Here is a 72,089-nt window from a genome sequence, read left to right as displayed (position 1 = left end):
TTATACTTTTATATAAATACAAACTGCATGTTTCACTATTCAGTAAAGCATAAATTACCATAAATTGTCTCTATAAACAATGTCATATTTTTGCATATTTTTGGACTTTATATATATCATGCTGTTCTAAGGCTTTGCAACTTTTTTTGACCACGTTGTGTTTTTGAGATTTATTCATGTTGCTACAAGAAGGTAGAATTTAGTCTGTTCCTTTTAGCTGCTGCACGGTTTCACATTTTATGAATATATCAAAATATATCCATTTAAAATTTAAATATAGTTGAGTTCCTGTTGTTTTGTTTTTAGAAATAATGCTGAAATTAACATTTTGTATGTCTCCCTTGGATGTATGCGTGTTAGACAGCTTCTCTAAGATACTTACACAGAGGTGGAAATGCTTGGTGTTAGGTAATGTGCATCTTCAGCTTTACTAGACAGTACCAAATTGTGCTCCAAAGTAGTTGTTTCAATTTCATCAACAATAAATGGGATTCCTGTTGTATCACATCTAATCAACAATAGGTATTTTCAGACTTCAAAAATTAGTCAATTTGATAAATGTGAAATGAGATCTCATTGCTTTAATCTTGTTTTCCTTATTACTAGTAAGATTAAAAAATCTTTTTATATATTAAATAAACATTGAGTTTCCTGTTTTGCGAATTGCCCGTTTTTTCTTTTGGGCTATTGATTTTTATTTCTTTAATGTTCTGGATACTAATTCTTTTGTTAGTTATATGTGTTGCAAATATTTTCTCCAGTCTGTGGCTTGTGTTTTCACTATTTACATTGTGTTTATTGTAAAAAAAAAAAAAAAAAAAAAAAAAAGAGCCTTAGTTTTTTTTTTTAATTTATTTATTTATTTTTTATTATTATTATTTTTTTAAATGTGGAAGCACAGAGAGAAGTGCTATCCAATTATGAAATTTATTGTCAAATTGGTTTCCATACAACACCCAGTGCTCATCCCAAAAGGTGCCCTCCTCAATACCCATCACCCACCCTCCCCTCTCTCCCACCCCCCATCAACCCTCAGTTTGTTCTCAGTTTTTAAGAGTTTCTTATGCTTTGGCTCTCTTCCACTAAAACCTCTTTTTTTTTTCTTCCCCTCCCCCATGGGTTCCTGTTAAGTTTCTCAGGATCCACATAAGAGTGAAACCATATGGTATCTGTCTTTCTCTGTATGGCTTATTTCACTTAGCATCACACTCTCCAGTTCCATCCACGTTGCTACAAAGGGCCATATTTCATTCTGTCTCATTGCCATGTAGTACTCCATTGTGTATATAAACCACAATTTCTTTATCCATTCATCAGTTGATGGACATTTAGACTAAAAGAGCCTTAGTTTTAATATAGTGAATTTGTTAATCTTTCATTGTGCCATTTGTGCTTTTCTGTGTTTTATTTAAGAACTCCTTCCATACTTCAACATCATTTAGTTTCTTCTAAAATGTTTAAGGTTTGGGGTGCCTGTGTGGTTCAGTTGGTTGAGTGTCTGATTCTTGATTTTGGCTCAGGTCATGATCCCAGAGACGTGGGATTAAGCCCCGCATTGGGGCTCTGTCAGTGCTGAGCATGGAACCTGCTTAAGATTCTATCTCGGGGCACCTAGGTGGCTCAGTCGGTTGAGCATTTGTCTCTTAGGTTGTGATCTCACAGTTCATGGGATCGAGCCCTGCATCGGGCTCTAGCTTGCGTGGGATTCTCTCTCCCTCTCTCCCTGCCCCTCCCCAACTTGTTCTCTCTCGCTCTCTCTCTCGCTTTGTCTCTCCCCCTCAAAATAAATAGACATTAAAAAAAAAGATTCTCTCTCTCTCTCCCTCTACCCCCTTCCCTGATCACGTGCACTTTCTTTCTCTAAAAAAATAAAATAAAATGTTTAAGGCTTTACTTTTTCACATTAGGTTTTTAATATTCCTGGAATATTGAATGTTTATATAGTGTAAAGTAAGGAATCAGATGGCTATCTTATTTTCCAGTCACCACTACTTCATTAGCAGATCCTTACCCCATTGTAATTGCACCTCTGTCAAATATTAAGTGTCCACACATGTGGTTGTGCTCCACTTTTACTGAGCTATTTGTCTATTGCACTCTCATTTCTCTGACTTAGGAATGGGATCATTTTTCTGTATTAGATTGTCTAATTAGTTATTCCTGGTCCATAGACAATTATCAGTTGTTGTATAATGAGCTTGTATTTACCAATCTTGCTAAGTCTTTCATTAATGGTTCATTACTGACTTGAATCAAAGAGGCCTAGTTCCTACTCTCAACTTTATTAATTAACAAATTCCGTGACCCTAAAAAAGTTATTAGTGTCACTAAATTTCAATGTTCTCTTTGGAAATAAGCAGGTCATAATATCTAACTCATGAGGTTGGTTTGATGTGAAGGTTAAGAAAAGAAAATGGATGTCAGTAGCCTAACACAAAGTAGAGACCCCAAAATGCCAGGTCCTTGTAAAAATCTTAGTGTCTGACAAATAGTCTGGTAATTAGTCGATGTGTAATAAGGCTAATTAAATCAGATCTCACACACACATGCGCGTGCGCACACACACAGAAGACCCTGCTGGCCATCCAAAGCTCTAGGTTACATAGGTTACTAATGCATTTCTATAGTCACAATGTCACAGGCTTCATTTGTGTTTTCTTCTTGAATAAGAACATACTACCCAAAGAAATCCGAAACATTAGGCTGGGGGAAACTATTCTGGGGGAGGTAACCACTGGGAGGACACAAAGTTATCTCTTGGTTTCAGGTAAGATCCACGTGCTTTACATGATTCATTATAGATCTTAAAGCTGTCAGAGGAAAAATGGCCATTACAATTATGTGACTTTAAAGTATTTTCCAAAAGAGCCATATCTGTCATCAGTTATGAAAGCTGACCAAATGCACATGATGACAGACAGACAGCTGGTTCTCATTCATATTAAGTTCCTCTCAAGCAAAAGGAATGTTAAGGAAATCTGGCCTCATATTATGTTGATTCCAAAGTAATTACATTTGTTATTTCCTGGCGATGCAGTAAATCAAGCTGTGGCAAGTAGGTGGATATTTCACAGAAGTAATTTCGGAGACCATTAAATATGGTCACATGGTGTGTTGAACCCTCTTCTGCCTCAAGACAAATAGTGTCCAGTCCAGGTGTGGGAAAAGGGAGAGAGTGGGAAAGCAACTACTTCCTTTAAAAGATGGGAAATGCATGGTTTTCCACATGCAGATGCAAAATTTGTATGAAACAGAGGAGTTCACTTAAGGCATGTGGGGGTCAAAGGGATGGACAAACTGCCCCTGTGCGAGAGATTTCCTACCTCTCTGTTCTCAATCCAAAAACTGCCAAGTCCAGCTGCTTCCCAGGCAGTCATGTACCTCCCCCAAACACACCTGCTATCCCAGCACTTTACTCTGGGGTAAGCTGGCCGTTAATTAATGTCTACAGCACAAGGGTTTATGACCCTTCTGATTTCATTATAGTTAGAAGCTCTGTAGAGCTTACTCCCATTCACATAAAGGCCAAATGCTTTTAGAATCCTTTAATAAACCGATTGCCTAAAGGCTAAATTCAGGAAGGAATCTAATATAGGCACTAAATGATCATTTTGTTGTCTAAAAGTCTCTGTTCAAAATGGACATAATTCTTCTTTTAGCCTGTGATTTGACCTCTCTTTAATGCCAGCTTCCTAAAGTATTATCACAATGTAAGAATAAAGAAAGCAAAACTAAATTTGACTTTAAAGGGCATCCTCGCCTTACACACAGATTTGCCTAGGAGTAAAATTAAGACCCACTGACTCTAACATTTCTTCCTGTAGACATCAGAGGTTTAGCTATCAATTGCTCAATGCATTTTAAAGAATTAAGGAATGAAAAATCTGGAATGCTTTAGAGGAAAACTGCCTGGAGGCCTTAGGAAAAGATGACCTCTGGAAGACCTACCCAGCTCCAAACCATTCCTTGGTAGAGCACACAAAATGGATCCATGTGTACAGCAGCAAAGGAAGGCGTGGCTCTTGACCCATTACGAGTAGGTTAGTTTCAGCTGCCATGAAAAATTCAACCCAGAGGTGAAGATTTTTCACTTCAAAACTCTTCAGAGCAAATGGGCCCTTCTCATTGTTCCCACCTTTGTTTAACTCGGCCAGTGTTTGTCAGTCAGTTAGCTTATAGCCCACTGAATTTCATTCAGGGAATTTGAAATCAGAAGTGACATAAACATATGGGGGGCATGGAGAGGAGGGACAAAAGGAGAGAGGGAATGAGAATTACCAGTCAAATGGGAAAAAAAATATTTTTTTTTTGCTTAATTTTGTTTCTTCCACCCCAGATTCATTTACTTCATCTACATGTTCTATTTCAAAAATGGGACACAGACAGCTTATTAAGGGAAGTGGGTTTTGGTTCCTTATTTTGGGGAACATTTGCAATTCCAGAATATTCATTAAGTTAAATTAGGGTTTTATTAAAAGTATGGTTTATTATGTAAATGATAGAAAAATAAATATATAAATATCTATGTATAATACCTATAATGTATTGCGTATATACATGTAAGACAATGTTTGTATTGCCTTTAGCAGATCCAGAATACAGATACTATGGAAAGTTCTGAGAAGAACAGAACAGAGGGGCACACACAAAATGGTGTGGAATGGTGGGTGATAGTCACTAAATGTTTCCTTGTTTATTCTTTTCTTTCTTCTACTTCATATGGAGATGTCACAAACATCTCAATCTACAGTGAGGGTGCTAACATCCTGCTCTGTGGAGTCCATAATACCAGCCATGCCTAGGCTGCATTCTATGTGCTTATGTCCCCAATGTGGGGAGCACCACACTGACTGTGACACGAGCCTCAGCTGCTTGGGGATCCAGACTCTTATGCCAGTTTTCACACTAACCACCTCACTTGGAGACCTCACTTCATCTCTTAGCCCCCAGTTTCTGTACTTCCTTGGTACAAAGTGGATTTGCCGTACAGTTTCATTAATTAATTAATGAATGTGGGTTTTTATTTTTATTTTTTTAATATATGAAATTTATTGTCAAATTGGTTTCCATACAACACCCAGTGCTCATCCCAAAAGATTCCCTCTTCAATACCCATCACCTACCCTCCCTGCCCTCCCACCCCCCATCAACCCTCAGTTTGTTCTCAGTTTTTAAGAGCCTCTTATGCTTTGGCTCACTCCCACTCTAACCTCTTTTTTTTTTTTCCTTCCCCTCCCCCATGGGTTTCTGTTAAGTTTCTCAGGATCCACATAAGAGTGAAAACATATGATATCTGTCTTTCTCTGTATGGTTTATTTCACTTAGCATCACACTCTCCAGTTCCATCCACGTTGCTACAAAGGACCATATTTCATTCTCTCTCATTGCCTCATAGTACTCCGTTGTGTATATAAACCACAATTTCTTTATCCATCCATCAGTTGATGGACATTTAGGCTTTTTCCACAATTTGGGTATTGTCGAGAGTGCTGCTCTAAACATTGGGGTACAAGTGCCCCTATGCATCAGTACTCCTGTATCCCTTGGGTAAATTCCTAGCAGTGCTACTGCTGGGTCATAGGGTAAGTCTATTTTTAATTTTTTGAGGAACCTCCACACTGTTTTCCAGAGTGGTTGCACCAGTTTGCATTCCCACCAACAGTGCAAGAGGGTTCCCATTTCTCCACATCCTCTCCAGCATCTATAGTCTCCTGATTTGTTCATTTTGGCCAGTCTGACTGGCGTGAGGTGATATCTGAGTGTGGTTTTGATTTGTATTTCCCTGATGAGGAGTGATGTTGAGCATCTCTTGAATGTGGGTTTGATTAGGAACTTGGATACTTAACAGCTTCCCCTGCTCCATTTGACGATTCTGGTCACCATTTTTCATTCAGAAAAATCAAAGGATTTTTACTGCTTTGGCTAACAAGATGGCATATCAACTGGCCAACAGCTTTTTCTAGACATGTCAAGAAAGATGCATTTGAATATTGGTATGAAATCCGTGAAATTATTTGTTTCAACATTAGGTTTTCAAACTTACGTAGTAATAGCAAGAACTATTGGTTATTACACATATGATGATTTTGCACACTTTTCAAAATGATTTAAATAATTGCGCCCCTTCATCTATGATGACGTAGATGAAGCTCATGGCTTGGAGAGTGCAGCACACGTTAGATTTCAGACCCATTCACCCTCTGCAGCAGCCAGGAAACACCATTGGGTAGCACACTTGTAAAACAACATGTGGGGGCCCAGGAGGTATCATGTACATGACAATTCCAAGGCATACATAAACCTTACATTATTTGTAAGTCCCCTTCCAATCACTAATAAGTGCAGTTTGATTTAAAATCAGAGGTCTCCAGAGTAAGGAACTATAAAGGGAGTATAAGGTGACCTATAATTATGCCAAAAGAATATAATAAAAATTTAATTTAAATTAACCTTAAAAAATTAAGCTTCACTAATTTTCTGGTGATTTTTTTGTGTGGTAAAATATATAAAACGTAACATTTACCATTTTAACCATTTTTAAATACAATTCAGTGGCAATAAATATGTTCGCAATGTAATGTAACCATCAGCACTATCTACTTTAAAAACTTCTTTAACATCCCACACAGAAACTCTGGACCCATTAAATAATAATTCCCCATTCCCTTCTCTCCTCAGCTGATGGTAACCTCTGTTCTACTTTCTGTCTCTATGAATTTGCCTATTTTAGGTACCTCATACGAATGGAATCATATGATATTTATTCTTTGTGTCTAGCTTATTTCACTTAGCTTAGTGTTTTTATAGTTCACCCATGTATCAGAATTTCATTCCATTGTATGGGTATACCACGATGATTTATTTATTCATCCACTGAAAGACATTTGAGTTGTTTCCACCTTTTGGCTGTCGTGAATAATGCTGCTGTGAACATTGGCATTCAAGTATTGTTTTTGTCTGTTTTCAATTCATTGGGGTATACACCTAGTAGTAGAATTGCCAGATCATATGGTAATTTTATGTGTAACTTTTCAAGGAACCTCCCAACTGTCTCTACAGTGACTGTAGCATTTTACATAACCACCAACAGAGCACGAATTTCCAATCTCTCCCCAGGTTCTCCACATTGCCAACACTTGTTATTTGTTTATTTTTTTATGATGGCCAGCCTAATGGGTGTGAAGTATTATCTCAGTGAACTTTTGATTTGCATTTTCCTAATGGTTAATGATGTTGAGAATGCTTTTATGTGCTCATTGGCCATTTGTATATCTTCTTTGGAGAAAGGACTGAAGACCTTTGCCCATTTTTTAATTGGGCTGCTCGTTTTTGTTGTTGTTGTTGTAGAATGATGGGGATTTTATGTATTCTCGACATTATTCCTTATCACATGTGTGATTTAAAAGTATTTACTCACATTCTGTGAATTGTCCTTTTACTCTGTGGATACTGTCCTTTGATGTACAGAGGTTTTAAAACTTCGATAAAGTCTAACTTACCGTTTTTTGTTATTATATACAACTAATTTTACTGTATGCAGTACCAGTGATGCCACCACCTGCCCATTTGTCAGCTAGTGTGGAAGCTGTCTTGTAGGTAGGATAGGAGTTCCACATCATGAAGAGCTGTCCCTGGTAGCTTCATGTGATTGATGACTACCAGTGCTTCGTAATACCTTGTAATTCAAGGGTTTCCATAAGTGAATTTGGGGGTCATATTTTTATGTCATTTATATATTTTTATTTTTATATTTTCATGTATATATTTATAAGGTTAACATTCACAATTATGGAGCTAAATGACATGAAATATCTTGCACAGAAAATTCAAATGCAAAGTAAAAATAATGCAAGCTGAAGGCAATAACAAGACCATGGCAGAGTTGACACTTCTGCTCTTGGTAGGAGCTCTTTATCAGCCACATTAAGAGGATCTGACAAGAAGTCAGTAAAAATTCACAAATATCAATACATCTATTTTAAAATGTGGATTTAAGTCAACCCCAGTTAACAATGCATCAAACTCGGTCTATACCATGTGTTAGGATATTAGTCAGTGGTAGTATGGAGGTATGATAATTTGCAAGACATTTTTAATGTTTATTTTATGCTTACTACATCATTTTAAATGCTTTTAAATATTATTGCATCTAGAACATATTTTTTAGAGTAGCTTAATATCACATACATATGTAAATTAATAATTTTATAATGAATACTTACCAGGCATGCATTCTCCAATATTTTTTATTGATGGGGGTATTTTAAAAAGTTTAGAGACCATTGAAGTCCATAAAAAGAAGTAAACTTACAGATATATTTATCTATCAACTTTGTCAGATGGATAACTGGCACACTTTTATGCTTAGAATTTCTTCTCCTTTTAAAAATGTAACATTGACTCGATTCCAGTCTATTTGGCAAAAGTTCCCTAGTGGATCACTGCAAAGGCAGCAAAGCATTAGCACGTTTGGCTTTATTATTTATGTGACAACAGTGTGCTTTTTTTGTTTGGGTCTATACAGAGTCTGTGTATGTATAGTTGAGTAATCCTTGGGACCAAACAGTTATAACTCCAGGAGGCCGATTTGATGCCTGAGGAAAATACCATAGCTGAGTTGTGTGAAAGCCATTCTGGACCTCAGTTGTGTTAATAGAGAAGATAATTTTCTCAACAGCAAACTGTGGATAATCAATCACCTTGAATCTGGACTTCTCACTGTACCATTCTATTATCCAAGCTTATAGATTTGCTAGGATCCTTACTTACCCAGACATTCTCCCACTGATGACCCTTCTGCCCACTTCACTCCTTATTAACACATCCATTGAAGACTGAACCAGGCAGGGATGGGAATTTTATTTGGTGGCTTTATTCCCTTGTTGTTTACATTGGCATGAAATTTTTGGGTTATACGTGAATTTTCTTTATCCATGTGGATCCTGACTTCACAGCCACGGATAATCAACCGCCAATCAAACCTACTTTCAAAACAACCATCTTCAAACTAAGACATGGTTTTCTGGTCATGCTCTAGATGGTCATAGCTGTAAAGCCACTTATGAGAAAACTTGGAATTTTGATATGATTTTATAATAAACTTATGCACTTCTTTGAAACCAGAAGAGCAGCAAAGCCAGGCTACACACTGAAATTTTTTCTACATGAAACAGCCTGAAGTTAATTGAGAAAATAGCATTCAGCTTGTAGTTACCCACCTCACCTAAAATCTGCAGATTAAGCTGGGTTTACAGAATCACGGAGTTAGAAGGGAATTTAAGGAATACCGTATCTCTCCTCCTCTCTGTACTTGTGGTTATGTGAGATCTATAGTAAAAGCTTCCTTTTCTAAAGGAAGTGTTAAACTCTCTCAACACAGGATTGCCCTATACAGCATCCTTGAGAGATTTTCTTTTTGTCCATTCCAGATGACCGTGTCTTTTGGAGTGTTTCAGGTGATGGGGAGCTTTCTACATCCTAGAGGGGATCACCAGCACCTTGAATTATTTAAGTCCAGATGTGATGTTCACCTGGCTGACCCCTTCCCTTATCACACCCATCTCTGGCTCTCTCATTCCTTAGTCCCAAGGAATCTGTTCTTTGGCTTTGCTAACCCTCTAGATTTATTATCTTTTCATTTTTCTCTCAGTCAGTGAGTCACCTTTGGCTTTTTATACTTCTCTGCTTAGTCAGGATCCCATAGTCCATCACCCCAGCTTCTCTCTTAACAACCGGTTCAACTTCCCTGGTTTCTTTTCTGAGCGTATCCTGAGGTTTCCCATGTTCAGTCTCACTGAATAATCAACCCTTGCTATCAGAGAAACCTGTTCATGCATAGGCCCAAATAAGACAGAGCTTTTCTGTCCAACGTGCAGTGCAGCTCTTTGCCTCCATACCCCTAGATACCCCCAGCACATCTCTGAGACTTTTGCCAATTTGTGACACTGTTCTAAGCTGCATCCTTTCTCTAATCTCTCCAAGAACCCTCAACAGATCCTACTCACTGAAGTCGGTGATGGTTCTTGGGAGAGGATTCAGTGCCTACCCAAACTGGGTAGTAGGAAAGGAGCAATTGAGGTGTGAATGGACCAATAAAGACAGTAGCACATTTAAAGAGAATATATAACTGAATCATCCTGAGGCTTTTTACAGAATAGCTTACTAAAAGTAGGTCACCCAACAGAGAAACTATATTTCTTATCTATCTAAATTCCAAAAAAGATGACCCAACTCTGATCAAGAGTGAAAATGTGTGAGCAATGGTGACAGAAAGTGCAAGGAGATCCAAGATAAATAGCCACCCATGACATGGGTCCCACATCTTGCACCAAATCATTTTTGTTTAATCTAAAAGAGAAAGAGAGACAAAAGAATGCTTGAGCAGGATGCTGGAGCTAGGAAGTAAATCTTCCACAGTCATAACCAAACAGGGTTTCTCAGTTTCCTGCTTAGAAAGTAGGTGCTGAGTCAGGAATCTGGGCTTCCCAAGGCAGAAGCATCCTTAATGAATGTTTAGTGTATCTTTGACTTAGACCAGACTCCAGAGCTGGTTTTGCTTTCCCAGTGGAGGGCTAAGCCTATGAAGTCGTTGACAAGAATGTCTTTCAAATGGCTAACAAACAGAGGTTACTCAGATTCTGGACCAAGCAAACAGTCTGCTCCCTCTGACCCTATACCAGGGTATCTGCACCCTGCATGATAGTGCCTGAACAAGATACAGTCTCTACCTCAGCCAGAACCATAGTATTGTTGGATGCTGTTTTACTGACTATTCTTCTAATCTGTTCAGGCTTCCCACAGCAGCTGTTCTAATCCTTCAATATTATGCAATTTTATTACTGTGCTACATTCACTTTACTCTTAAAAGGTAATCGTGCTTCCCACTTCACGGGAAACAGAGGGCTTCACTGCTTAGATAATAACAAGTTGTATGTATTGCATCTTATGTACAGTAGTCCCTCCCCTTTATCTACAGGAGATAGGTTCCAAAACTCCCAGAAGACGTCTGAAGCTGTGAATAGTACTGAACCTTATATATACTATGTTTTTTACTATATGTACATACCTGTGATAAAGATTATAAATTTGGCACAGTAAAAGACTAACAACCTTATAATAGATAATAAAATAGAAAAATTACAACAATATACCCTAATAAAAGTGATGTTAATGTGGTCTCTCTCTCAAAATATCTTTTTGGACTGTACTCATCCTTCTGGAGATGATGTGAGAAGATAAAATGCCTACATAGGGAGAAGAAGCGAGGTGAATGGTGTTGGTACCGTGATGCAGTGTTAGCCTCCTACTGACCTAATAATGATATGTCATAAGGAGGATTATTCATTTTCACATACAGTTAACCACTGTAACTGAAACATTGGACAGTGAAACCACAGATGGGAGGAATGCCGTACAAGGAAGTGCTTTTATTGTTTTTTACAAATGGTCTCAGTAATGTTAACATCACCTTTACGTAGATTTACTATTCCCTCCTGTCAAGACAGTATGAAGTCTTAGAAATTTTCTGAGTTCAGACATAGGTCTGAGGAGTCACTAAGCCTCTGCTCATTTTATGACTCCACGCTTCTTCTAGAAAATTGAACATATCAAAACAAAAACTAATCCAAACCCAACTTTTTTTTCTGATCTACTCTACATATCTTAATAAGGAGAAAGAATTTTGAAGTTTAGAAATCTTTTGATAAGATAGGAGCTGAATAGAAATTGCATTCAAATGTGAACAGCTGATAGGACTGTATCTCTGTGCACAGATTGTAATGAGGGTAGGAATGTGAGGGTGAGGGACAGGTTGAGGAGACACAGGGCTGAGGATGAGCTTGCTGGAAGGACTCAACCCGTGAAAAGAGGAAACTTGCGAACACCAAATGCAAGCACTACGTGGTTATCAATTATACCTAGTGTTGGCCATGTCTGTCTGTAATTGAATGTGCAAGACTACTTAGGGAAGAAGAAAGAAAGAACCAAGGCATTGTCTCTAAAAAAGGAGCGATGAGTGAAAAGTTAAGAGAATGACTTACGTTAAAAGTAATATATTAGAGATTGTCTTAGCTTCTCCAAATGTCATCTCAATCAGTATTTGCCCAGGTATCAGCCAAGAATTTATTATGGTAAAAAAGGACAACCAAAATATTCATTCGTGGAGTATGGTGATAACCAAGGCAGTGATGGGGGTGGGGGTGTCCTCATTTCATGGATGGCAGCTTGGCCAAATTCAAGGACAACATTGGTTTCCAAAGGAAACATTCCACTCACTACCCCTCACCTTTTTTTTTTTTTTTCACTTGATGAATTGTGGAGTCATTCACTCTCTGGAGGTTCCAGTAAGAAAAGCAAATTATATTTAAATAAACACTTGGCATTTGGTTCAGCAAGCTAATGTGACCTGGATTCATTTTAAAGACGTTCCATTTTTTTTAGTAGAGGGAGTCATCTTTCTGTGGGCCAGATTCAGGTCCAATTTCTTATTCAGTTCTTGACTTAAATTGAATAAGTCCTTATTGCAAGTAGACTGCTTGGCTGTGTGTCTCCTGGAATTGATCTCCTCCAGGACTTAAATGTTCTCAGTTAATGAGATGCATTCTTGTTATTGCTTATAAAGTCACTAATAATTTTCTGCAAATCTATATATAAAATTTATTATAAGTGTGTATTCACCCATACAATAACTTGAGTAGCTATTTTCCCATTAAGACAAACTCTTGGCTAATGTATTTCAGTAGAAGTTTTATTCCAAAGGGTTACTTTTGGTCACTGGAAGTATTTTTTCATATTTAATTTTATATAAGGCAATTGGTTATTTATAGACTTGTTTATAGATGACTTATTCCACTGTTTATACCTATAATTAGGAAATGTATAAAATCAATTGTTAAGGAAGTGTGAGTCAGTAGCACAGCTCTTTGAAGAGTATGAATATGAAATCTGAAGATTTTATAGAGAGATGACTCTCCTGCAGTTCCTTCACTAAGCATCTGTTCTACTTTGTGTGACTGTTTATCCTGGCCTTTCTGAAGCATAGAACCAAAATCAAGGGGAATAGAAGGGCTCAGAGTTAACCCTATGTCAGGGAACAAGCTGAAGCTAATTGTTCCACCAGGGGTTTGAATCCATGACCTTGACCTCATTATATCAAACTCTAACCAACTGAGCTAACTAATAAGGAAGAAACCTATGAGAGAAACCTGATGTCAACTCTAAAGCATTACATGTTATCATGTCACCCCAGCATCACTGCTTCAGTTGTCACCATTAACTAAATTTGGAAACCATCCTTTTAGGAGAAATTTTTGATATGTCTTACAAAGTTAGAAAATTCTTCAGGCTTCAACAGTGTAGATTTGGTGCCATCACAAACTCATAGGGAATGATAATAGTCTCTGGACTTGATAGATAGCGACTGATATTTTCTTTTTTTCTTTAAACAAATTTTTTTTAGTGTTTATTTATTTTTGAGAGAGAGAGAGAGAGACAGAGCATGAGCAGGGGAGGGTCAGAGAGAGAGGGAGACACAGAATCCAAAGCAGGCTCCAGGCTCTGAGTTGTCAGCATAGAGCCTGACTCAGGGCTTCACCCCACAGACTGTGAGATCATGACCTGGGCCGAAGTCGGACACTTAACTGACTGAGCCACCCAGGCACCCCTCGACTGGCATTTTCAAAAAAGAAGGAAAGACTTCTTTTCTATTATATGTGTTGCAATGAGAAAATGCCACAAGGTACTAGAAGTATTGCCATCATTATTCATTTCCAGAGGGAATGTCAGAATTGATTTGAATTCCTATTGACTCATAATCCTGGGCATGTTAGAAATGTGTCATTCATTCATCCTTTTAATCAAAAATATTTACTGAGCTTTTTCTTGGTGGCAAGAATTGTCTTAGGTGGTGGAAATGCAGAGATGACCAAGATGGACAAAGCTGGGTTCCCATGGAGCCTACAGTATGGCAGGAACATAGTCAATAAACAAGTAAGCAAATACATGAAGAAGAATTGATCATTACCTGCTGATGGTACCTGATCAACTTTTCATATTGAGGTTTTCTCAAACTTCAAAAATATGTTTTCCTAGAGGCACAAATTGTTGCAAATTATAGATAAGCTGCTGTGTATGTGGACTGTTGAATGTAATGAAATGAAAGTGCTCTACAATACCGCAGTCGAAATATGAAGCCTTTTTACAGTTTTCGTTAAAGACTTTGGCTCTCAAATCACACACACTTACATTCAAATCCTACGTCCTTCACTTGTTAGTGTTATGAACTCAGGAAAGTTTTTTTAATCTTTTTGAATGTCTGCTTGCTGGTCTGTAAAGGTGGTGCACATTTGCTGTATTAACTAGTACGATATAAGTGAAACACATGTCACTTAGCAGGTACTCAAGAAATAATTCTCCTTTCCAGTGAAAAGGAAAGATACAGCGTTCTTACAATAACCAGGTGAAACTTATTTTGACCATGAGGTCTAAAAAATTTAGAACTACAGTAAAGAATTTGAGCTATGTTACTGTGCAGAGTGATTTTATTAAAATACATATAATTCCCTCAAGAGCATTGTTGGCCTTAACTGTAAAGGCAGTTCCATTAAAACCCTGCTTTCCAAGATAAAATGAACATTTGATAAATCATATTTAACTTTTCAATAGTGATTTATAATAGTCTTTATCTGAAGATATTTTTCTTCCAACTTTCCAGAGTTGAGGAACAGAGCAGACAATAGGTTAAGGGGAGAACTCCATGTTTAACTTAAAACTTTTCATCTCTGTGCTCTAATCTAAGCATTCCTTCTTCAGGTAGAGGTTTGGTATTTGAAAAGTGAAAGAATCAAGTTTCTTAGCGCTCTGTGGCTTGAAACATTTATCAAAATAAATCCCAGGAGCTGGGCCCTACACTGGCCTTTGGAGGTTAGAAGAATGTTGTGCATGTGGCCAGGGGTGTGAGAGAGGGGAGATGATTGCCCCTGAGGGACTTGCTTTCTGGAGGCTTCTGTGCTCCAGTCAGGCTGTCTCTCTATTAGTAACAAAAGACTTGCCTTCCTCAGCCCTAGGCATCTGGCTTCATTCCCAGATGCTGCTCTGAGGCCAGAGTAAAAGACACAGAAAATATCTGGGTGTTTTAGAGTCGATAATACTTGGTGTAGTAATGATGATAGTAATAAAAATTAGATTAGTTATTATATTTATAAATATGAAATATTTAATATTGATATATTTATACCTATAAATAGTATTATAAGTGATAATTGTATGAAATAAAATAACTATTTATACAATAAAAACATTATTATTATAGAAATAATAATATTTTGGCATACTTACTAAGAACTTCACACACATCAACTCTTTGAAATTCCAACCCAAATATTTTGATTCAGGTGCTGTTATTTCCCTATTTTACAGAAGGGGAAACCAAGATATAGTTTAGTGAAGTAATTTCTCCTAAGTCACCTAGCAGGGAAATGAAGATAGGAACCAAGGCTGTAAACCTCTGAAGTTTAAGTTCTGTCTCACACACACTCACAAATCTACATTCAGCTTCATTTTCTATTACTGATCCGGTGACTTGAAGTATCAGCAACATATGAGATGTAAAACATCAGCAACATAATCAATTGTAATCAATGATGCTAAAAGAGCAGTGTGTTCCTTCCCCAGAAGAAATACAGAGAATGCCCATCCCCTCTCCATCCTAGCTAATGTTGTGTGCTTGGGATGGTGCTCTAATTTAATTAGCAAATACAGTAAATCAATTGAGTAAAGAGGAAGAAGCGTTTGTGATTTGGACAGAAAATTCAGATCTGCTCAGCTCAGGGCTGAGCAGGTAGATGGCAATGGAGTGGTCCACGATGTAATCCTGGTCCTTGTCCTTGGGGCCTGCACTGTAGTACACGCAGTAGCTGTGCCTCACTTGGGCTACCTGCTCAGCAGAAGCAGTCAGGCCCAGCAACCGTGGGTGACAGTCCTGTAGGTAGCGGGCCATGGCTGAGACAGTGTCCCACTCGGGGTCCACAGTATCGAAGATAGGCTGCACCAGGGGCAGGCGGGCTCAGCCTCCAGCCGCCGTACCACCTACACCAACTTCTCCAGCTCATCTGGGCAGATGTTGGGGCAGTGAGTGAACCCAAAGTACATCAACACCCACTGACCCAGAAGTCGGCTTTGCAGCGAGCCTGTCCCCACCCCCACTCCCTTCAGCAGGCTGAAGTCACCCTGGCCCACGGCCGCCTGGCTCAGGGCCTCCGTTCACTGTTGCTGCTGCCGCTGCTCCTTCTCAGCCCTGGTAGCCAGCCAGACCCCACCCAGCCCAGTCCCAAACAAGGTGGTGATCAACAGCCTAGTTTGAAGCCCAGGGCCCTGGGGCCAGCTCTGCCTGCCTGTGTCTCCAGGGCCCTGCCTTGACAGGAGCCGGCATATGTGGGCCTTGCCTCCTGGGGTCCAAAGGAGGGCTGGGGGCTTCAGATGACAGAGTCTGTGCCAAGCCTTGGGTAGCCAAACCAGATCTATGGGATGCAGCAAAGGTGGTCATCAGAGGAAAGTATATAGCAATCCAGGCCTTCCTAAAGAAGGAAGAAAGATCTCAGATACACAACCTAACCTTACACCTAAAAGAATAGAAAAAGAACAGCAAATAAAACCCAAAACCACTATAAGACAGGAAATAATAAAGATTAGAGCAGAAATTAATGCCATTGAAACAAACAAACAAACAAACAAACAAACAAACAAAAAAACCAGTAAAACAGATCAATGAAACCAGAAACTGGTTCTTTGAAAGAATTAACAAAATTGATAAACCACTAGCCAGTCTAATCAAAACAAAAAAGGAAAGGACCCAAATAAAATCAAGAATGAAAGAGGAGAGATCACAACCAACACAGCAGAAATACAAACAATAATAAGAGAATATGATGAACAATTATATGCCAATATAATGGGCAATCTGGAAGAAATGGACCAATTCCTAGAAACATATACACTACCAAAACTGAAATAGGAAGAAATAGAAAATTTGAACAGACCCATAACCAGTAACGATATTGAATTAGTAATAAAAAATCTGCCAAAAAACAAGAGTCCAGGGCCAGATGGCTTTCCAGGGGAATTCTACCAAACATTTAAGGAAGAGTTAACACCTGTTCTCTTGAAGCTGTTCCAAAAAATAGAAATAGAAGGAAAACTTTCAAACTTTTTCTATGAGGCCAGCATTACCTTGATTCCAAAACCAAACAGAGACCCCACTAAAGAGGAGAACTGTAGACCAATTTCCCTGATGAACATGGATGCAAAAATCCTCAATAAGATATTAGCCAACTGGATCCAACAATACATTAAAAAATTGTTCACCACGACCAAGCGGGATTTATACCTGGGATGCAGGGCTGGTTCAATATCCGCAAAACAATTAACATGATACATCAAATCAATAAAAGAAAGGATAAGAACCATATGATCCTCTCAGTAAATGCAGAGAAAGCATTTGACAAAATACAGCATCCTTTCTTGATAAAAACCCTCAAGAAAGTAGGGATAGACGGAGCATACCTCGAGATCATAAAAGCCATATATGAACGACCCAACGCTAATATCATCCTCAATGGGGAAAAACTGAGAGCTTTCCCCCTAAGGTCAGGAATGAGACAGGGATGTCCACTCTTGCCACTGTTATTCAACATAGTATTGGAAGTCTTAGCCTCTTCAATCAGACAACACAAAGAAATAAAAGGCATCTAAATCAGCCAGGAGGAGGTCAAACTTTCACTCTTTGCAGATGACATACTACTCTGTATGGAAAACCCAAAGGATTCCACCAAAAAACTGCTAGAACTGATCCATGAATTCAGCAAAGTTGCAGGATATAAAATCAATGCACAGAAATTGGTTGCATTCCTATACACCAACAATGAAGCAACAGAAAGAGAAATCAAGAAATCAATCCCATTTACCATTGCACCAAAAACCATAAAATACCTAGGAACAAATCTAACCAAAGAGGTGAAAAATCTATACACTCAAAACTATAGAAAGCTTGTGAAATAAACTGAAGAAGACACACAAAAAATGGGAAAAGATTCCATGCTCCTGGATAGGAAGAACAAATATTGTTAAAATGTCGATACTACCAAAAGCAATCTACATATTCAGTGCAATCCCTATCAAAATAACACCAGCATTCTTCACAGAGCTAAAAACAAACAGTCCCAAAATTTGTGTAGAACCAGAAAAGACCCCGAATAGCCAAAACAATCTTGAAAAAGAAAACCAAAGCTGGAGGCATCACAATCCTGGACTTTAAGATGTATTACAAAGCTGCAATCATCAAGACAGTAGAGTACTGGCACAAAAACAGACACTCAGATCAATGGAACAGAATAGAAAACCTAGAAATGGACCCACAAACATTTGGCCAACTAATCTTTGACAAAGCAGCAAAGAATATCCAGTGGAATAAAGACAGTCTCTTCAGCAAATGGTGCTGGGAAAACCGGACAGCAACATTCAGGAGAATGTACCTGGATCACTTACACCATACACAAAAATAAGCTCAAAATGGATGAAAGACCTAGATGTAAAACAGGAAGCCATCAAAATCCTCGAGGAGAAAGAAGGAAAAACCTTTTTGATCTTGGCCGCAGCAACTTCTTACTCAACACGTCTCCGGAGGCAAGGGAAACAAAAACAAAAATGAACTACTGGGACCTCATCAAAATAAAAAGCTTCTGCACAGCGAAGGAAACAATCAGCAAAACTAAAAGACAACCGACAGAATGGGAGAAGATATTTTCAAACGACATATCAGATAAAGGGTTAGTATCCAAAATCTATAAAGAACTGATCAAAGTCAACACCCAAAAAACAAATAATCCAGTGAAGAAATGGGTAAAAAACATGAAGAGACACTTCTCCAAAGAAGACATGCAGATAGCCAACCGACACATGAAAAAATGCTCAACATCACTCATCATCAGGGAAATACAAATCAAAACCACAATGAGATACCACCTCACACCCGTCAGAATGGCTAAAGTTAACAACTCAGGCAACAACAGATGTTGGCGAGGAAGCAGAGAAAGAGGATCTCTTTTGCATTGTTGGTGGGAATGTAAGCTGGTGCAGCCACTCTGGAAAACAGTATGGAGGTTCCTCGAAAAATTAAAAATAGAACTACCCTATGATGCAAGACTTGCACTACTAGGCATTTATCCAAGGGATACAGGTGTGCTGTTTCGAAGGGACACATGCACCCCAATGTTTATAGCAGCACTATCAATAGTAGCGAAAGTATGGAAAGAGCCCAAATGTCCATCGATGTGTGAATGGATAAAGAAGATGTGGTATATATATACAATGGAGTGATAGTTGGCAATAGAAAAGAATGGAATCTTGCCATTTGCAACTATGTGGATAGAACTAGAGGGTATTATGCTAAGCGAAAGTAGTCAGAGAAAGGCAAAAATCATATGACTTCACTAATATGAGGACTCTAAGAGACAAAACAGATGAATATAAGTGAAGGGAAGGAAAATTAATATAAAAACAGGGAGGGGGACAAAACATAAGAGACTCATAAATATGGAGAACAAACTGAGGCATTGTGGGATGGGGGATTGGCTAAATGTGTAAGGGGCGCTAAGGAATCTATTCCTGAAATCATTGTTGCACTATATGCTAACTAATTTGGATGTAAATTTTAAAAAATAAAATAAAAAAAAATTAATGAGAAAAAATTATTAAAGCTATTAGGAAAATTATTAGGCACATCCTATTAAGTTGAGCATATGTGCATCTCACAACCCAACAAATGCACTTTAGGTGTATATATATGAGGAATTCTGGCACTTGAGTTCTGGGACACGTGTACCAAAATGGTCATATAGCAGCAATAATAAAGCCTCAGACTAAAACCAACCAAAATGTCCCTCAACAGAATGGATAAATAAATTTTGACATAGTCATACAGTGAAATATTATAAAATAGTGAAAATGACCTACAGCTACATCTATTAACATAAATGAATCTCAAAACAAAAATATAGGAGCAAAGCAAGAACAAAAAATGAAGTCACAAAAGAAGTAGAAGAGTATGATTCCATTATTTAATTTCAAAATCTGGTTGAACTAAAGAATATAATCTTTAGCAATGCATACAAAGACAGTAAAATTGTGAAGAAAAGCAAAGTAATGGTAAACCAAAATCAGGATAGGTGGGGGTTGGGCAGAGAGGAGGAGATTATCAGAGAGAGGCATACATAGATGATTTGAGTGGGTTTCTAAGGCACTGATAGTGTTCTTTGTCTGAAACTGAGTGGTGAGAACATGTGTAAGCCTTTCATTATTATTCTTTGGGCTATACATATATGTGAAATAAAGTCTTACAAATGTGTATATTGAACAACAGCAAGAGTTATTAAAGACGTATCTTTGAAGGCACGGGGCTCAGATAGTTTTGTAAGTGAGTTCAAAAAAACATTACAGGTCAGATATATCTCATCCTAATCCAACTGTTACAAAGCAAAGAAACAAATACGGAAAATGTCTACATTTACTTATAATCACAATCTTGATATTAAAATCTGAAAAAGAAAGAATACCCTGTAAAACCAACTACAGATCAAAGATAAATGTAAAAATCAAAATTACTTATATCCAGCAGCATATTGAAAACCATTGTGATAATGGTTCAATGGTCTCCAAATGCCCATATAAAATGGAAGTTATATAGATACTAGATATGCTAAGAGAGGGCCACTAAGAAGATAAGTGATACTTATCTTCTTGGCATGCCTATTTTTTAACATTCTGCATTTTAAATTGTGAATTGTATAGGTCTTTATCTAAACCTAAGCAAGTTCGTATTGACTGATCCTTAATAAACAAAATGCCCACTGAACTTTGGAAAAAAAAATAATGGTTAGAGATATGAAATGCTGTCTTCAGCTGGGTTAAAATAGTTTCATTGCAAATATGCACTCTGCAAAGTAGTGAACTTCTTGTCACCAGTGGTAATCAAATAGAGGACTGTCATTCAAGAGATTTCTCCTTGGAAAAGCTACTGGAACTGATACTTGTGAAGCTTCCAACCTGAAAGTGGTGCACTTTTGTGAGTTAAGTGTTTCCTTTGAGTAGTTCCTGGTCTCTTGAGAAGACCGTGACGTGAAGCCCACGCATATTTACCGGCAGCATTTAAGCAAGAACTAAGGGTGATAAAACAGGTGTGAAGTCCTCTGACTTTTACACTTAGAATGCCCTACTTTACTTCAGTTGTGGAGTCCAGTGGTTGCTTACTGTAATTGAAATTCCCCTAGAGAAAACAAACAAGAACTTTCCCAGTACAATACAGAGAAGGTAGTATGTTTTATTTTGAAATATTAGTATTTTAAAATGTGCTATTTTAAAATATTAGTATTAAAAATATTAGTATTTTAGAATGTGCTATTTCAAAGCTTTCTCTAGCATTGTTTCTTTTCTCTAGCATCCTTTCTTATTTTACAAGTAGAGCCTGAAATGTCATTGTCTTTCCCAGTCACAAAATCTCACCTCCTCTGAAATTGAATAAAGTTAAAAAAACAAAAAAAGAAACCTCACATGTGTTTGTTAACATAGATTTATTAATATGTGCATGTATGAAATCCATGTACATATCTAAATATGCTTGCAACAGATAGAGAAGTAGTCTTTGATGTTACTTCAAGTAATCACTGTGAGTTCTTTATATGAAAATGTTTTCCTTACTGACAAAGAACCTTGGCTTTTAATCAGAGTTTCAGTCCCACAAAGCAACTAAGGTATATCTGATATATATTCTTGAAAACCAAAGTTCTGGGAATCATAGACCTTTCCTGCATTTGTTATTTTTGTTATTATTTTTTTAGTAGTAGAGGGATTTCTGGTTATTTTTTCTAATAACTCTTCTCTGTCTTCCTGACTTCTGTTAAAATTTTTTTTCAACGTTTATTTATTTTTGAGACACAGAGCGTGCGCGGGGATTGGGGCAGAGAGAGAGAGAGGGAGACACAGAATCTGAAGCAGGTTCCAGGCTCTGAGCTGTCAGCACAGAGCCTGATGTGGGGCTTGAAACTCACGAACCATGAGATAGTGACCTGAGCCAAAGTTGGATGCTTAAACGACTCAGCCACCCAGGCACCCCTGAGCTGGTCTTGTATGCCAAGTATTATCTTAGTCACAGTAATGTACAGTTGGGAGAAACCTAGATATTCTTCAGTAGCAGAGAGGATTATGAAAGCCAACAACCTCAAACAATCCATAAGGAAGGAAGCTGTTTACCTAGGCCCTAACACTTCTAAATTAGTCATGGTAACAGAAGAATTTTCCCAAGAGAGAATTGCATCAAAAAGTGTAAAAGGGACTCTTCCTTAGGCACTATTAAGAACTTCCTGTTTGGTTGCCTGGTGGCTGAGTCGACTACTGCTCAGGTCATGATCTCATGGTTTGTGAGTTCAAGCCCCACATCAGGCTCTGTTGCTGACAGCTCAGAGCCTGGAGTCTGCTTTGGATTCTGTGTCTACTTCTCTTTCTGTCCCTCCACCACTCATGCTCTCTCTCTGTCAAAAATAAATAAACAGTAAAAAAAAAAAAAAGAACTTGTTTAATGAACAACTATTACCTCCTTTTACATATTTGAACTTTATTTACTTTCTACATATGGTTCTGCTTAGGGGAGTTAGCCTTTGCTGCAGTTGCAGGAACACTGGTCCTCATTAGACAAGTCAGACTGGGAACATTGAGGGGGGTTGATTTTCAACCCCAAAGGAAAAATGCAAATGTTCAAACAGAATGTTTGGTAGCATTAACTAAACCCACGTTAACTTTAAGAACATTTAGTGAATCATTCACAATTAATTTCTGAATCATTTTGGAAGAAATAGATAGCATGAATAGCAGTTTCATCCTTCCTGATGTTAATAGTACTCCCACAGAAATAACGTTACATCCCACTGCACCCTGGGGATCAGAACAGCGTCCCCTTTGTCATATTTGTGCACGCACTTAGAAATAGTAAGTTTGTGGGGCACCTGGGTGGCTTAGACGGTTGAGTGTCCATCTTCGGCTCAGGTCATGATCTCTCGGTTCATGAGTTCGAGCCCCTCGTTGGGCTCTGTGCGGACAGCTCGGAGCCTGGAGCCTGCTTCGGATTCTGCATCTCCTTCTCTCTCTACCCATTCTCCGCTTGTGACTCTGTCTCTCTCTGTCTCTCAAAAATAAATGAATAAATGTAAAAAAAAAAAAATAGTAAGTTTGCTTCAAAAGGAAATTTGCACAGAGTTCCCTGGCTTCATCAAAAACCTTTTCAGTCAACAAATATTGATGGACTATTTTTCTAGGCTTTATAAGGAAGGCAGAGTTTCTGTCCTCAAGAAACTTACCTTGTATTTGAGCAGAGAAATTCAAATTAAAAATAGTGTTATATCACCAATGAGAGCAGTCGGACTTGGGAGGAATTCTCCAGCTCTTATGGATGCATGTAAACGTGTTATCAGTGTTGTTCCACAGATGCCATTTTAATTATTTCTTAATTAGTCCATGAATTCCTTAAGGAACAGGAACAATGTTCTGTAAGTCTTTGTGTCCTCTGCAGCTTTTAGTACACACTTGTTAAGATCTTGGAGAAATTACTTTCTCGTCTTTGTGAATTGTTTTCTCCTGTTGTCCAATGTCTCAGAAATTTTCTAGGAAAACATCTGGGTTTTCCCATGCTGTGATGTTGTCCTTCAATAGGTGAGATAGCATTTTTTTTTTTTTTTTTTTTTTTTTTTTTTTACCGTAAGTGGATGATATGGCATTTTCTAATCAGAGACTCTTAGGAAGGAAATTAGCATTTTATAGCTATTAATTCATCCCTTGTCCCTAAGCAGAAATGTGACATGTTCCCACCTGTCACCTACTCTAAAGGCTGGTGATATTTTAGTCACGTCTTCAATAAAGAGCAGCATATGAGGGTGGTCCCAGACTGTATTGTTCACTGTTGGTAGAACTGAAGCAAGAACTCTATTTGTCAGAGCTATGCCAAAAATAGCCAAACCATTTAAGACTGTATCGTCATGAATGAAACACCGCGGCAAAGCAGTTTAAGTCCATAGGCTTCAGTGTTTCAGATGTTAACAAACAGTAAGTCCTTGCAGCCTAACAACAAGTTGGAGTGAGGTGCTGAAGAGATAAGTAGGCTTTGAAATAAGATGGAAATGGCTTAGAACCAGGGCCAAATGCCTTACTTGCAAAATGATTACATTACCCCAAAGTCCACCCACCCCTCATTTTTATCCTTTTCATGGCTTTTCAGAAATGAATGCCAGTAAGCTTTTCAGTGCCATTACCACCAACTTAATGTTTTTCTGTTGTGGAATTCAGGAAATCAGAGGCTCAGAATTAATTTTTGAAATTAAGAAAGACTTTTATTATAGATTAGGCAAACTTGTCTTTGTGTAGCTCTTGGTTACAGTGACAGAAGAGTATTTCAGTCAATAGGTATTTGTTCCTTTTAAAATTTAACATATGCAAGGTGCCTGGGTGGCTCAGTCAGTTGAGCGTCTGACTTTGGCTCAGGTCATGATCTCTCAGTTCATGAGTTCAAGCCCTACGTTGGGCTCTGTGCTGACAGCTCAGAGCCTAGAGCCTGTTCCGGATTCTATGTCTCCCTCTCTCTCTCTCTGCCCCTCCCCCACTCACGCTCTCTCTCTCAAAAATAAACATTAAAAAAAATTAAAACTTAACATATGCTATGGCTTAATAAGATTCTTCCAAGAGAAATCAGAAAATAAATTGTCCAGAGGAGTCCTCTTGGCTCTATTATGAATTTCTGACTATAGTCAATATTAATAGGACATGGGTTGGGGCCCATGTGGAAGAAATCTGTGCTATCAACATATCTTGAAATACTGTGACTGTTAAAGTTACAGGTAATGAATCAATCATAAGTATATAAGCTGTTACTCAGGTGGTAGATTCATATTTTGGATTTATGGGTTAATATTATCCCCCTTCTATATAGGAGGAAATAGTAGCTGCTTAAACAGAAAAACAAAAACAAACTTTATAGTCATATGATATCTCCTGTTTTAGTATCGGTTGGGCACAATTTAGAAATATAATTTGGATAAAATTATGCCTCAGAATAACTCTGTAAATATTACTATAAAATTCTGCTGTCTGGAGGCAATACCAATGGACCATGAAGATGACTCCCAGTTAGTGAACAATGACAGGGCTCAGGAGAATGAGACAGTCTTTCATCCTGCCCCTGACTGGGGCCCAAATTCTTGGACTCAGTAAAGGAGCAGTTTGTTCCCAGATGTGCAATGATGGAGTGAGAGGTGATGCTGAAGGTCACCTATTTTAGAACTCTGTTTAGGGGCTTCTGATTCTAGCTGTGATGGAGTACCTCTTACCAACCTACTCTTTCTGATATCAACTATAAAAGATGCGTAAAATTCTAGGTAAACAAACAAAAACAAAAATCTTCATGGACTCATTGAAGAATAACTAGACAGCCAGGACTTGAGGGGCTAAGACCTCATAGAGAAAAAAAAGTATGTGGAGGTGAGTTTTATATTCATTGCTGCTTTTACCCCCTCAGGACACGGCACACAGGCTGAAAAGAAACCAACATCTTTTGAGTTCTGGCAGCCTCACTGGGTGTACAATAAAAATTTGGAATTTAAAGCTACTAAGACAACTAGGACCTGAAAGATCTTTGTACTGAAAAGAGAAATCTGCAGAGAATCGCATGCAGCACTCTTTGTGCAGTTTTCCTTTGAGTCATTTGGTTACTTCTAAGCTGTATGTGCACAGGATGAGACACATAGAAACTCAGCAGAATACAGTTGTAAAGAGGCGACAAAGCTAAGCTGTACATATTTTGACAAATTGATGGTACTGAGAAAAAACTGGATTCAAGTTTGCCAAGAAGGGTCCCTCATAAATACATCTGGCTTTCATGTGAGATTCCTAAAGGGCCATCCCCTAGGAAGAAAGACAAAGAATGGAAGGTCAGAAAATTTATGAGGTCAGCATAACCTGGAAATTAAGACCTAGTAAGGAAATTACAAAAAGGAAAATTTTAAAACCAATTTATTATATAAGTATAGATTAAAAATCTTAAATAGAATATTAGCAAATCAAACCCTTCATGACCAAGATGAGTTTATTCTAGAAATACATGGTTGATTTAATATTAAAAATTCAATCATCATTAATATGCCACAGGAAGAATTTGAGAAAACCACATGGTCATCTCAGTAGATTCAGAAAAAGCATTTGATAAAATTCAATACCGTTCATGCTAAAATCTCCTAGGATCTAGAAATAGAAAGAACTGTTCTTAACTATTAATGGATATCTCTAAAAAAACATACATAGTAGGGAGATAGTAAATGCCTTCTTTCTCTAAGTCAGGAATAACACAAGGATGTTCAATATCACCATTTTAATTCAATATTGTACAGGAAGGTGTAGCCAGTGCAACAGACAAAAAAAAATGAGTCTTAAGAATTTGAAAAATTTTAAATTTCATTATTTGGAGATGATGTGATTATGTTTATAGAAAATCCAAAATAATCTATAAACAAAATACATTAGGCTTGATAAATGAATTAGCAAGGTAACTAAATACAAGGTAACTATAAAAAAAACTATTTTTTTATATAGCAGCAACAAATATACAGATAATTCATTTAAAAAATGATACTCTTTACAATGACATAAAAACATTAAACACCTAGAAATAAATAAATCAAACAGAAAACTACAAGATATTAGTGAGGTAAATGAAAGAAGAACTAAGTAAAAGAAGGGATATGCTATTTCTAAAGATTAGAAAATGCAATGCAAAGATATCTGTTCTCCCTAAACTGATTTATAGATTTAATGCAATCTCAATCAATATTCCACTAGCACTTCTGGGTGTCTAGGTAGCTTAGTTGGTTAAGTGTCCAGCTCTTGATTTAAGCCCAGTTCATGATCTCATGGTTTATGAATTTGAGCCCTGCATTGGGCTCTGCGCTGATAGTGCAGGGCCTTCTTGGGATTCTCTCTCTCTCTCTCTCTCTCTCTCTCTCTCTCTCTCTCTCTCTCTCCCTCTGTCCCTTTCTCCCCTCCCTCCCTTAAAAATAAATAAATAAGCTTAAAGAAATTCCACTAGCACTTCTATAAATGAAAATTGATAAGGTAATTCTAAAATTTTTATGGAAAAGCAAAAGATCTAGAATAGTCAAGACAATGTGAAGATCAAAATTTGAGGACGTAAGCCACCAAATGTCAATACTTTCATAAAAGTCCAAAATTAAAGCATTATTTTTTTGGCACAAAGATAGATAAATAGACCATTGAGCAGAATAGTGGGTCCAGAAATAGATCTACACATATACAGTCACTTGACTTTCAACAAAGATGTAATTTTAATGCAATGTAATTTTAAATTACAAAGATGTAATTTTAATGTAATTTAATTTTGAGGAAAAGATTTTAAAAAGTAAATTGAAATAGATTAATTGAACTGGATTATGCACGTGGAAAAAAATATCTTGACTCCTACCTTATACCATACAAAAAATTAATTCTGAATTGATTTAATGTATGTAGTTAGTTAAATATAGAATGCTTAAATGTAATATGCTTAAATGTGAAAAGTAAGACAGTAAGTTTTTTAAAGATGATCATAGAACAAGATTTCCATGACCATGGGTTGAGGAAAGATTTCAAAAAAGGACACAGAAACACTATATAAAGGATAAACTTGACATATTGTGTGTGATTAAAAATTACAAAATTCTGTTAATCAAAAGATACTATGAAGAGAGTTGAAACTTAAGCCATAGAGGGGGAAAAGCAGTTTAAATTGCATATATCTAGCAAAGATTACTATGAAGAAATAGTAATAAAGAAATAGGAAGACAATCCAAATAAAATAGGCAAAAGACTTGAATTGGCAGTTAGGAATATATGCAAATTGTTCATATGAAAGGACATTCAACATCATTAATAGAGTTATGCACGCTATATCCACAATGACATAGCACCACCCATTCAACAGTGACTACAATGAGAAGAAAAAAAAAGAACAGATAATGCCAATTGGTAGTAAGAATGTAGAATAATGAATTCTTCCACACTGCTGGGGGAATGTAAATTGGTATCCCCGCTGTGGAAAACAACTTGCAGTATCTACTGAAATTAAATACACATAAACCTCATGTCACAGAAATTCCAATCTTAGGTATACACCTAACAGGAATGCATACGTATGTTCACCAAAAACATATACAAAATGTTTATATTACCATTATTTGCAAGAGTTCCAGAATGTAAATAACCCAAATGTTCTTCAGTAAGTTGTGGTATACTTTACAATAGACACTGAAGAAAGATCCAACTACAGCTACAAGTAAAAATTTGGATCAATCTCACAGATAAAATGTTGAGCAAAAATGCCAGACTCAGAAGAGTACATACTATAAGATAATGTGTGATTCCATTTATATAAAGTTCAACAAAAACACTAATCTATGGTGATGAAGTCAGAATTGGTTACCTTTCGAGGACTAATGATTGAGACTGATTGAGAAAGGACGGGGGAGCTTTCTGGGGTGCTGATAATAGCTTTGGTCTTAATTTACATGGTAACCTGAGTGTGTTGAATTCATAAAAATTTGTTGAGCTGTGCTCTTTATTATATAAACAGTGATCTTTAACGTATATATATTCTATCTCAATACATAAGTTTTCCATGAAGAATCCCCCCCCCATGTATTTTCAGTGATAAATTCATACCATTTCAAAATATCAGGCTTTTGATCCTACTTTGAAAGAACACTGCCTAGTGATAGGTTTTTATAGTTAGGCAGTTGTAAGATTATACCTACTGTATACCAGTTGTAAGATTATAAAGTTGTACTATTATAGCTATTACTTGGAAAGCAGACCACAGTTCTTTGTGTCATCTTTATTACAACCCATCTATTTAAAAAGATCCAACTAGTTATTTTATTTCTATTTATAATGGTGAATCATTCTACAGTGATATATTCTACAGTCAACTCTAAACAACACAAGGTTTATCAATAGTTTGGGTCTCAGCAAACTTGTGGTGATTCTCAACTGGTCTTGGTAGCTTAAGGAAAGCTCCATTTTAGTAAGGAAGTGGTTCTGGCTTAGCTTCAAGTAGCTGAGTGAATTTATCTTGGCCTTGAAACATCAAAGGCAGTTGGGTTGAATTTGGCTATGTGCATGTATGTTTTGTCTGCTACTATTCATTTTGGGTAACTGGGAAACAAAATTCTACTTAATTTTAGGGTCTTTAAACATATGGCTATTTTAATGAGTATAACACTGGATTATATCCTTAAAATAGCATGATTAAGGGTTTATAGAAAAATATTAAAATCTTCCAACCATGACCTTCATTACTAGCTAGTGTGTCAATGTACAATTCACAGAACTAACCACACCAGGTCCTTAAAAGTTCAATGTAGTTTGATTGAATAAATAGTAAATGAAGGACTTATAATGCCTTATTCTTTTTTTTATTTTTATTTTTTTGACGTTTATTTATTTTTGAGACAGAGAGAGACAGAGCATGAACGGGGGAGGGTCAGAGAGAGGGAGACACAGAATCCGAAACAGGCTCCAGGCTCCGAGCTGTCAGCACAGAGCCCGACACGGGCTCAAACTCACGCACCGCGAAATCATGACCTGAGCCGAAGTCGGCCACTTAAACGACTGAGCCACCCAGGCGCCCCTGTGATGCCTTCTGATATTAATTATTGATATATCTTCTTTAGCTGACCCTTCTATTCATAGGTAATAAAATAGGCATAATGATTCCTTGATATTCAGGTATTAAGTTGGTCATCTTAATAATAAAGTCAAGATGCGGTAATAGCACAAATGTCTTAAGGAATTGTCATTGTTATAGCTGAAAAAGTGCATTAATTACCAAATTATAAGCCCATGATGTCAAGGATCTGAAGAATAGACAAAAAACATTTCCAGAACAGTGCTGTGCTGCTTGTCATTTGCTCACCGCCTCTTAGGCTAGTCTTATTAACAAAAAAAATTGGAGATTTAAAAAAAGAATTTTCAGAAATTTCAGAGAAAATGAAAACTCTAATTTCTATTTTGGTGTGATAACTAATAGAGGGTTTGTACATACTCTATGAACATGGGTCTTTTAAAAATGATGAAATTAAGAAAGTAGATAAAAAAAGTAATAGTGGCTAGCTAGCCTGGATTTCTCTCAAAGCGGAGCTTGAATGAAGGCTTGGATGAAAGTTTATTTGGAATGTAATTTCAGGGTCCTGGGGTGAAAAGTAAGAGAAATTAATCAGGGAATTGGTTAGTATTATCATGGTGTATCTTTTCTCATCTTTATACATTTAACCTATTCTTGTTTTTAATATTTAAAGTGAATTTCTTATAGGCAGCTTACAGTTAGGTCTTACATTCTTATCCAATATGACAAACTCTACTTTTAAATGGGGGGTGTTTGGGTACTTCAGGTTTTAGATTTTAGGTAATTAGATTTCATGTGATGATTCTTTTGTTGGATTTAACTCAACTATATTGTTGTTTGCTTTTTTAAATTCTATCTGTTCTTTTGTTTGTTTGTTTTTCTCTTTTCCTGCCGTTTTTTGGAATTAAAGAAATGATTTAATTTTATTTCTTCTGTTGGCTTAATAGAGACACTTTTTTGGTGTTATTTTAGAAGTACTTTAAGCCTTGTAGCATACCTCTTTAACTTACGACAGCCTACTTTTAAGTGACATGTATTGCTTCCTGAATAATATGATAAACTAACAAAGTTGTACTTCTATTTCTTCCCTCCAAGCCTTTATGCACTGTTGTCATATGTTTTTATTTCTATATATGTTAAAAATCTCATACTTCTTGATTATTATTTTTGCTTTAAATGGTTGATTATATTTTAGAGATTTATATAAATAAAATAAAAGAAATATTTATAAAAATAGTCTTTATATTTACCTGTGTAGTTACATTTGTGGTGCTCTTCATTTCTTTGTGTAGATCTATGTGTTTTCCTGGTATTATTTTTCATCTGCTTAAAGGTCTTTTCATATATTCTATAATGTAAGTTCAATGTTACTGAATATTTTTAGTTTTTGGAAGCCTGAAAAATCTGTATTTTGTCTTCTTTGCTGAAAATTATTTTTTTCTGAATAAAGAATTCTACATTGCCAATTATTTCTTTAGTGGTCCATCACTGTCTTCCACCTTGCATCATTTCCAAAAGGAAATCTGTTGTCATCTTGATCTTTGTTCTATTGTAGGTAATGCATTGTTTTCCTTTGGCTGCTTTTAAAGTTTACTCTTTGTCCTTGATTTTCAAGGATTTGATTATGATGAGTCTTATAATAGTTTTCTTCATCTTTCTGATGCATGGAGTTTGTTGAGCTTCTTGGATCTGTGAATTTATAGTTTTCATCAAATTTAGAAATTTTGCTGCAAATATTTCTTCAATATTTGTTTCCTTCACAATACTTTAGAGATTAAAGTATATATATTAAGCTATGTTAGTGGTTTTATTCTTCGTGTTTCATTTTGGAGAGTTTATATTGCTGTGTACTTATGATCATCTTCGTATCTAGAATGTCAGTCTTTAAAGATATCCTTTTCTTCAAACAGAAATACAGACTCAGACAAACCCAATCAAAATCTGAATTTTTATCTTATTTTATTTTTTTGATAGAATAGAAATGCAAAGGGTCAAGAATAACTAAGACAACTTAAAGAATACAAATAATAGGTAACATTCTGTTAAATATCAAAACTTACAAATCTATTAAGTGAGTATGGTATTGGTAGAAGTATCCCAAATAGGATAGTAAAACAAATTACTGGACCTAAAAATAGGCCCAAGGATATATGAGCTTTTATCTTTAAAAAGAAAAAAGAAAGGATGGCACTGAAAAGCTGAGTAGAAGGGATAGCTTTTTCAACAAAAGGTGCTGGGGCAGTTGGATATCCATTTTGGAAAATGAAACTAGACACCTACAAATCACCATACATAAAAATCAATTATAAAATTTTATTTTAATATGTGAAAGGCAAAACAGTTAATATTCTGGAAAATAAAATAGGAGAATATCTTCAGAATTTCAAGGTAGGAAACAGTTTCTTAAGGGCACAAAAGAAAGAAAAGGGGAAAAAAGGCATAAGAAGGAGAGAACCCAATCATAGAGTATTGGAATGATACTGAATAAATAATTTAGTTTACTAAGGACACCACAAATAAAGTGAAATTCAATCCATGTAGTGAGATAATCTGTAAAAAATACAACTAAGAATACAAAAAGGACTTCTACAAAAGAAGTAACAAGAATAAAATAGAACCTCCCCCTCCCCCCCAAAAAGGCAAAAGATTTAAACTGTCAATCCACAAAGAGAAAGTTCAAAAGGCCAGTAAACATATACAAAGTGCTTAACCTTATCGGATCAAAAAAATGGAAATTACACGACAGTGAGACACCACAACATAATCATTGGAACACCAAAAATTGTGCATATGATACATAATTATATAATAAATATATATATAATTTTCGCTATTCCAGTGATAACATATATATATATATAATATATGTCTCTATATAAATTTAGAGATTAATATAAATATAAACATGTATAATATTAAATATAAATATATAAAAACCATATGTATGTGGCAATTTCAAATATTGGGAAGGATATGAAGGAACAAAGACATATTGCTGATGGCAAAGTAAGTTGCTACAAATATTTTGGAAAATTGTTTAGTATTATCAAGTAAGTTATACATAAACAACCAAACAATACTAAACTTTAGTTTGTAAGATGCATAATCACTTGGGAAAGTAAAACATGAAAATAATATACAATAAAATTAATGTGTAGGTTTTCTCTGAGAGAGGGAGGAAATGTGCTTGGAAAAGAGATCTACAGGTAATATTTTTCTTGGCCAGGGTAGTGGTGTATATAGATGTGCTTTATATATTGATATCTCATGTCATTCGCTCTAGATATGAATATTTTACAGTAAAAATTTAAATAAAATAAATGTAGCCAATATGAAACACAGGCAGTTATTAGCTCTGTTAAAACAAATGTTTGTGCAAGAAAGAATGTGTAATCAAAATATTCTATGTGGTTCAGCTCAAAACACTTTTTGTCTTAGTATTATAATATTACTTTATAGAAACTCAGAATTTTTTTTATGTTGGTTTGCATTCCGAAACTTTACTGAATGTGTTTATTAGTTCTAAAAGATTTTTGTGGCATCTTTTCGAATTTTTATGTATAAGGTCATGTCATTTGCAAATAGAGGCCACTGTACTTCTTCCTTTTCAATTTGGATACTTTTTATTCTTTTTTCTTGACCTAATTGCTTTGGCTAAGACTTCTACTACTATGATGCATGGAAATAGTGAGAGTGGACATCCTTGTCATGTTCCTGATCTTGGAGGAAAAGCTTTCAACCTTTCACCATTAAGATGTTAGTTGTGAGCTTGTATATATGGCTTTTACTATGTTGAGGTAAATTCCTTCTACATTCCCTCCTTCCCTCTGAGGAAGTGTGTACATTAGTTTTATTGTATATTACTTTCATGTTTGATTTTCTCGAGTAATTATGCATCTTATAAACTAAAATTTAGTCTTGTTTTGTTGTGTTTATATATAGTTTACTTGATAATACTAAAATGTTTTTTATTTTCTATACCTACTTTTTGAAAATTTTTATCATAAGATATTGAATTTTGTCATATGCTTTTTCTGCATCTATTGAGGTTATAATATGATTTTTATCTTTGATTCTATTTGTGTGGTTTATTACGTTTATAAGTTTGCATATGTTGAACCATTCTTGCATCCCAAGAATGTATCCCACTTGATCATGACATGTATTCTTTTAATGTACGGTTATATTTAGTTTGCTAGTATTTAGTTGAAGAGTTTTACATCTATATTCACCAGGAATATTGGTCTGAAGGTGGAGAAAGGATAATTTCTTCATAAATGGTGCTGGAAAAACTGGATATCCACATGCAAAAGAATGATTGGATCGCTATCAAAAATTAACTTGAAGTGGATTAAAGACTTAACATAAGACACGAAACCATAGAACTCTTAGAAGAAAAGATAGGGAAAAAGCTCCCTAACGTTGGTCTTGCCAATGACTTTTTGGATATGTTATCAAAAGCACAAGTAACAAAAGCAAAAATTCACAAGTGGGACAATATCAAACTATAAAGCTTCTGCACAGCAAAAGAAATAACAAAGTAAAAAAGAAACCTATGGAATGGGAGAAAATATTTTCAGATCACCTATCTGATAAGAGGTTAATATCCAAAGGAATACATATGACCCAATAGCAAAAAAAAAAAAAAAAAAAAAAAAAAAAAAAAATACTATTAAAAAATGGGCAATTGACCTGATTAGACATTTTTCCAAATAAGATATTCAAGTCATTAGTAGGCACACAAAAAGGTGCTCAACATCACTAATTGTCAGAGAAATGCAAATCATAACGACAATGAGATATCACATCATACCTTTCGGAGTTACTATTCAAAAAGACAAGAAATAACAAGTGTTGGCAAGGAAATAGAGGAAAGAGAACGATTGTATTAGTATTGGTGGAATGTAAGCTGGTGGAGCCACTATAGAAAACAGTATGGAGGTCCCTCAAAATAGCCAAGACATGCAAAAAGAAAATCTGGTGTCTATATATAAACAGGAGAATATTAGCCATAAAAAAGAAGGAAATCCTGACATTTGAACGATGTGGATGAAGCTTGAGGGCATTATGCAAAGTGAAATAAGTCAGATAGAGAAAGACAAATACTGCTTGACCTCACTTATATGTGGAATCTGAAAAAGCTGAACTCAGAAACAGAGAGCAGATTGCTGGTTGCCAAGGGTTTGGGGGTGGGGAAAATGAGTAGATCTTGGCCAAAGGATATAAACTTCCAGTTATAAGACGAATAGGTTCTCGAGAAACCAACATACTTCATGGTGACCATAGTTAACAATACTGAATTATATACTGGACGGTTGCTAAGACAGTAGATCTTCAATGTTCTCGCAATCATCACCACAACAAAAAAGATGGTAGTTACGTGAGGTGAAGGATATGTTCACTAATGTTATTAGTGGGGGAATCATGAATTGGGGCAGTTATCTAAGAGAATTAAATCCTCTTTTTCTATGAAAGAAATCAATAGATGATGTTTAATGTTGAAAAAATATATAGAAATAGAAGCCAAATATGTGAATGTGAAGGTAAATTGAAGAGAAAACAGTTAAGGGAATTAAAATTTGTTGCTCCCGGGAAAGATTTGGAAAAGGAGTGGGCTTAGGGAAGATACTGCTTTCTGTTTCTTGGGGAGAAGTATGGGGAAAGTGGCTAGCCTTATAGTTTAAATAAGCCTATTAAACTATGTATGTTTTATTTGATACAAATAAGAATAAAAATAATAAGGAAAGCCATTGGTAGCACAAACAGATTGTGAGCAAATACTTTTCCGAGGACAGCACGATATAACCCCTTTGCTCCTTGAGAGTATTCAGTCAGTAAAAATAGATGGCCAGTCATGAGTAAAAACAAATAATGATTTCTTTTCAGTAGTGCAAATATATTTATGCACAAAATACAAAAACTAATAATTCATGCTAAATTAAGTAGGCATGTATACACACACATATGCAAGACACATGCATAGTATATTTCTTATTTTATCTTAATTCTTATTTTTTAATTTGAATACTAGAAGTTGCCTTCCTGTAAGGGACTAGTTCAACTTGGACCAAGCTCCAATGCCAGAGTTTGTGGCAGTTCAAAGCTGCCCCATGAATCAGCCCTTTACTTCTTTTACAATGCTTTATTTGTATGTAAAGTTTATTCCCTTTCAGTGTTTTCCTCCAAAAAGCCAATCATACTCCAAATTCCTGAGCTTTGAAACCTCATTGAGGAAAAGAGAAGTCATAATAAATGATATAATCTCCCCCCCACTCCTTACTTGGTCTTCTGCCCTCTCGCTGGCTCTCCTTCTGCTTCAGTGCTTGCCAAAGGCCAGCTGCCTTCTGCCTGACCTTCCTCCTGGTCTGGAAGTCCCCGTAAAAGTGTCGTGCAGTCGCTCTAGACAACTCCTACTCTTGGGATGGGGGGGGGGGCGCTGTGAGTGGGGTGTGTGGTTCTTGCCAGTTTGGCCTGCCTTCTTAACCTCCTGGGAATTCTGGTACATAAATTTGCTCCATCTTAACAAATATGTAAATATATTATTTATTTATTTACACCTCCGAGGTATAAGACTCAAAATTTCCTTGTTCTTACTGACACTCCATATATCTCATTAATTTTTTTTACCAATCTGAAGGGTAAAATATTTGTGTCTTCTTGGCTTAATGTACATTTTTTGATACTTAGTAAGGCTGAGTATCTTTTTAAATATATTTACTGTATTTCTTTTTCTGTGAATGACTTGCTTATAACCTGTGCTCATATTTCCATTGTGTTTTCTTTTTCTTACATAAATATAGAAATAGGAATAGATTTTGATTAAAACTTTGCCTATTGTATGCATTGCAAATATATATATATATTTTCTTTTCTGTCATTTAACTTTTGTTGTAGAGTCTTTTCTTGAATAAAAGTTTTAAATTTTTAAGTAGTATTGGTGGTCTTTCCTTCTATGTTTCTTGGCTTGCTTTTGATATTCTTGCTAACCTCGGGATGATGGTAAAAGTTATACTATATTTAGTGCTACTAATGTTATGGTTTTAGGGTTTACATCTTTAATTCACCTGGAATATATTTATTTGTTCACATTTCTATGCTGTAAAATAAGAACAACTTTTTCCCAGATGTTTGGCCAGCTGACTCAGCGATTTTTTACTGAATAGTCAATCCTTGGCCCTGATTTGAAAAGTTCTCTATGTCATGTATTAAATTTATATATGTGTGTATGGGTGAGTTTACACATGTATATCTGTTTCTGTCCTTTCTATTTTACCTGTTAACCTCACAGGATTTTAGTGGAACTAGAAGAGAAATGGAAATTACCCAGAGATCCTGAGAAGATGGAAAAAGGCAGGAGAGAGGAGAGGCGAGATGTTTCAGGGTAGACATTTAATTAAAAAAAAAAAAACCATATATATATATATATATATATATATATATATACATACATATATATATACATATACATATATGTATATATATGTATATATATACATACATATATATATACATATACATATATGTATATATATGTATGTATATATATGTTGAACTATGTGAATGTGTTACAAATTCAAAAGTTAAACTAAAAATATAAACTGCACAGTCAGTTAAAGTTCCGGTATTGCTTTGGTTTTTTTGTTTCCCCATTGTTTACTTTTATTTTAAATTTCTTCTTGATTACTTTAGAATTATTCTTTTATTTATTTTCTTGTAATAAAATTGCCTTTAATCACTTGAAAAATTATTTAGCATATTTTTAAACTGACAATTCATCAATTTTTTAGTGTATAATGATTTGCATTCATAAATGAACTAGTTTCTGTGAGTGCAGAAAATGGTATGTATAATGTGCTTCCTGCTCAGAGGAAACTTGTGATCAGATTAGGCATGTAACTTATATTCATACAACTAGAATTATTTCTTTAAATGGTGTGTGTGTGTGTGTGTGTGTGTGTGTGTGTGGTGGGGGTGTGGATGTGGTGTGGGTATGTCTGTGTCTGTGTTACTATGTTGCATTTGAGAGTAGAAAGTTAAATATATATTTTCAAAAATAATTGTTTATATTTCTGATGTTCTACCCATTAATAACTCACTAATTTTAATGGAATGGAAGATTTTTATGGTAGTTTACTTGGCATAGTTGAGAAAAAAAATGTGGCTGGAATTATTCACTATGGCTTTGGCTTGCATATATACTTGGTTCATTTGCATATTGCCTCAAGGGAATTAATATTTGACTACATGAAGTTTGACCCAGCCCACATGGGCCATCTGGGAGAGGAGTTTCACTAGTCAGTCACTCAGTGACTGAAATCTGAGAAAAGATTGAAAGCCAAGGATAGCTTTCTTTTGAGTCTCTTACATGGATATGATCCAGACTGAAGAATCTTTACACATATGCAGTGAATTCTGCTATTACAAATAATAATGGCTTTCATGGTTTTAGAATTGCCTTTGGGTTCTGCATGTAGTTCATGATATTCCATTTTATACTATTTTGTATTTAATGAAAATTTTATTTGAGGGGAGCCTGGGTGCCTCAGTCGGTTAAGCATCCAATTCCTGGATCATGAGGTCATGATCTTATGGTTCGTGAGTTAAAGCTCCCCATCAGCCTCTGCGCTGACAGCACAGAGCCTGCTTGGGATTCTCTTTCTCCCCCTCTGTCTGCCTCTCCCCTGCTTGTTTTAAATCTTCCTGACTTCAGTGATGCATATCCTCTCTATACCTACTAGCATATGGGCATGACTTCTGACATTCTTTTTGTCTTATTTGTCCAACTAAGAGTGCAAGTTTTAGGCTGTGATCTCTTTATGGCTGGTATATATTTACATAAAATGTTTCCCTTTCTACTTGATTTAGCTGATATCTAGTTTTTCTGTTGATAATGGACATTGCAGACAATTAAAATTCTGTGATATAGGGCAAGAGCAGGTCTCAGATTACTCTAATTTTTTTTTTTAACTACCTCAACATTTATGTAGTATCGATTTAGTGGCAAAACTACTAAATGTTTGACATATTTTTTTAATATTGTTACTAACCCTTTTCTACATTACTTTTTGTTTGTTTGCTTGTTTCCCTATACTAAACACTGTTTACTAGAGCAATGGGTGACATCTTGCTCTTCTCCTTATGCTAGGTGGGGCCGTCCTCCTGGGGAAAGAGGAAGAGCAGCCCACCTCTTAGAGGGTACTCAGAGTACGCTTCTGCCTTTTCCCAGCCCCAGGCAGTGATGTTGAGGTGTGGACTAGGTGGAGAGAATGTGCAGCTATGTTATTTATTCCTCAACTGACTGTCAATTGGGATGGGAGAACTTCTGTATCAGTAGGACCCAGACAACTTCTCAGGTGTGCAGGCTCATGGCAAACCTTTGATATATCACTAGAATTATTTCTGTCAGTATGTCTTGATGTGCCTAAGAGAACCCTCCCAAACTCTTCCTGTCTTTTCTCCAAGGTGTGGATAACTAGACCACTTGATATTCTACCTCTGATTACCATTTGCTTTATTTGTATGTGGATTATTTACTTTTATTAGCATCAGTGGGAATCCCGCTGCCAGGAACACTGGGAGTAGAGCATAAGCAATTCTGTCTCTGTTTTGACTTCCTTCTATTTGGGCAAACTCCAACCACAGTTGGTTCACCTCACTTTTGGAAATGTATCTTGGTGCAAATTCCTCAGTCTTAATTTATCTGTCTCCCCATAATTCCGGGTGAACTCTCTGTCCACATTCCTCTGAAGCCAGTGGCTTCTCCCACTCCATTAATGCTGGACCCTGACGACATCACTTCCTCTGGGTGTGTATCCAGTCCCACTGCCTCCCAGCACCACTGCGGTAGCCCAGATCTCAGCTCCTCCTTCCAGAATTGTTGTCACTGCCTTCAGAATGTTCTCCTCTTCCCCGTTTGCTTTCTTCTTTGTCGCATCTTCCTAACATATTATTTTTCCTAAAATATTTCTTCCATTATGTTACTTTCCAATGACCATAATTGTTCTTGGTTACTCATCAAATATAAAACAAGTTCTTGGGGCACCAGGTGGCTCAGTTGGTTCAACTTCTGACTCTGGATTTTCAGCTCACGGTTGGTGGGATTGAGCCCTCTGCTGAGCATGGAGCCTGCTTGGGATTCTCTCTCTTTCTTTTTCTCTGTCTCTCTGTCTCTGTCTCTCTCTCTCTCCCCTCTCTCTCAAAATAAATAAATAAACATTAAAACAAACAAACAAATAAGCTCTTGTGCATCAAGGCTTGCCGTGACGTCTGTGCTCCAGTCAGTCTAAACTCTGTAGTGCTCCCCAACCTCTCTGCAGCCACCTGTTATCTTTAAGCCGTCTTACATTTTATTAAGATAAATCCCATTCTGCTCAAGTTTAGCCTACTCACATCTCCTTTGTGAAATCTTCTTTAATAATTACATCTTCATCCCACAACCTTTTCTATCTCAATTCTAAGAGCAAATTGAGAGTCTGTAACACATAATTTAACCCTTTTAGCTTCCTATGGTTATTTCATTCTGTATAGGTTAGGAGGTACACTTGGCTACTTATAAGAGACCTGATTATGGTGGCCTGAATATGACAGATACTCGTTCTCATGTAATGAGGTGTCAGGAGGTAGGGAGTTCACAGTTGCTACAGTGGCGCCTTGTGGCTTTCGGTTCTTCAGTTCCTCAGGTTTGGTCCACAACTTGAAAAGATACAAAATGCTGCAGTAGCTTCAGTCAAGAGGAAAGAAGTGGAGTAGGTGGCCAGCCTATTTTGAAAAGCTTTTCTGGAAGTGGTACCCATTGAAAGGTCACCGTCTTCTGCAAGGGAAATGTAATCTTTGAGACATTCACATCACTGCTTCCCCAAATCTAGGGATACTGTTAATAGGGAATGAAGGAAGATGGCTACTGTGGGCCCCTCTCAGTCCATGTGATGCATGCATAAATGTGAGGCTTCCCATTCCCTGTAGCTGCAGGGACACAGCAAGTGTCTGCTTTGCTTTCCTGATCAGTGGTGACATAAGTAAACTGTAAATGTTTGACAAATCGGGATGTTCCCTGCGGTCAGGAAGACGATTTCTTCTTTACTTTGTCTCATACTCATCACTCTCGTACAAGAAATATGTACAAAGAGATGAAAAATTTTAAACAACTACAGAAGATAAAAATAAATGTGAAACTTGTTCATTTGTGAACACCGTTTTGTTCTGTTGAAGAAAACAATTATATAGGTGTAGCTGGATTATGATGCTTACACTACTGGGTTAGAATATTCAACAAATGTCTAGTAATTACTCTTCACCATGGCACACACTTCTGGGTCTACGTGATATGCAGATTTTTTGACATTCATCTTAAATTTGCAGACTTTGGGGGCAATTAATCCAGTGGTTTGTCTAACCCGAGTAAACTGGCTTTGTATTCTTCCCAGAATTTAAACAAAGAATATGCATGATAAATATTTGCTATTTGTGATGCTGTTGTGGGTGGTCATTAGGAGCTTCAACTGAAGGGTGTTTTCCTACCTTTGTCAGACACAAAGCAAGGCTCCTTTTGTCTCCTGATCACAGCTCTAATTTTCCCAGCTGGGTGAATGCACCAAGTTGAGAATCTGAGAGGCCTTAACATTAGCAAAATCTACAAAGCGCCAGAGGGGCACAAAACCTGCGTAGGACACAGTTCGCTCTCCAGGCTTGGCGGTGCGGTTGCCACAGCTACCAAAGCTGCTGATTTCTCTGCTTTGTGTTCACGTGGGAAGAGAAGCTTTCAAGGTGACAGTGGCTTCATTATATAACCGACACTGCAATTCATTTGCTTTAATATTCGCATTTTAATCTACGGTGCCTCGTCCTAAATAGGACTTTAACTTGGGAATACTGTTCAGTGGGGGATGGGTGGACAAAGTTTTGTACAATCAGGATGGAAAGATCATAAGGTGAATGAATCTGTAATTATAATTTTTCCCTGGATTTTGCGACCATTCATCCTGTGGCTTGAACCGATATTAGGGAGTTATTAGCTGCATTTCTGCATCCTCCACAAAGAGAATACAAAAAACACTGATTCACATACATACACATTATATGCGCCAGTTTTCAAATAGCAATTAAGATGAAATCACATCAGCCTGTCCTTGGTGAAGTTTAAGTAGATATCCATGTATAATTAACTTAAGAGTCATTTTGAAGCCTTGAAGTTCTTCCACACTTTATTTAATGATCTTTAAGCACTATGTGTAAAATAATAATTGCAGATGAGTAGGCTTCGCTTAAAACCAAGTCATATACATAATATAATTGACATATGACCTTCTCTAGGGGAAATTGCATACTGACAGATATATAAGAATGTGCTTAACAGTGGGTTTACCATTTATATGTTTCCATTTCTTTTCATAAATATATATTATCAATGATAAAGAGGTCTCTAAATTCCTTCCACTGTCTTGTCTCCAATCTCAGTTTGAAAAAGAATGTGAGTTTTGCCCTTTTTTTAAATGGAATGGCATTATCAACAGCAAAACACTGAGTGGTTTTTTTTGTTTGTTTTGTTTAGGTTAAGAAAGGGCAGCTAAAGCACTGTTTATGAAATTTAATTTTTCCTTGCTAAAAGAAGGCTCCCTTGGGGTGCTTGGGTGGCTCAGCCAGTTGAGTGTCTGACTCTTGACTTCAGCCAGGTCATGATCCCAGGGTTGGGGGGTTGAGCCCTCTGTCAGGCTCCATGCTGAGTGTGAAGCCTGCTTGAGATTCTCTCTCTCTCCCTCTCTCTCTCCCTCTGTCTCTCTCTCTCCCTCTATCTCTCCCTCTATCTCGCTCTATATCTCTCTCTCTCTCTCTCTCTCTCTCTCTCTCTCTATCTCCCTCTGTCCCTCTCCCTGCTCGTGCACTCTCTAAAATAAATTTAAAAAATAATAATAAAAAAGAAGACTCCCTTGACCACCATTTGCAGTTCATTAGCACTTTCTATCAGGCCTTGGGTGGGAAGACAACAATTTTTTGGAGCACTCATTGTGTTTTTCTCTCACTTTGTATATATTGTCTCTTTTAATATAGCACTATTAAGTATTATTATTATGTTGTTTATTGTGCTCACTTTTAAGTATTACTAATTTGTTTTATAGATAAGGCTAAGGAGAGGATTTTTTCATATCCACCATCACAAAGCCAATAAGTAACAGAGATATAGTGGTCTTTCTCATAGAGACACAGGTCTGTCTAATCCCCAAACCCATATTCTTTTTATCAATTTGGGGAGACAAACCCTGTCAGGATGACTTCAGATTTGGAGACATGGTATGAAATAATTCTCCTTTGTTTTAGTTTTTAGTAATCATTGAATTACCTTTAAGAAATTTGATATAAACGTTGTTAAATATGATCTATATACTGGGTGGCAGGTTTCATCCCCTGCAACCATGTCCCCTGTCTTGCCACAGAGACCTCCAGGTTTTTGGAGAGGATCTATTTGTGTCCAGGGAAGCAAAATTTAACCCCAGTTTCAATGGTGTGTCATGTGACGCAGGTGGAGCCAATCATCTTTCTGTTCCTCTGGTACAATGATTAGTTCAACAATTGAGCATGCAACCTTAGTTTGTCTAATCAGTATGAGTCCCAAGACTTAGTTTGGAATGCTGGGGCAAAGGCACTTCTGTTCATTTAGATAAAATAGGATTCTATTTCCCAGCCCCCACTGACTTCAGATTAGGGCATACAACTTAACTGCGGTCAATGATATATAAGAAGAAGTAGTGTATGGCATGTCTAAGTTGGAGCTTTAAGTGCCCGCATAGTGTTTGCACCATGCCTGCCCCCTCATATAGTACTGGCAATGTCCCACATCAGGGTTGCTCTATCAGCCTGGGTCCTGGAATATGGACTGTGTGAAACAGAGCCACAGTTGACCTATAATGGAAATGAATAGTAAATGAAAAATACTTTTTTTTGTTGATGTGAGACATTGAAATGTGGGAGTTGTTTTTTTCTGCAGCATAACTTAGCATAAATGGTAGGGTATGGAGGTGAGGCTTGGAAGAGCTGCAGCCATTTTTGCCTCATGAGGCAGCCTAATGGCAAAGCTGACATAAGAAGGAAGCAGAGTCCAGGAAATCATAGAGAAAGGCAGATGGAATTCTGATGATGTCACATACCCTTGGCTCATGGCTGTAGTCATGCATCCCTACAGCTGACTTTTTTATTTAAGTGAATCAATATATTTGCTTAAGCTAATTTTAGTTCAGTTTTATGTTACTTGCAGCCAAAGCAAACAAATTGCTTTATGTATCATACCATAAATTCCACTTCGTTTTCCTACAACAGACATCTGAAGTAACCTTGAAGCCAGCCCAAGTAATTTAGGCTATAAGGTCTTAAAAGTCACTAGCCAGATCAATGATGACAAAGGAAGAAAACCACTCAAGAGGCAAGACATAAAAATAGGTGGATGCCAAATAAGAACTGTGTAAGACTACTATACAACTAATAAGATTCAAATGATTTCTTCAAGGATAAGTGAAGAATTTACACTTTTCAAAACAATACCTGTTTGAAAATATATAAACAAAGATTTCTGAAGAGAAGGGTTGGGGGGAGGCACAAGGAGTCATGAAGTGATAAAGGGTCTAAAATACTGGATTTTTTTTCCTGATTAATCATTGCCGTTTTTTCACTAGAAAATAATTGAAATTAAGAAAACTATGACAAACAGGTTGTAGATAACAACAAATAGAACCTATAACGCTTGCAAAATTGTGAGGTTTCCCTTTAAGAGTAAGTACCTTGTTCTCAATTGTTGCTACTTCTCGCTGAATTCCCTGAATTGGCAGAATGGACTCAGAACGGGGTCTCACCATGGCCAATATTTCTATTCCAGCAGCGGCAGTTACTTACTAAGATCAGAACACTTTCTTTCTTTGACACATCATCAGCTTATGGAATAAACTTTCTGTGTCTACCCCCAAAATGTGAGTAGACATTTGAAAGCAGTAGAGTTGGGTAGTAGTTCTCTACCCAACTAGAGAACCAAAACCAAGAAGTAAACAGTGATATTCTTAGTGAAGGATAATGTGCCAGGAAAGCAATAACCATGAAATTTTAAAATATAATACCTTTGAATAGTCTCTGTGTACTGAAGTTTGTATTTAATTTTTCATTTTGTTTTCTTTAACAAAATTGAATAGGGAATATTTTTACATGATTAAATATATAATACAAAGTGCAGTAAAAAGGTTAGCTATCACTTTAACCCTCATCAGCCCCACTTTTTTCTGTCACCAGCAGATCACCATATTATTAATTACTGAGTATTCTTCCAGAATGTCTTTATGCAAGACCAAGGAAACGCAGATATATATTATTTCCACTCTTTCTTCCATAAAATGTAGCACACTATAGACTGCTCTGTATTTTTCTATTTTCACCTAACTATACCTCTTGAAGATCTTTTCTTACCCATACTTCAAGTGCTTTGCCTTTTTTTTCTTACAGTTTTATAGTATTTCTCATGGCATGCATGTACAGTAATCTATTTAAGCAGTTCCTTAATGATGGGAAGCTGGATTACTTCCAATTTTTACTGGTATATACAGTGCTTTTGATAAATAACCTTTACATATGTTGCTTCATACATGTTCATTGCTTATTTTCAGAGAATTAAAATAAAGCCAAACCCTAAAAATAGAGTCATCCTCAATTTTGGCAAGCTGCTAAATCTGAGGGCTCACTTGGGTTATTTTTTACTACCTAAAGTTACTAATTTAGTTTTCACTCTCTAGCTCATTTAGCCAAGAAAAGTGGCTTTCATTTGTAAATAAATACAAGTTACCTATACACTTGGAAAGAAGGGGAAATGTGTCATATATATCCATAGGGCTATCCTAGGACCTCTGCAGAAATACTGCTTCCCAGAAATATGATAGGAGTAAGGGTCATTTCCATAAGAGTTACTAAATAACACATTTACTAGGAAAATCTTGGCTTTCTTTTCTTAGCCTCCATATTTAACTCTGAGGATTTGTCCTCTAAATTGACTCATGTGTATCTCTTCCCTTATATTTCTTTTCTCATCAGCTACATTCTCCAAAATGGTTGCTCTGTACCAATGCTCTTTTTATTCCAACCTGTGTACATTGTTGCTGATGTATCACTTGAAAATAGCCCACTTATTATATAATACCTATATCAATTCTTCTTTTTTGTTGTTTCTGTTGTTTTCTCAAGGAATTCTTTGGGTAATTACTTTAACAGAATTTGGTTTTTGATGATCGATTCTCCTCCCAACCCCCACTCCCAAGCACCCAATAGTAAATTTAAAATATGGGTAAGATGTTGTGGGGTTCTTGTTTGTTTGTTTCCTTTGATTTCTTCCTTCTTAATCACAAACTGTTGGAATATTAATGTTGGAATATTCATTAAATCAACATTTAAAACTAATATATTTTTACAAGTTAATATCTATACAGGAAGCCAATATTTCCAACTCTACCCACCGTCTGATCTCTGCACATCTCTCTTACAGAACAATGGCTTACTTGAGTCACGTTTCCTGGTTTCAGTTGTTGGGATCATCACCAGCTTTTCTCAGTGACTCCACTATTCAGACCATGCCCTCTACTGGATTTTGTTTGTTTATTTGTTTGTTTTTGGAATCTGTGGTTCATGCCTTCAGGAATGCTTTGAAAAGTATGAATGGAGAATGGGAGGTACATACTAACTTTCTTTTCACAGCCATGCTATTATTTATTTCATTGCTTGATTCATTACCATCTTTTTTTCCTTTCTTACTGCTTATATTTTTTCTCCTTAATGTATAAATTCCTGTCCTTCATGGGTCTCTGTGCAAGTAGTTTTCCGTCCACTGCCTTTATCTGCCTTCCCATATTCTGAAAGCAAATTTCTCCAAAATGTAAAAGACCTACTAGTACACTGGGAATAGTTTATTGGTTTAGTTTGTTTAATTATAGTCAGAGGTAAGTCAGTATCACTACAATTTAATTCATAAAAAATTGATATTTAGGTTGGTTTAGGATGGTTCTAAATAATTCTTAATCATTTGTGGGTTGCATGGGTGTTCAGTTGGTTCAACATCCAACTGTTGATTTTGGCTCAGGTCATGATCTCAAGGTTCATGGATTCCAGCCCCACATTGGGCTCTGTGCTGATGGTGCAGAGTCTGCTTGGGATCCTCTCTCTCCCTCTCTCTCTGTGCTTCCCCTGCTTGTGCTGTCTCTCTCTAAAAATAAATAAACTAAAAAAAATAATTCTTAGTCATTTGCTAGCTGTTCCTTTTTAACAAGTTAAGAGAACTGATTTTGTATTTGTGTAGTTTTGTGTACATGTTTATTTAACAGTCACAAAGGTACAGTCTCACCCAGATATATAGATTTCATGTTTTTACAGGGCTCCAAAAGGTAACACTATTGGCTTATGAATTCAAACTTATTTTCTGATATAAGTGAGAAAAAAACAAGGACATGATTTTTCCAGTGGTTATGGTTACTTCATGATGATTAATCCTCCAAAATATTATTATTTGGACAACGGGATTTTGAAGAGAACAAAAGGCAGAAAAAAAATATTCAGCAACAAAGAGAGAGGAAATTATGTTTCACCAGATTGCAGGACTCAAATTGTGGTTAAACTGATGGCCTGCCTGATATTCTAAGGCTGATTACTCCCTCCCCAGGGGGATATTACAAACAAGGATTTACTATCAAAATATTTTTTATTTGTCTGAAAACTAATTTGCCAAGCCTGGAGATCAGAGGAAGAGGCAGATGGGAAAAGCAACCTGCTCCTCTGCCTTTAAGAAATCAGCCGTGGGGAGAACTCGACCAGGGGGATGGAAATGTCACTCGAGCCCTGAAGCTCCATAAATACCAGGGAAGAAGACAAGACCAGTCTCCGAGCCCATAGCTCACAAAGCCCCTCTCTCTTCCAGCAGGTATGAAACATTAATGACCATTCCTATAATGAGGGGCAAGAACGGCTCTTGGCAGTAGAGCTGCCCAGTCATGTGGGTAGTGTTGGATTTTCAACAGCAGCACGTTCGCTACTTTTTTTCCCTGTTCCTTTTATCCCTCTGAGAATCTTCAGCCTGAAGGTAATGAAGTGCTTCCTTTATCACTCTGTATCATTGAAATATTTATCTGATTATTTGAATAAAAGATTACTGCAACAATAGTAACTCTCTCCCTGGGTGTACTCAGACTTCAAAAGGGAAAAGGAAGCTTGATGAATAAAATAATACCAAGACCTTTGGCAGTAAGCTTTACAAACAACAAAAATTGCTATGATTAAGTTGCGGCTTGTTTACAGCTTGTAAACTCACGCATGATGCTAAGCATGGGTATGAAACTTAAGCAACACTTGGCCTTTGGAGTAATAATTTAGACAGCAGTAAGTTTGAAGGTTTTTTTCTCCCCACACCTTTGAGCATTTCTAAGTACATTCCTGCCATCTTGCCGAGTCCCTGAAGGTAATGTGGATTCGTTAAGGCAGTTTTCTCAGGATCCATTTTCCTCCATCCTTGTCATGGGTTTTATTAACTGGTAAGCACAAAGTACATAAAAGCCTAAACGTAAGTGGCTTCTGATTTCCACTTGCCTGGCTGTGTGTTTAGGCTTTTGCAGAGAAACCCTCCCCGAGCACTTCTTGGAGTAAACACAAGAGACAACCTGAGTCCACAAATGAGCTCTTGTCTTCCTTAACTGTCATGGAAGGTCACCCTGAGACTTTGCCATCCTTGCCCGAGGCTCAAAGAGCCATTGGCATATTTCGGCAGCCATGACCGTTGTCTCAGTACCATTAGAACTGATCATCAGCGCCCAGCCGCAGAGATCCTGTGAGGTGAGAAGGGCAATCCTGTGTCCCTGCTCACTGGGGAGTAAGGAAAGGGAAATGCCATTGCAAGGTTGATTTTGCTCTTAATCATTTACAGGGTTAGTGAGACCGTTCTCTCAGTGGACATACCGTCACTGCCTTCCACAGTGCATACCCCTGGGTGGAAATGGAACATGCTCCCATCCAACCAGAAGCATCTGTTATCGTCCACTGTTTAAGTTATTGCAGTTTTAGTTCACTCTGTAATTTCATCTTTCTTTCTGGTGAGCTCTCTTTCACCCTCCCTATTGCTCCCTCTACAATTCCTCTTTTACAATAATCTCCCTAGGCTGTTATTCAGGCCTCAACACCACCTATGCACAGTTTGTTTATCCCAGAAGCCTTCCTAGCACTCGTGATACTGATGCTGTCAGTAGACACATGGAGAGGGGAGAGTTGTCTTAGTCTCCTGGCCAGAGTTCCCTAAGACCAATTCTATAATAATTGCTTCTCATATTGCTCCAGGGCACAGAAAAAAGATACTTCTTGCCTTCCAGAGCTTCTGTGTATCAAAAAACAAAAAACAAAAACCCAAAAAGCCAACAAACCAACAAAAAACCAAAAACTTTTTTTTTAATGTTTGTTTTTGAGAGAGAGAGACAGAGACAGAGCCAGACAGAGCACGAACAGGGGAGGGGCAGAGAAAGAGGGAGATACAGAATCCAAAGCAGCCTCCAGGCTCTGAGCTGTCAGCACCACTATGCTGACAGCTCAGAGCCCAATGCGAGGCTCCGACTCACTAGCTGTGAGATCACAACCTGAGCTGATGTTAGATGCTCAACTGACTGAGCAACGCAGACACCCCAAGGATGTACATTTTTGGAGTTTTATTTTTTATTATTTTTAATGACTTTATTTTTTACACCAGTTTTAGGTTCACAGCAAAATTGAGTGGATGGACTAGAGGTTTTCCATATACCCCATTATCAACATCTCTCTCAACAGTAATGCATGTGTTATAATTGATGAGCCTACATGGACACATCATTATTACCCAAAGTCTATAGTTTACATTAGGTTTCGCTCTTGGTGAACCCACATTCTGTGGGTTTGGACAAATGTATAATGACATGTGTCCACCATTATCATACAGAGTATTTTTATTGACCTAAAAGTCCCTGTGCTATCTTTTTCTTGTCTGATCTTTTTATTGTCTCCATAGTTTTGCATTTTGCAGAATGTCATACAGTTGAAATCATATATTTTGTAGCCTTTTTATTTATTTTTTTTTTTAATTTTTTTTTTCAACGTTTATTTATTTTTGGGACAGAGAGAGACAGAGCATGAACGGGGGAGGGGCAGAGAGAGAGGGAGACACAGAATCGGAAACAGGCTCCAGGCTCCGAGCCATCAGCCCAGAGCCTGACGCGGGGCTCGAACTCACGGACCGCGAGATCGTGACCTGGCTGAAGTCGGACGCTCAACCGACTGCGCCACCCAGGCGCCCCAATTTTGTAGCCTTTTTAGATGGACTTTTTTTTCTTTTTTTAATTATTTTTTTTAAAATTTACATCTAAATTAATTTAGCATATAGTGCAACAATGATTTCAGGAGTAGATTCCTTACTGCCCCTTACCCATTTAGCCCATCCCCCCTCCCACAACCCCTCCAGTAACCCTCCTGTTTGTTCTCCATATTTATGAGTCTCTTCTGTTTTGTGCCCCTCCCGGTTTTTATATTATTTTTGTTTCCCTTCCCTTATGTTCTTCTGTTTTGTCTCTTAAAGTCCTCATATGAGTGAAGTCATATGATTTTTGTCTTTCTCTGACTGACTACTTTCGCTTAGCATAATACCCTCCAGTTCCGTCCACGTAGTTGCAAATGGCAAGATTCCATTCTTTTTGATTGCTGAGTGATACTCCATTGTATATATATACCACTTCTTCTTTATCTGTTCATCCATTGATGGACATTTGGGCTCTTTCCATACGTTGGCTATTGTTGATAGTGCTGCTATAAACATTGGGGTGCATGTGCATGTGTCCCTTCGAAACAGCACACCTGTATCCCTTGGATAAATGCCTAGTAGTGCAATTGCTGGGTCGTAGGGTAGTTCTATTTTTAGTTTTTTGAGAAACCTCCATACTGTTTTCCAGAGTGGCTGCACCAGCTTGCATTCCCACCAACAATGCAAAAGAGATCCTCTTTCTCCGCATCCTTGCCAACATCTGTTGTTGCCTGAGTTGTTAATGTAGCCATTCTGACAGGTGTGAGGTGGTATCTCATTGTGGTTTTGATTTGTATTTCCCTGATGATGAGTGACGTTGAGTATTGTTTCATGTGTCTGTTGGCCATCTGGATGTGTTCTTTGGAGAAGTGTCTCTTCATGTTTTTTGCCCATTTCTTCACTGGATTATTTGTTTTTTGGGTGTTGACTTTGATCAGTTCTTTGTAGATTTTGGATAATAACCCTTTATCTGATATGTCATTTGCAAATATATTCTCCCATTCTGTTGGTTGCCTTTTAGTTTTGCTGATTGTTTCCTTTGCTATGCAGAAGCTTTTTTATTTTGATGAGGTCCCAGTAGTTCATTTTTGCTTTTGTTTCTCTTGCCGCTGGAGAAATGTTGAGTAAGAAGTTGCTGCAGCCAAGATCAAAAAGGTTTTTGCCTGCTTTCTCCTCAAGGATTTTGATGGCTTCCTGTCTTACATTGAGGTCTTTCATCCATTTTGAGTTTATTTTTGTGTATGGTGTAAAGAAAGTGGTCCAGGTTCATTCTTCTGCATGTCGCTGTCCAGTTTTCCCAACACCTCTTGCTGAAAAGATTGTCTATTCCATTGGATATTCTTTCCTGCTTTGTCAATGATTAGTTGGCCATACATTTGTGGGTCCATTTCTGGGTTCTCTATTCTGTTCCCTTGATCTGAGTGTCTGTTCTTGTGCCGGTACCATACTGTCTTGATGATTACAGCTTTGTAGTGTAGCTTGAAGTCCGGGATTGTGATGCCTCCAGCTTTGGTTTTCTTTTTCAAGATTGCTTTGGCTATTTGGGGTCTTTTCTGATTCCATACTAATTTTATGATTGTTTGTTCTAGCTCTGAGAAGAATATTGGTGTTATTTTGATAGGGATTGCATTGAATATGTAGATTGCTTTGGGTAGTATCAACATTTTACCAATATTTGTTCTTCCTATCCAGGAAGGAAATTATTCACCACAACCAAGTGGGATTTATACCTCAGATCCAGGGTTGGTTCAGTATCTGCAAAACAACTAACGTGATTCATCATATCAATAAAATAAAGAACAAGAACCATATGCTCATCTCAATAGATGCAAAGAAAGCATTTGACAAAATACAGCATCCTTTCTTGATAAAAACCCTCAAGAAAGTAGGGATAGAAGGAGCATACCTCGAGATCATAAAAGCTATATATGAATGACCCAATGCTAATATAATCCTCAATGGGGAAAAACTGAGAGCTTTCCCTCTAAGGTCAGGAACGAGACAGGGATGTCCACTCTTGCCACTGTTATTCAACATAGTATTGCAAGGCTTAGCCTCTGCAATCAGACAACACAAAGAAATAAAAGGCATCTAAATCAGCCAGGAGGAGGTCAAACTTTCACTCTTTGCAGATGACATGATACCCTATATGGAAAACCCAAAAGATTCCACCAAAAAACTGCTAGAATTGATTCATGAATTCAGCAACGTTGCAGGATATAAAAATCAACGCACAGAAATCGGTTGCATTCCTATACACCAACAATGAAGCAACGAATAGAAATCAAGGAATCGATCCCATTTATAGTTGCATCAAAACCCATAAAATACCTAGGAATAAATCTAACCAAAGGGGCTTTTTTTAGTTAGAAAGATGCATTTAAAGTTTCTCCATGTCCTTTCATGGTTTCATAGCTCGTTTCTTTTTAGTGCTGAATAATATTCCATTGTCTGGGTGTGTCATAGATTATTTATCCATCATCTCTCATAAAGGATGTACTTTTAAATTAATAAGTTATTCTTAATTTGAAGTGCAGTCACAGAAGGTAACTAGGCTTTACAAGGCAGTGTTCTCTGGGTCCATGTTTCTCTATCCTTACTGTATTTTCCCAAATAGTATCTCTACTTTTGTTCTTTTCCTTCGTTGTTCGTGGTTGCACAAGTTTGTTATGCAACCAGTGTTGTATGGGGTATGGAGAGAATTAGGTTCAACCCATTTTTAAGTTTTCTTAACTTTTCTTTTTTTCCAGGGTTATTGTTAACCATGTTTCTCTGAGATAGAACTTAAAGCAAATGAAACAGTAGCATGTAGACATTTCAGTTCCTCTTCTTCTATTTTAGACTCCAGGAAAGGGAGAGAGATGGGGAGGAGAGGGAGGAAGGATGGGGAAGTTGTCATTTGATTCCAATTCACTTGATACTGGCAAAGAAATGAGTGCCCTCTGAGTAGATGTGACATGTCAGAGTATTGAGGCTGGTGAGAGGGTGAGGACATAGCAGAGCCACTCCTAGAGGGTTCTGTTTTGGAGAGTGGTTTGGGTCTTTGTTACATTTTGGACAACTGACATGAAGCGTTTCTCATTCAACTGATGATGGTGTTTGTGATGAGACAGTGATGACAGAAGCTGGGATGATGAGTTCTAGCTGCCAGGCATTTACCAGGCTGAGGTTTCTGGACTCCATCTGCTCCATGGAGATATGTCATCTACCTTCTATGGTGTTTTGCATCCTAGTTTGATGTATAAATATTAGTATTAAAGATGTTTTTCGTCTGGGTGCAGACTTTCTATTTAAGCTCTAACATTCTTAGCTAATTTTTTTTTGCCTATTCTAAATTAATTTGGGGGGATTTATATTTTTATAATATATTATTTTGATTAATAAACATGCCTTTTAAAAATTTCTTTAATGTTTGTTTTTGGGAGAGAGAGAGAGAGAGAGAGAGAGAGAGAGAGGAAGAGGGGCAGAGAGTGGGAGACACAGAAAGCAAAGCAGGCTCCAGGCTCTGAGCTGTCTGCACAGATCCGGAGGCGGGGCTTGAACTCACGAACTGTGAGATCATGACCTGAGCCGAAGTCAGATGCTTAACCAACTGAACCACCCAGGCGCGCCCCAGTTAATAAACATATCTTTGATCTTTATAATCTTTAGACACAATAATGTACATTTTTATTTATTATTTTCACAGCAGCACTGAACCAGATGTGAAGTCATTAAAAAGCATCTTAGGTCATTAAAGGGAGAGAGGTCTCTTGTGAATGAGCCTTATCCCCAAAACAATTCTACCCCACATTTCGTCCATTTATCCTGCCTCCTTGTCCCCAGCGCAAGTAGGATTTGAGATTTCAGATGTTCTTCTTGATGCTTTGCTGATTAACTATTATATCATGATTCTATGGTGATTATAATAACACTTTCTCAAGTAAAAGCTCATGCATAAACCAGTGGGAGAATAGGGGGGGTCCTGATTAGCCAATGGTCCCTTCTGATATGCCAAAATTCACCTTAGATGAACATTTTTACTATGCTTATATTTGTGATTAGTCTTAGTCTTCTTCCAAGGGTAAAACCAACACTGTCTTTGGCTTTTTTTTTTCTGATTATTTTTTTGAAAACTTAAATACTAGCCAGTTTCATAACCAATTTTTTTTTTTTTTTGCCACATCAGTCCATTAGACCTCTCATTTAATTACCAATCAAATGGGGGCGCCTGGGTGGCGCAGTCGGTTGAGCGTCCGACTTCAGCCAGGTCACGATCTCGCGGTCCGGGAGTTCGAGCCCCGCGTCGGGCTCTGGGCTGATGGCTCAGAGCCTGGAGCCTGTTTCCGATTCTGTGTCTCCCTCTCTCTCTGCCCCTCCCCCGTTCATGCTCTGTCTCTCTCTGTCCCAAAAATAAATAAAAACGTTGGAAAAAAAAAAATTTTAATTACCAATCAAATGACCTATGGTACATGAATCCTGGGGTTCTCAATATTATCTTTTTCATTATGGATATATCAATTACTTTTGAATAAACTATGAGCTTCGACCGCTAGGCCCCAAAAAAGAGATGCTCAGCTCTATTCTTTTAATTTAATAAAGAATTTCTAGAATTGCCTTGCAGAAATTTTATTAAGGATCTTAAACTCACCCTGGACTTGCCACATGGAATTTAACTTCGTCAGTTTAGCTGTCCCATCCACAAAGCTGACTCAAGATATATGAGTTGCTAGCATGGAGGATAGATTTATCATTGTACCCCTCTCTACTTCGACCATCTGATCTTGGCAACAGAATTAAGGGAAAACAAGCATTTGATGTAGAAAATATTTCCATAATGACAGAATAAATAATTTCAGAATTGGCTTATTAGTATTGGGGGTTTAAATTCATTTATTCATTACACAGAGATTTATTATGGACTTACTATGTGCCAGGTTCTATTCTAGGTACTTGAAATAGAGTGGGATCTCATGGAGTTTACTGCCCAGTAAGGGCAGATTATAATAAAATGTAAATAATATGATGTCAGAAGACATGGATAAAAATAAAACAGGGTATGGCTTAGATGGCAGGTAGCTGGGGGTGGCCAGGAATTATTGACTGGCCCTCCAGTCTGATTACAGGAGCATATAACTGCAGTTGTCTGGGAGGAAGTGACCCTGCGTCTGACCACAGCATCAAGGCTTTCCAAATGAAGAGTCCTCACATATCAGGGTCATGAATGGGGTGACTTCATCAGGAATTTGGCAGCTTGGTGAGAAGGGTAGACAATAGAGCATAGAGATAAAAGCCAACCCTTGGACAGACTTGGGTTTGACACCATTGACGAGTTGTGTGACTGAGGTCACCTTATTAAATTTCTCAGAGTCTCATTTCCTCAACAGTCAAGTGGGAATTATAAAGGAACCAACATTTATTTCATATTTAGAGTGTCCCAAGCTCAGGACTAAGTGCTTTACTATGTAATTTTATTTGACAAGCACACTTCTAGCAAAGTACTGTTATTATGTCCACTTGAACCGTGAGCAGGCTGAGGTGTGACCTGAGGTTACCCAGCTGTGGTGACAGACAGTACTGTCGGAGAAGTTACCCTGGGAGCTCTTTGTGGTGTTTGATTTTGTTTTTGTTTTCCCAGCAAGCTGGCTGAGACTAGAAGCTTCTCTTTCCCTAAGTGAGGAGCATTCTTCATAGACTTAATTCCCCACCGGGACCACGAACTCCAGGTACTAGGGAAGTGGGCAGCTGGCATTTCCTGGCACTTCTCTAAACAGATGGCCTTAAGCTCAGATAATTTGGACTTGAACCAACATGTTTATTCCATGTGAGGTCACTCTCATGTTACCTCATAAATCCCTCTCCCAGTGCATGAGAGAGTTGCACTGGTTGCCCAATGCCTCTCTGTTTAATGTTGTTAGAATGGAGACTGTGTACCCACAGACTCTTTTGCCTGGAATTTCTGGGTGGCACCAAAGGACATTTCCTAGTAAACCTTTTGTAGGACAATGGTTTATTTTTCTGGGGAACCAGAAATCAAACTCAGATCCGTGTGGCACCAACGTTCTTAACAGCTGTGTCATAATCTATAACCCCTAGAATCTCTTGTAAGTTAGGTGAGATATAAAGTGAAACACTTAGGTTAGTACCTGACAGAAATTTTCCACAATTTAAAAAATAACTATTACAGTTGATCCTTGAGCAACACAGGTTTGAACTGCATGGGTCCATTTACATGCGGGATTTTTTTTCAATAAATACCGTTTTGTAAATGTATTTTCTCTTCCTTATGATTTTCTTAATAAAACTACCTCTTCTCTAGCTTCCTGTATTACAAGAATACAGTATATAATACATATAATGTACAAAATATGTGTTAATTGGCTGTTTATGTTATCAGTAAGGTTTTCAGTCAACAGTAGGCTATTTGTAGTTAAGTTTTGGGGGAGTTGAAGGTTATACATGCATATTCAACAATGCAGGGGGTGGCGCCCTTAACTCCTGCCATTGTTCAAAGATCAACCTTAGCTATTATTATTCTAGCCTCATATTATGACTACAAATTGATACTGCAAGAAGTTGTTTTGTTTTAATACAAATTAAACATGTTAATAGGATTCTGAGGAAACTGCCATCTTTTCTGTGCCCTGTTTTTGGTATTTCCAGGATGGCTAAAGGAAGAAAGAGACCAGTTTTCCATCAGGTTAATTACCTGGTGAACTTGTGCAGGACGACTGGGAAAGGAATGCTGCATTGCTTATAAATTAAACTATTATATTCATTGTGATCCCGTTGATGGGACTTTTGCCTTAGCAGACTTCCTCTGCATAAAGGATGAGGACGGGATTGTGTGGCCAGTGATAGGAAAGAAAAAGTGGTACAGGTCAAGTGAAGTCTTGGGATACCTGGAGATGTTTCTGTTTGCTTAAGCGGACATTGCCAGGGGGACTTCCATCTGGGAGCCAGACACCAGGGCACATGGCTCCTGTTCAGTACAGTTGCTTGGCCAGCTGTGCACATTGGAGGCAGAGGCAAGCAAGAAAGGAGAAAACAAGATAGGCATTGTACAGAGCAGTTTCCAATCAAAGAACAGTTTTCATGGGGGTCAGCGCTGCCGAGTGAGCGAGCGAATAGTGAAATATTTTAGCCACACGGAAGCAAGCTTTTTATTATTTTTTTTATTTTTATTTTTTAATTTTTTTTTCAACGTTTATTTATTTTTGGGACAGAGAGAGACAGAGCATACGGGGGAGGGGCAGAGAGAGGGAGACACAGAATTGGAAACAGGCTCCAGGCTCTGAGCCATCAGCCCCGAGCCCGACGCGGGGCTCGAACTCACGGACTGCGAGATCGTGACCTGGCTGAAGTCGGACGCTTAACCGACTGTGCCACCCAGGCGCCCCGAAAGCAAGCTTTTTAGAGAAGGGTGGGCAGATGGATCTTTTCTCAGATTGTACCTTCAGTCACAGGAGGCATAAAATAAACTGACCTAATAAAAACTATGACATTGCATAGCAGTGTGAATGTAATTGAGTCGTACACTTAAAAATGGTTTAAATGGGTAAGCCTGGGTGTCTCGATGGGTTAAACATCTGACTCTTTGATTTGGGCTCAGGTCAGGATCTCACTGTTGTGAGATCAAGCCCTGCATCGGCTCTGCACTGGGCATGGAGCCTGCTTGAGATTCTCTTTCTCCCTCTCCCTCAGCCTCTCCCCACAATGCATGTGCGCGCGCTCTCTCTCTCTCTCTGTCTCTCAAAAAAAGGTTTAAGTGGAAAATTTTATGTTGCATATATTTTTTACATTAAATTAATTCATAAATTTAAAAAATTAATAACATAATAAACCAAAAGCCATCGAGTTACAGACACTTAGGGGCAATAGCATACTGTGTGAATTAGATATCCGTAAAGCTCTTCAAAAAAAGCTATGGAGAGCCCTCTTCTCCTGCAGTTATAAGTTCATTTTACTTTAGTTTTCCAAAGGGTTTGTCACACAGGCTACTCAGTAAACACCAAGACTTTGATATAACAGGAACCAGGTAAATCTCAAGGTGGTAGGTACCTATGCGAACACAGATGAGACACTTTATTTCTAGCATTTTGGACAATGCAATCAGTTGAAGGAGAAAAATAATTGACTGAAACACAGGGCTTATGTATTTATTATGAGACTCTCCTTTTTTTATTCCTCAATAGCCGAGTACTGTGTGTTACTCTGTACTCGGCCTAACAAAGCTGTGCTTGTAAAAATCTCATCAATACAGGATCTGACAGGATCAGACAATAGACTTTTGCTAATTAATATTTAATGGGCCTATGGATTTTTCCTCAGCAGCTGGAGTGCTAAATAATAGTCAATTAGCAAATGTGTTAATTAACTCTAATTACATAGCACATGAGCTTCTCCAAGGATTTTTCCTTTACAGATTTACACATGAATGTTCCACCACTCTTCTTCAACACACCAGGCAGCTAATTAATTGATAAGTAATAATTCTTTCTTCTCTCTAAAACATGTATTTAAAAATAAAACCCAGTTTAATGCTTGATGACTTTTAGAAGTGACATTTAAGTGTGTAAGATGAATCTGATGTCTGCTTTTTAAGTAGGCTTCTCTTAATCACTAGGAAGTTTTTCATTCGTGTGTGAATGAGGAAGAGGGGGAGAGCATTTTGAGTTTCGTGTATATGTGCATATGGTGTGCATGAGAGAAAGAGAGGGGAAGGAAGAAAGATGAAAGGAGGGGAGGAGGGAAGGGAGAGAAGGAGCAAGGCAGTGAGGGAGAACACAGGGAATAGAAAGAGAAAGACAGGGGTAGGGAAGGAGCAAGAGGGGAAGAGAAGGAAGGAGAGAAAAAGAGAGAGGGAGCACGGGGAGAGAAAGGAAGAAAGAAGAAAGGAAGAAAAATGAACTGAAAAATATAAAGGAGGCAGGTCCTTTATGAGGAGTCAGGATATGCCTCGTTTGACTTGCAGTATGCAAAATTGTGAAGTCCGGGAGCAAGGGTAATCAATATGTACCATGCAATTAACAGTAATCTTCTGAGCTTCGTGTGCCAGTTAAAGAAAAGGCTTCTGAACATTGTATAGTGTCTGCCACTGGGGATAGAGAATGCTCTGAGGAGAGGCATTAGCATAGCAGCTTTGCACATGGTCTGGCATGAGTTGAGAGATCAAAGGCGGGGGATGGCAGCAGCCTTCTCTGGGGGAGCCCGCAGCTCTGCCACCATTTCGGTGCCGGAGGACGTGGCTGCTGCTCGTGGCTGCTGCTCAAGGCATTCATAGGGAAACCCTCGAAGGGGACTCTGAGGGAAGAAAGTTGTTTTTTTCAAATAAGAGAATGGTCATGGAATCTCGTTCAAACGTGCTACTCATTTGAAGAACTGTGTGTCACGAAGCCTGCGTTAACTCTCAGTTCACTGCTGTGAGCCTGTGCTAAGACCCTTAAATGTTGGTTAGCTGTAAAGAATGTTTAGGGGAAAAAAATGTTAAAATTGATTCTTCAAGTTGGACCTGTTTGATCATTTCAGTAAGGCTCAGAGGGGCCGCCAGCTTCGAGCAAGGATACCCTGCCTTCTTCCTCTCTCATGGCATCAGTTACCAAGTTCTCATTGAGAACAATAAAGAAACAGAGAACAATGCAGTCTCATGAAAGTGCACACTGAAAAATGCCAAGCTTTGCTTACCTGTTTACTGTACTGAGAGACAGTGATGTTCATCATTTTCTTGGCTTGCAGGAAGTGGTGCCTTAGAAGCATGTGTGTGCTTGTGAGTTACCAACACTCTGAATATCTAACAAATAGTATACTGGTTCTCATGGTCCAGGACCCTGTCTCCTGTGTTCTGTTGTGTTTTGGGCACCTGGTTGAAAGCCATGTTTGGAGAGGACCTATCGGGAGGCCTTGAGGCCATGGAGGGCAGTGGTGTTCAAGACAAGGCTGGAAACCTATCTGGGAGAATCTGGCAACATAAAAAATGCAGGTCTGGGGACAGCAGGCATGAAGCTGCAGGCCTCTTGTATCGGAAAACTCGCTGCCTGCCTCTCATCCCCTCGGCTTTCCTCTTTCTTCCAGCAGTTGCTTCAGCCTGGCTGCAGTGGGTGTGACTTGGAGGCTCCTGGCCTCCGCCGTATCACTAGTCAGCTCACGTTCTGTTCAGGCGGACCTCCGTGGGGGCCCAGGCAGCCTGCACAAACCTGGCAGTGTGCAGCAGTTTACAGCTCTGGAGCACCCCCTTCGGTCTTTGAGTGCTCTCTGGAACTGGGACTTGGCCTTCCTGACTTATTACCAGCTTGGCACCGTGACCTTGCACTGGCTTTCCCACCTTCCCAGCTTCACCTCCCCCAAGCCCCAGCTCCCATCCTTGGGATCACTACCTGCACTCAAGCTCTTGTCTCAGGCTGGGCTTTGTGGGGAACCTAGGCTGTGACAGTTCCATTCTAGAAGTCATGTTGAAGCAATGACTGAAAACACAGAAGTGAGGACTCAGGGAATGTGTTCTCCAGACTGCAAGGAAATGGCAGGGAGATAAAAACCAGCCAGGTAGTGCATGTTTTGAAGCTAGTACCCTGGGCCTGAAGGAAAAAGGAATGTAGACTTCTAGGGCGGTCTTTTAGGGTCCTTTCAATCTCTGAACTAGAAACCTTGCAGCGGCTGCGTGGGTGGGAACAAAGCCTGTGTCAGGAAAATCCCTTAGAGACATTATTTAGTCTATCCACCTGGCAGAGTCTTCCCATTGCCAAAGAAAAGGGAAGTACAGTGTTTACTCTTGTAGCTTGGACTTGAATGGGATAAATGCTTGGAGCAAAAGATGACTTCTAAAAGTGAGGAAACTTAAAAATGAGAGATCACCGTTCACTTTCTTCTTGTTTTCTCTGCCACAAGTATAAATCCTACCCTAGTGTCATTGCAAAGGGGATGTGGCTGTTATTTCAGTTAGCAAATAACTGTAGAGTCCTGAATTAGTTCTCTGTTTCTGCTGTAACAAATCACCACAAACACTGTGGATTAAAACAACAGTTTTATCTCACAGTTCTGTAGGTCAGAGGTCTGATGGGTGTTACTAGGCTAAAGTCAGGGTTTCGGCAGAGCTGAAAAAAGCTCTAGGGAGAATTGTTTTCTTGCCTTTTCCAGCTTCTAGGGGGTTCCTACATTTTTTTTTTTTTTTTTTTTTTTTTGCTTGGGTGTTCTTTCTTTTATCCTCAAAGTTAGCACTGATGGCTGAGTCCTTCTCACATCACATTATTCTGGCCTCTTCTGCCCCCCTCTCCCATTTTTAAGGACTCTGTAATTACATTGGCCCACTAGTATAACTGAGAATAATCTCCCTATCTTAAGATCAACTGATTAGCAGCCTTAATTCCTATTTGCTGTGTAACAGAACACATTCGAAAGTTCTAGGAATTAGGATGTGGACATTTTTGGAGTGGCCATTATACTGCTTACCCTAAGGCCTTTCTGAAACCTAATTTACAGACTGAAAATTTTCTCTAGATAGGAAGTCCCCAAACTGGCATTGGGGTCTGACTTCTTCAAGGTTCAACTCAAATATCTTCCATTTAAATCCTACCTTGAATCCATACAGGTAGAAACAATCCTTCCCTTTATACAGCTTCTACAATATTTTGTATATGCCTTTGACATAGCACTTAGACGCATATACAGACACTTAATATACTGTAAATTGTTCTCTCCTTTCTTAATAGACTAAGATCAGGGAGTTGTCAAATTATGTTTACAGCCCTAGCTCACAGGTGAAGAAATGAAGGATGGTCAACATCCACAACTCTTCCCTGAACTGAATGACAGTGGGAACTCAAGGAAAGTCCTTGTAATGCATCTGCGACGTTAACAGTTATTAAGTGGAGCACATGGTACTGTACGTTGAGCCATAGTTCAAAAAGAGACCACAGAGAGAATGAAATAGAGAAGTTTGTTACTCACAGGTCCTGGAGGAAGTCCCCAGCACGCACACAGGGGGAGCACACGGGAAGGTGGGGGGCACACAGGAGGTCAAGGTGAAGTGCAGATGGGGAGATTAATAAGACTTGAGTCACATCCCTTTATTAGGGTCTGTGGGTGGAGTCTTTGGGATTCCTGGATTAAGAATGGATTGGTCAGTTCAGATTAAAAGAGCAGGACTTGGTAAGCCCCATGGCGATCTTATCTAAGGTATGCACGAGGAGAAGGTGCTGGGTGGTGGGGACTCTTGATCACAAGGGCTATTGGGGAAGTTATCCCAGGGACTTATACTTGCTTATAACTCTGTGGGCTGTTGCCCTAGGGCCTGTGCTTGTATGAGGGGCTGGTGTCAGTTTAAGGTCCATACAGACCGCTGAACCAAACAGCATGGATGCCAAGGCAGCTATACCATGGAGTAGCTTAGCTAAATTCTCGGCAGACCCACATCCCGGACCTAAAGCTTCTTTATGGGAGGAACTGCATTTTCTCACCTTCATATGTATTTACACACAGAGACTAATGCCTTTTGCCACTTGCTCATGGTGGAATAGAAGGACATTTATTTAATCTTTTAGGCTTCCTATTTCCTACCTATAAATTGAAGATGTTATTTCTCAAGATGTCTTTTAGGGTTCCTGGCAGCTCTAACATTCAGTGACTTAATTAAATATTGAGCCTGATAGAAATGAACTAAATTTCAATCTGGTCAAAAATACTGAATTTATATCTTACATTGACATGAGAGTTTCCTACAAACAACTCCTGGGACTAAATTTATCCTCATTTAGTTGAGGATGATAATCATGGAGTCACAGAAGGGCCGTATATACTTAAGTGAACTAACTGGCAGCCAGCCTTCTTATTCCCGGCTTAAGCTCTTCCTCCCAATCAGCTTGTGCAAGTGAGTAGGTGATGTAGAGGAAAGAAGTGCTTGGTGTGGGTGTGACATCTCATCAAAGGCTTCACAGAGGTGGGGAAGTCTACCTGCTTAGAGAGAAGAAAGGAAATACGTGGATGGGCAGAGAAGAGGTTGGAGATGTTCCATGAGATTATGACAAGAATTTCTCCTTCTTTCTTGCTTCACCTAAAGAAAAGAGCATTGTGGTTGCGATAGCTTTCCTGGTAAGCCTTTTTAGTGACCGGATTCCAAGAACTTCAATGTATATAGGCTATAGTTGATGATACTCTTTCTACCTCTATTACTGAGATGGGGAAGAGAAGAAGGGATAAGACAGTCCATCTAAAACCTCAAAAGAAAACTGTACATGAGAGAGCACATATTTTAGTAAGAGGACTGTCACTGAGATTGTAGATCCCATTATAGAAAAGTTAAGACCCTGTCACACACAAGGATTTCATTGCTGTTTGCACCTGTGTCACATGCAGACATGCATCATCATATAACTGGCATTATTTGAAGCCATCCTTATTGTATTTAAGAGAGCAAGGATAGAGATGAGGGCAAGTCTCATAAAGTTTCATAATCAGGCTCAATTAAAACTAGAGAAATGTAGGAGTTTGGAGCAGCAGAAATGCATAGTGAACAGATCGAGAAATGGATTTCTTCCAGGTTGTACATTCTTTCTGATCACATTCTGAGGGGTATAACCTCGGACTAAAATAAGTGGAGTAAGTAGCTTCTGTAAAATGTGTTTTTATGATTACCAAAATGTCCAGTTTATGGTCTTAGTATAAAAATTCCTACCTTTTAGGCTATGTCATTAAAACACCTTGTAAGCTGAAATTTGAAAAAAAAAAAAGAAAACCAAAACTCCTTGTTTTAATACATATTCTTTTTTTTTTATTTTGTTTAATGTTTATTTATATTTGAGAGAGAGACAGAGCACGAGCAGAGAATCCTAAGCAGGCTTCAGGCTCTGAGCTGTCAGCACAGAGCTGGACATGGGGCTCGAACTCACAAACCGTGAGATCATGACTGGAGCTGAAGTTGGATGCTCAATCGACTGAGCCACCCAGGAACCCTAATACAAATATTCTTAAGGAAGAGTCTATATAAAATAAATAAGATTAATTGGTTTATTTTTAGTAAATATTACATGTCATTTACTATGTGGTAGGGACTGTTCTAAATGCTTTATAATATTGTTATTTAATTAGGTTTATTACCTATATTAACTCTAAGAGAATAATTTACAGAGATAAGAAAAAATTTATCATGGGCATTAGGAAATAAGGGAGAAGTTCTGGGTGGGTCACTGAAAAAGGAAGAACCAAAATGAAGGAGATGGGGGAAATCAGGATGAGGAAAGATACCTAAAACACGTTTCTGTTTGCATTTCCATGTGCCAGGTCAACCTCTGGTTCTCTCAAGGTTGTAACCTCCAGGCTAAAATGGAGAAGAAGCCATGCAAACTGTTTGAAATGGCAAAAGGAAACTAAAATGCATCTCCGCAAATCCCCAGTTGTCTTTCAAGCACTACCAAAAGATGAGGCTGGGTACAGTGTCCTAACTTAGCACTAGCAAAACATCCAAATCCAGAGTGAGCTGTAAAACGGCAGAATGCCTAATGCATTCACCAAAGTCATTACTAAAAATAATTAAATGGATTATTGGTCTCAGGGATTTCAAAAGAGAGGAAGACGCATGCCAGAGCCATCCATACATTTCCCAGAGGAAGGACAAAAAACTATGAATAAAATTAGGGCCACGCTACAATAGGTGATCAAGCAATTAGCATACATGAAAAGAACACAATTATGAGCCACAGAGAGGCAACAGCACAATTTATTTTCCACAATTGATTTCTTAGATTCCACATTTCAGTAACATTGATATGTACTTTCATAACTATAAAATATAAGATGTCCAAAACTCTCTTCTGAATTCAGTTATTGAGGAAATCATCATTGTATTCACGAGCAATATTATGGTGACAGTTTTTGAACATATCATGGGGAAACAAAATTATTTTTAACTGTTTGGTAGTTTATAGATTTCAGGACAATGGGTGAGGTTTAGGTATGAATCAATAAAAACAGAATTATCTTCTGACAGTTCAGCAGGGTACTGAGGAAAGATATCAGGCTGCGGGACCTGAGTAAATTGTTTAGTGTCTCTGGTCCTTCATTTTCTCAGCTATAAAATGAGATTTCTTTTTAGATTAGATAAGAACAGTGATAACATCTTCTACACAGAGCCCAACACAGGGTTCAAACTCATGAACTGTTAGATCATGACCTGAGCCGAAGTTGGATGCTTAACTGACTGAGCCACCCAGGCACCCCCCCAGAAATGTCATTATTTTCATTATTTTTTTAACGTTTATTTATTTTTGAGAGACAGATCATGAGCGGGAGAGGGGCAGAGAGAGACACACACACACACACACACAGAATCCGAAGCAGGCTTCACGCTCTCAGCTGTCAGCACAGAGCCTGACGTGGGGCTTGAACCCATGAACTGTGAGATCATGACCTGAGCCGAAGTTGGACGCTTAACCGACTGAGCCACCCAGGCGCCCCTAGAAATATCATTCTTAATAACTATACCCAAGTGACTGTTCCAAGAGGACCATGGATGAAACTGAGAAGTGTTCATTCAAGGGTTTTATGTAACTGTTTGGTCAAAGCAATTTGGTCAGTCATCTGTAAATTGCACAGATATGTTCATCTTGGAGAGGAAATGCCAATTCTACTCACGTGGTGTCCTCTTTTTAATTTTTTTTTTTTTAATTTTAGAGAGAGAGAGTGTAATCAGGAGACAGAGAGGGGCTGAGGGAGAGAGAGAATCTCAAGCAGGCTCTGCGCTCAGCACAGAGCCTGACATGCGTCTCAATGCCAGGACTCTGGGATCATGACCTGAGCTGAAATCAAGAGTCAACTGACTGAGCCACCCAGGCGCCCCTCACATAATTTTCTTTCAAAATAAACATTTCCATAGTAGCAATAATAGTAAAAATTAGCAATATCTTGTTTTTATTGTGCATCAGGTATTTAGCTTTACTAATTTAATCCTCAGAATAACCTTATTCAATAGGAACTATTTTGTTGTGTCCATTTTAGAGAAGATACTACAGGTTGTGGGAGAATGTGGATGATAAAATTGAGAGTAATTTCTTAAAATTTTTTGTTAATGTTTATTACTGAGAGAGAGAGAGAAAGAGAGAGAGAGAGAGAGAGAGAGAGAGAGAGAGAGAGAGAGAGTATAAGCAGGGGAGGGACAGAGAGAGAGGGAGACACAGAATCCAAAGCAGGCTCCAGGCTCTGAGCTGTCAGCACAGAGCCTGATGCGGGGCTCAAACTCACAGACCGTGAGATCGTGACCTGAGCTGAAGTTGGACGCCCAACCAACTGAGCCACCCAGGTGCCCTGAGAGTAATTTCTACTCAAGGGCACACAGCAGCGAGTTCTGGAGTCCATGTGCTCATCCCCACCCCCCTCCCCTACTTACCTTCCTTCCCTTATTCTCTCTCACTCTCTCTCTCTCTTTTTTTCTCTCACTTCTGTCTGTAGGAGAGGAAAAAGCTTTCCTTAACCTTCTTAGCGTCCCTGGCTGGGTCTGTAAATTAAACTGACAAAGACAGGTTATCAGGAGAAAAGCAAACAAACTTACTAAGTTTTATGTGACAAGGGAGCCTTCATAAGGAAATGAAGACCCAAAGAAACCATTACACCTGAGTCTTTTATGCTAGGGTTGATGAAGAGTGGACAGTTGTGGAGGAATATGATAGGTTAACAAGTGTGGGGCAGTTGTAGTGAACTGGAGAAAACTTAGCAGGCCTGTTTGTTAGGATTCTTCTCAGACTCTCTTTGTTTTTGGAGAGAAGTAGCTTTTCTCTTCAGGTATAGGGAGGGCACCTCTCACGGAAGGGTTTTATAATCTGTTTCAGGGAAGAAGGGCAAGGGAGGGGAAGGAGGTCAGAGTGATCTTCCTGCTTCTGCTGTTTTCTCACATTCCTTCAGCCTAAAATATGGCCACAGTGCTGTACTTTGGGGTAGTGTGTCCTGATTTCCATCCCTTTGTTTCTTTCTTGTGCCACCTAGTAAGTAGTATTTATTTTACCATCTTCTGTAGTCTACGCCTTAAACCTTAAACAAGTGTTTACTACACAGCTTTGGACTACCCTTATGAAGACAGAGCAAATTAGCTCCCCAGGGCAGATCTGAGCTAGCTTTTGGCCCCATGTCTTTTTTCTGCCATCTGCGTTATATCTACAATCATAAATGTCAGAGGTGGGCCTAGACAGACATTATACAGACGCCAAGGTAAAAGAGGCAAAAAAAAAAAAAAAAAAAGATCATACCTTGATTTATATGATAGCTTAAAAAAAGCACTTACAAAAGAAGGTAGGTATTCCATCTTTTGTCCTTTCACTAAAAGACCATTGCACAAAAGCACAGCCATATTCTGTGGCCTTTTAAAATTGGCCGCTTTGTGTCAGAGTAATTTTTGGACAATGATTAAATAAATTATATATGGTAAATTATCAATCAGTAAGATGACTTTTTAAAAACAATTTTAACATAGGAGAAAATAATCCTACGTTAAGTGAAAAAAAAATGTGGCAAAGTAAAACTCTGAACACAAATACACCAAAAGGTTTACTATGACTTTCTCACAGTTGGGATTGCAAGGTATTTTTATTTTATTTTTTGTTGTTCTTTATATTTTCATATTTTCCCCAATATTTAGGTATTGCTTTTGTAATTCCCCCCAAATTGTTATTTTTTTAATGGTATAATTTTATATGGATAGAGTGAGACAGGTGCTGTTTTACCTACAAAGCAGTATCTTTTCAAATCAAAAATGTATATTGAATTTTCTGGCAAATCAAACTGGAGTGAAGATTGGCAAGTTAGAAAATGGAATGAGAACACAATGGATGGGCTGGGGTGTATGGGGAGGCAGGAAGTAAACAATTCCTTATAGAGTTTATGCTTCATAAAACTAGGAATTGCATATTCTGTCTTACTCACCATTGCATTGCTGGTACCTAGCACAGGTGCTTGATAAATGTTTGTGACTCGAGTGAATAGAGAATTATATGGCAGAGTTGATTATGTATGTGGACTGCCAGTATTTCTACTTCATCGTAGGGCAAGCCAGTTTTCATATTACTGTTTCTCTCTTGGGAATCTTAAAAACTAAAGATGTCCATAGAATTCTGGCTTATTTGACCATGGTACATCAGTTTTGGTTACTCAATAAAAACTTGAAATCTGATTTTTCTCTACCTTTTGCTCTATTTCTGTACCTTTTCCTCAGGTGTCAGATGGTAAGCACACAGATAAAGAAACGTGGTGTTAACAATAATCTAGGCCAAATAATTAGGGGGGGATATGCCATGCATTATGCATTTAAGTGACTTTTGATCATTGACAGTTTGAATCATCCATACAAGTTAAGCACACATCACTTCCGAACAATTCACTTTGTCAGTTTCAGAAGGAAAACAAATTGCATTATTTCCAGGGTAAACAGAAAGCAGCAGATAGAAAACCAATAAATCACACCCATATAATTACAGCTGATCCAGAACACAAATTCAAGTCAGCCTGCAGCCATATGCTTTCTGTAGAAAAGAAGATTCACATTGGTGATGGGCAATGAGTGGTGTTGCTCCAAGCCATTGGAAGGTTGAAGTGACATACTCAATTTCATTGTCCTCCTAGCTAAGGATAGGCCTAATTGCTTAAGCATATCACCATGTGTCAAAATTCCTAATTGATTTCCTACTCATTAAAGCCATTATACTTTTTCAAGGCCAGATTGCTGGCTGTGCATACTTGAGTGCTGATTACTGGGGGAACCAGCTTCAGAATCTATAGATTATGCAGGAATCGACATCAGAGTTGATATGAAACAAAGTTAAATGAATCATAGCAGAATATAGAGCCAGTGCAAATCATTTAGGTGTATCTTTTAGTATGGTATTCTTTAAAGAATTTTTTTTTTAATTTTTAAACTTTTTATTTTAGAGAGAAAGAGTGTGTGCAAGTTGGGGGGGGGCGCTGGGAAGGGAGAGAGAGAGAGAGCGAGAGAGAGAGAGAGAGAGAGAGAAAGAGAAAGAGAGAGAAAGAAAGAGAATCTTAAGCAGGCTCATCCATGCCCAGTGTGGAGCCCCATGAAGGGCTCGATCCCACAACCCTGGGATCATGACCTGAGCCCAAATCAAGAGTTGGATGCTCAACTGACTGAGCCACCCAGGCGCCCCTAGTATGGTATTCTTTTTTTTTTTTTTAATGTTTATTTATATTTGAGAGACAGAGAGAGACAGAACGCGAGTGGGGGAGAGGTGGAGAGAGAGGGAGAGACACAATCTGAAACAGGCTCCAGGCTGTGAGCTGTCAGCACAGAGCCTGATGTGGGGCTCGAACTCATGAACAGCAAGATCATGACCTGAGCCAAAGTTGGATGCTTAACCGACTGAGCCACCCAGGTGCCCCATGGTATTCTTTATAGATTATAGTGGCAATCAACTATCTATTTTAAATTCTCATAAAGACTTTTTTCTTTTAAACTAGGCAGTACCTTTGAATATGGCTAAATTTAATGGGCCTTCTCTGTCACATTTTCGTCTCTGTTTAATCTCAAAAACAGAATGTTTTTCTTTACACTTCTTGATAGATTTTATACACACACACACACACACACACTTTAAATCTCTAATTAGTTTGGTTTTTAAAATAAAAATTTGAAATGAATCTAAGCATTATATGAGAATTTGCTCATTGAATAAACAAGATTATTTAAATAAATATATATTTTTTATACTACATGACTTTTTTCAAGAAGAAGACAAACCTTGTTTAGAAAATACACCAGAAAATATACCAATCACATAAAAGCATAAACACAAAATTTATTTTGGTATGGAATTTTGATATGTTTTCCTTTCACTTATTTCTTTCCTTTCCTTAGAAAGCTAACAATGCTGCTTAAACTTTAAATATTGTTCTTTTGATTTTTTTTCATTGTATAGTTAATAAACTCGAAAGACTTTGTGACTGGCAATTTTCTATTTGATTTTGCTATTGCTATTCTTTTGTTTCTTCTTTGACCAACTGAACATGCTTAAATGTTGGGCAGCAAAATAAATTTCTTGATCTTTACCGTTTATATTTTCAAGAGCAATCAGTTAGGCTTGCCTTTGTGGATTCTCTATAGAGCTATTGATTGAACTAAGACACACTGAACCCATCTGAATGATCTAACTTTAAATGAAAAAGATACAAAATTTTTGCATCTTTCCAAATTCAGAGAACAAATATATATCTTTGATTCTATATGATAAGCATTTTTTTACTTGGCTAAATTTTCCTCATCCTGGTTAGTATCTGTTATGAGTTGAGTTGTGTTCTCTCTCCCCCAAGCAAGATATGTTGGAATCCTAACCCTAGTACCTCAGAACGTGACCTTATTTGGAAATGGGGTTGTTGTAGATATAATTAAGAAGTTCTATTAAAGTAGGGTGAACCCCTAATCCAATACGGCTGGTGGCTTTATATGAAGGTGGCTATGTGATGACAGACATCCAGAGAACACATGTGACAATGGAGGCAGAGATTGGAGTCATGCAGCTTTAAACCAAGAAACAGCCAAAGATTTCCAGCAACCACCAGAAGCTAGGAAGAAGAGGGGAAATATTCCTTCCCTCATGGGTTTCTGAGAGAGCCTGACCCTGCAGACACCTTGATTTTGGACTTCCAGCCTCCAGAATTTTGAGATGATAAATTCCTATTGTGTTAAGCCTCTCAGTTTGTGATATTTTGTTACAGCCACTGTAGGGAATTAATAGTGTCACCTGCTCCCAGTCCCACTGTCAGAGACTTTGGGTGGTGGATGTTGCCCTGGTGACTGCAATGATTGGTCTTCATAGAGCCATCTATACACACTGACCACTGTGCTCCCTCGTGGCCACAGGCAGCTTCCCAGGTTGCACACCAACACTTCAAGACCAATAAGAGATGGCAGTGGAGATGGAGCTTCGCCTCCTCTCTGGGTTCAGGATGCTTTCCTGGTTCCAGTTCCATAAGCTGGCGTGGCTGGGGGCAGAGTGATAGAAGCCACAGGTAGGACCCCACTGCTCACCTGACCAACAGCAGGTGAAGAGGCTGGGGGGCCGCTGGACAGCCCATGACATTTCCCCACTTCCAGACAGGACCTTTTTATGCTTCACCGTCTCCTTTTCCATCTTGCCGCAGTGTCTTACAATAATTACCAGGCTTTGTTCCTCTCCCTGTACACTTCTCTATTTGAACATTTCTCTAATGAAGGATTTTTCTCTCTCATCCCTAATTCAGACCCACTCTGCTCCAAGATCAGTTTTTAAGCCCCATGGTTGCTGCATAGAGCACTGTGTTTACAAATCCTGTCTGGGACTGGATGTGATATGTCTGCTTTTCAGCTTCTATGACCTGCTTCAGAAAACAGATTATAATTAAGGCTGTATTTTTTCTACTTTGGTTCTTTTTCTTTTTCTCTCTCTGTCACATGTAAAATATGTTTTTTTTAACGTTTATTTATTTTTGAGACAGAGAGAGACAGAGCATGAACAGGGGAGGGGCAGAGAGAGAGGGAGACACAGAATCCGAAACAGGCTCCAGGCTCTGAGCTGCCAGCACAGAGCCCGACGCGGGGCTCGAACTCATGGACCGCGAGATCATGACCTGAGCCGAAGTCAGACGCTTAACCACTGAGCCACCCAGGTGCCCCTGTAAAATATGTTTTAATTAATTTATTGTTGCTAACATAAATGTATCTTTTTTCTTTCTCAGATTCTCCACCTCCCCATTTTTATTGAGGTATAATTGAAAAATTAAATTGTATATTTTTAAAGCATACAACCTGATGATTTGATATATGTATATGTTGTGAAATGATTACCACAATCAAGTTAATTAACACAGCCATCACCCCACAGTTACCTTTTTTGTGTGTGCTAAGAACATTTCTCTTCTGTTAGCAAATTTAAAGTATACAATACAGTATTATTAACTATAGTCACCATGCTGTACATTAGATCCCCAAAGCTTATTTGATTATTACTTTTTGTATCAAACCCTTGACATCGCACATATCCTATTAATGGCAAGTTCACAATCTTCCCCAGGAAGCCCTAT

General features: G+C 37.9%; 1 pseudogene; it reads right to left on the bottom strand.

The window, feature by feature from the left end:
* Nucleotides 1-15,760: 15,760 nt before the first annotated feature.
* Nucleotides 15,761-48,200, bottom strand: LOC123596887 (annotated as a pseudogene).
* Nucleotides 48,201-72,089: the final 23,889 nt, after the last annotated feature.

The sequence above is a fragment of the Leopardus geoffroyi genome, chromosome C1 (genome assembly GCF_018350155.1).
Source record: "Leopardus geoffroyi isolate Oge1 chromosome C1, O.geoffroyi_Oge1_pat1.0, whole genome shotgun sequence".
Classification (NCBI taxonomy): Eukaryota; Metazoa; Chordata; class Mammalia; order Carnivora; family Felidae; genus Leopardus; species Leopardus geoffroyi.
This window is presented reverse-complemented; position numbering and strand designations above follow the sequence as displayed.